General features: G+C 40.8%; 5 protein-coding genes and 1 long non-coding RNA gene across 8 annotated transcripts; 2 read left to right on the top strand and 4 right to left on the bottom strand.

The window, feature by feature from the left end:
• Positions 1-31,446: 31,446 nt before the first annotated feature.
• LOC141590932 (uncharacterized) lies at positions 31,447-33,689 on the bottom strand. Its single transcript, XM_074411441.1, has 3 exons — positions 33,520-33,689; positions 32,555-33,466; positions 31,447-32,338 (listed from the first exon to the last, which is right to left on the bottom strand). Exons 1-3 carry the CDS (start codon positions 33,687-33,689, stop codon positions 31,447-31,449), a joined length of 1,974 nt encoding a protein of 657 aa, XP_074267542.1.
• A 116-nt stretch (positions 33,690-33,805) lies between these two features.
• Positions 33,806-36,134, bottom strand: LOC141590920 (uncharacterized). The gene is made up of 3 exons (XM_074411433.1): positions 34,797-36,134; positions 34,143-34,705; positions 33,806-34,061 (listed from the first exon to the last, which is right to left on the bottom strand). The coding sequence occupies exons 1-3, from the start codon at positions 36,132-36,134 to the stop codon at positions 33,806-33,808; spliced, it is 2,157 nt and encodes a 718-aa protein (XP_074267534.1).
• A 3,020-nt stretch (positions 36,135-39,154) lies between these two features.
• On the bottom strand, positions 39,155-51,910 carry LOC141617462 (uncharacterized). 2 transcript variants are annotated; one of them, XR_012531117.1, is made up of 7 exons: positions 51,778-51,910; positions 51,624-51,696; positions 47,888-48,096; positions 44,397-44,521; positions 43,765-43,863; positions 40,307-40,662; positions 39,155-40,010 (listed from the first exon to the last, which is right to left on the bottom strand). It is a non-coding gene; the product is annotated as an uncharacterized LOC141617462 (long non-coding RNA). The 2 variants fall into 2 exon arrangements; XR_012531116.1 differs by having other exon boundaries at positions 40,329-40,662.
• LOC141617451 (transcription factor MYB48-like) lies at positions 47,081-48,785 on the top strand. Of its 2 annotated transcripts, XM_074434654.1 has the most exons (3): positions 47,085-47,553; positions 47,623-47,752; positions 47,862-48,785. In XM_074434654.1, the coding sequence occupies exons 2-3, from the start codon at positions 47,697-47,699 to the stop codon at positions 48,328-48,330; spliced, it is 525 nt and encodes a 174-aa protein (XP_074290755.1). In that variant the 5' UTR covers positions 47,085-47,553; positions 47,623-47,696; the 3' UTR covers positions 48,331-48,785. The 2 variants fall into 2 exon arrangements, with proteins under 2 accessions (XP_074290751.1, XP_074290755.1); XM_074434650.1 differs by having other exon boundaries at positions 47,081-47,752.
• A 558-nt stretch (positions 51,911-52,468) lies between the features above and the next one.
• On the top strand, positions 52,469-57,130 carry LOC141617440 (uncharacterized). The gene is made up of 9 exons (XM_074434641.1): positions 52,469-52,626; positions 52,713-52,798; positions 52,899-52,946; positions 53,355-53,443; positions 53,571-53,624; positions 55,174-55,241; positions 55,343-55,389; positions 55,540-55,637; positions 56,812-57,130. The coding sequence occupies exons 1-9, from the start codon at positions 52,568-52,570 to the stop codon at positions 56,914-56,916; spliced, it is 654 nt and encodes a 217-aa protein (XP_074290742.1). The 5' UTR covers positions 52,469-52,567; the 3' UTR covers positions 56,917-57,130.
• Positions 57,131-57,326: 196 nt separating this feature from the next.
• Positions 57,327-58,680, bottom strand: LOC141617435 (aquaporin TIP1-2-like). The gene is made up of 3 exons (XM_074434634.1): positions 58,351-58,680; positions 57,981-58,231; positions 57,327-57,869 (listed from the first exon to the last, which is right to left on the bottom strand). Exons 1-3 carry the CDS (start codon positions 58,481-58,483, stop codon positions 57,489-57,491), a joined length of 765 nt encoding a protein of 254 aa, XP_074290735.1. The 5' UTR covers positions 58,484-58,680; the 3' UTR covers positions 57,327-57,488.
• Between the last annotated feature and the right edge of the window lie 12,230 nt (positions 58,681-70,910).

Here is a 70,910-nt window from a genome sequence, read left to right as displayed (position 1 = left end):
GCAGATTGTGACAGGTGATGATGTCTGCTAGCTATGGGGACGAGATAGGGAGTCTCACGTGAGTCTAGTTGCCGCTGTCACGAGTTTAGTATTCAGTTGTAGTCGTTGAACTTTAGTAACGCTTGTTTTGGTTTGGATTTTGGAACATGTAACCATTTAACTATTCATACTTTAATTATTGTGTTTTGGATTGTTAACTTTGATATACTAACCTCGGGCAACCAAGATGGTGACGGTCTCTCATGCTAGGGTGGTCCTGATAAGACATCTTGGTATGTGGGGGTGTCACATACGCATCGAATTACTGAGAGCAAAACCCAAAATAATATGCTCTTGCGTAGCTTTTTCATTCAGTTGAGCACATGGATATCCAAAATTTTATGATAAACATGTATTACAAAAAATTTACATTTATCTTTTAAGGTTATCCTAAAATTATATGGTACATAAAAAAATATTTGAGAAAATTCGTCGACGTAAAATATGATGAAGCTATACCTTAAAACTGTAGCACCCTGGTGTGGACAGCGGGCCGCCCACGGGGGCGCTTGGGAGTGAAGGGGCTCGAAAACAAGCGTTTGCATTTTGTATGGAGTCGCCACCAATTTTTATGGGAAATTGGAACCGTTCGAATACCTCGTGTCATGTCAAGACACAAAGTAGTGACATGAACACTAAGCAATCGTTACCCTTAGCATTCTATGTCTAGAATGACTCTCGCGGATGCCAATGAACACGGGTGCTCACGGAGATCTGGAGTAAGGGGTGAGGGTACGTATTAGGAAGCTCTTTTGATCGAACACCTAATCCCGCCCGCCTCGATAGCGGCCTCTACTAATGATTAGGGAAGTTATTCGTACTTGATATATCGTCGGCTATATGCATGCAATGCAACATCCAATAGATTAATCCTAACATGTGAAATTAGCTAAGTCGGTGAACAATTAAGTTAGCAAACAATTGGGTCAAAGTAGGATTTTAATGCTCGATTACATGTGGAAGCATACAAAACAATGAAAGAAATTAAATAAATTACAATGATGGAAATTACATTAATTACATTGGATTAGGCGGTTTATGTCGAAAATACCTTTAAAACGGATAATTTGATAAAAAGGAACAAAAGAATAAAACAACAAATTAACGAACGGGAATTAGCGATATTACGAATATTAGTTAATTGATACGTAAACTAATTAATATAGGTCAAGGCAGAAAAGGAGTTCAGGGACAGAAGTCGTCCCGAACAAAGCAAGAGACATCTTGCGCCCTTTGGAAGAGAGCGCGAGACAGCAAGTCATTTGCGTCTGCTCCAAGGACGAACTCGGGCCGTGAAGCCAAAACGCAATTGTTAACGTTAATTGGTGAATTTAATGGATTGATTTAATTATTTACTCGGATGAAAGTGATTAGCATGTTATTTACATATGATTGAGGTCATAAAACAATAAACATGAATGAGACGGAGACGAAGACAGATTAAACATGTGAAGGGTCGATGTTAATGAACGAATTAATTAGTGACATCGGTGAAACAAACTAAACAATGACGAAATATCAATGAATATGGATGCAAATATATCAATGACGAATCTCAGAAACTCAATATGGACAGATTGAATCCCTAAGAATCCGGGTTTGAACATTAATGACAAAAAACCCGTAAATATCGATTATCTAGGATTTAAGTCGGAACAACAATGAATAAAACATATTAATGATGAATGAATAATTTATTAATGATCATGCGAACGAATTAACAGAAAACAATTGAAAGCAAATAAAAAAAACGAGAGACGAATTACAGAGGACGAAGAAGAAGAAAAGAAGCGAGAACTGCGGCGGCCTCATGAAGAGGCGCAAAGAGTCTTTGCGCTCCTTTGAAGAGGCGCAGCGATTCTTGCGTCTTTTCTCGATCGTCTATCTACCGAAATCCGCAAAACAGGTTTTAAAGCACGGTTTTAGAAATCGGTTTTAATGAGATACTTTCGACATAAACCTTACAATTGTTGATACGATAATTAAAATACAATAAATAAAGAGAATTATACACCCTCGGACTTACATGTTGACGGGCGAGAAGAACTAAGAAAATCGATTAGTGATGCTCGACGCGAATGCAAGGAAAGAGTGCCCTCTTAAGAGGAAAACGATTTAACAAGTTGATTAATTAGATTGATTGAGTGTAGTGGTCAAATTGGTCGGTCATGCAACGGAGAGGCTGGTACCCGGAAAGATCCGAGCTTACGTGGTCGGAAGTCCAAGCACGTAGGCGCCAATTAGTAAGAACAAAGTCTAGAATGCAAAGGGAGAAGAGAAGGGCGGACACTCGCGTGAGAAATATGAGGAACGAAAGCTCCTATTTATACTAATCACGTGAAGGAATAGGGTTTCGGAGACTCTTTGGAAGTGAATCTCGGAAAGATATAAAAAAGATACGTAAATCATGCAAAGAAGGGCACGGGAAGAGGCGCAGCGAGCCATGTCGTCTCTTGGAAGAGGCGCGCAGAAAGTGCGCTGTTCCCGGGAGGTTTCCTCCCGCTAAGAAAGATTTCCGCGTTTTAGTTATGGTAGGACGGATTTAATTTGATTATCTTTTGAATATTACGGGATATTATTTGCCAAAAGATAAAATTTGATGAATATGGAATAGAAATATCCGGAACATTCCAACATTCCGACTCGGGATTTAACAAACTATCGAGAAAATGGAGACGGTTTTTGACCCGGACTCCGAATGTACTCTAATTATTGCCAAAACGACCGTATCGGCACGTAGATGACAACTAAGAGGTTGACATTTATATTTGAGCAATCACTTGACGATAATCTTACGAACTGTCACTAATCGTTCCGCGAATCAAACATGCGGCCCAATCATCACCGGGTGGTTTGCGAGGGGTGCAGAAACGAGGTGTCTACAGAGCCCCCACTTTGACTGAGGCTTGGACAAGGCGAAAGTCAAAGTATAGCCATCAGGTCAATCGAAGATTACAACCTGACGACTATGGCGACGCGAGGCGGCTCAAGGGGTCTGAGCCAAGGACCTGTCGTCGGGAACATTTTAGAGTCTGTCGACTATCGGGGAGGGTCGTTTAAAGTCCATTAGACTACGTAAGGAGGCTCGCCAGCCATAAGAAAAGACCATACCTGAGACTTCTTCCTCGAGATGCTTTCGGGGGAGCATAGGAGCTAAGGTTAAGACCTAAAGGTTATATATGAGCGTACCAGGGTGTGGGACCCTAAAGGAAAGCATTGACAGGAAGGAGGCCAAATATGAGTTCTGACCTAAAGGTAACTAAGGTTCGGGTATAGGAACTTCTGGAGAACGACACCCTGTCGAACTCCGCGGGGAAACAAGGAATATTGAAAGCAGCAGGACGTCGGTAGACACTGCTGTGGGAATCCGCTTGCGTTGGTCTCAAACGAATTCTGGCAAAAACTTGAGGTTGAATCTGCTTGCGTCGGTCTCAAGCGAACTCTTGTTGGGGAATATATTGACGATTAGGAACATCTTGATCGTCGGGGGAAAGTCTTGAGCGAGCAGTACTGCAAAATACTACTGCGCTGGATAAAATGATTTGACGACTAGGAACATCTGAATCGTCACGAAAGAAAGCCTTGGGTGAGCAGTACTGCAAAATACTACTGCGCCAGAATGGTTGAGCAATACTGCGAAATACTGCTGCGCGGGATAAAATGAATTTGGACAATACTGCGAAATACTGTCGCACTGGATAAAATGCGGACCGGAACGAAGGGAATCGTCGAAACGGACCAAAGGGATAAAATGTCATCGAGGAAGAGGCGCACCAAAGATGGGCCCACGAGTAACGAACTCATAACGGATTTTTGAAAATCCATCAGGAGGGAAACAAAGGAAGAGGCGCAGCAAGAGCTGCGTCTCTTGGAAGAGGCGCAGCGCCGCCGCGTGCGTCTCCCCCATTCAAAGCAATTCCGCGTAAAAACGCGAAATCAGAAAGGTTTCCATTTCATTATTTCGAAACATAAATCCTTCAATTTCTCTCTCAAATCTTCACCATTTCTATCAAGGTTGGATTCAAAAGCTTGCTTGGAATATGACTAATCGAGGTATGTGCTTTAATCTTGCATTAATCATTCATTTTTGTCGAATTTTGAGCCGCGAACATTAGGGTTTTCGACCCTTTTGATCGAAAATTTGGGGCTTTTCCCCCAAATGGATTTGTCATGCCAAATTGATACTAGAAATGAGTAGTAGGCAATGTTAGGAACATAACCATGTATTTACTTCGAATTTTCATCAAGTTTTGAGCCCTTGAGCGAATTTTGAGACGGTTTCACAGCTAGATCGAAAATTGCTTCGAAAATGGCCTTAGGATTGCCCATTTGTGATGAAATTTGATACTTGGGACCCTTGGATGATGGGTAAACTTCCTGTCATCTCGGAAATTTGGTTTGTGACAACTTTTTGCAGGACACTTTTTAGGGCATAATCGCCATTATAGCGAAATGCTGCCGAATTTTCGACTCGAACTCGGAACTAGGCTTTGACTTTGACTTGACTTGACCCTATTCATCACATGAGTGATTGATTTTGGCGGGAACATGGCCAAGGATGGCCGGAAAGGGGCGATTTCTGGGCCTTGAAGGCTCGAAAACTACTTAACAAGGGCTTGTCGCCATGTGACGCGGCCTGGATTTGCTTTAATCGTTGCAGGTGACGATGCTTCTTCTTCTGGGAGAGATCCCATGGACATAGACGCCGCTGCTGTTGAGGAGGCTTTAGAGCAGGCCTTCACCGCCGCGGTGATGGCTGCTGCAGAGGAGGTCCCCGAGGAGGAGGCTGCTGACGAGGAGGAGATTCCGAGACGGGCCCACCTCGGACGAGGGGGTCGCCAGCTGAGAGGTGCTCCGGCGTGGGCTGAGACTTGGGAGAGTAGGCACCTTGTGTGGGCTGCAGAGGGTCACTTGTCCTACAGGACGGTGAAGAGCTTGGTAAATAGGAATTCCCTAACTCTTTACCTATCCTTTTCCGTTTCTGTTCAAATTCCTTTTAAATTTATTCCAAAACCAAAGATAGCTTTGTTTCAAATCATGATAGGAGGCCGGGAACATCCGGTCGTTCTCGGGGTATACGACGGCGATGGAGCATTACGAGCGGCTGTCGGAGGAGGAGAGGGCCATGATCGAGCGCGGAGCATTTGGTCCTCTGGTTCGGGTTTGGAGGGATATTGTGAAGAGGAAGTTGCGGGCCAACCTTAGCTTGGTTCGCGCTTTCTTGGATCGATTCTGGGATACGACTTCCACATTTCACCTGCCTTTTGGCGAGGTAGGAGTCACCTTGGAGGACTACGGCATGATTTCTGGTCTGCCGTGCGGGACTGAGGAGATGGTGTGGCCGGAGGCTGGCATGAGGGCGGACTCGGCCGAGGCGAGGAGGTTGATCGGCTGGAACTTGTCGCCGAAGGTCCGTTGCGGTGCTTGGGTTTGGTACCCAGTACCTATGTTCGAGATTACTTTGCGGGGAAGACCCCGGTATCGGTGGTGATCGATGGGAGGGAGACGGCTCCTCCTCCTTGTACAGGTAGAGCGAGAGGGCTCGTCTGTGGCTTTGGTGGTTCTTGTCTTCGATTTACCTCGGAGACAAGGGTGAGAGGTCGTCGACGAAGCTTCTCCCCTTCCTTTCGACCCGAGTTCCTTAGGGCGTTGGGACTGGTCATGCTGGTTTTGCGGTCCTCATCCGCTTTATGAGGGCCATGGTTCGTCCGGAGTTGATGGAGAAGGGGACTTCTCCCGGCGCCGGCTGTCGGACCGGGCTGTGTTGGAGGTATGAACCTTCCTTTAGATCAACGTGAATTCCTTTCTTTTATCGAAGATCGAAAGATCGTCATTGACTATTCTTTTTACGGGCGTGGGTGTACTCTTACTTTCCGGACCTCGCGCCCAAGAGGACGGAGCCGTTGGAGAGGGCCTATCCCGTGGTGAGGGATTGGGTCATGTGCTGGACGAAGAGCAAGCGTTCTTCTCACAATGTCTACCGGCGGGATGTGAACGCCCTTCACCGAAAGCAAACGTGAGTATCCCATTTGTATTCATTCACATCTTCTCATATTTTGTTTTCAATTGATCATAGGAATGACCTTTGCCTTCATATTGTGACAAAGTGGGTGCCCGGACCTTGGGCGGAGTATCTTTGAGCGCCTCCCTTTGTTCTTTGAGACCCTTCGTCCTAGGAGTTCGAGTCGGCTCTTTGTTGTGGACGTCGATGGGTCCCGTATGGTATCTGGGCGAGCGGTTAGCTCGTCAGAGCTTTCGGGGCGCGTTGACGGTTCCCGTCGATCCTCCTAGGACGATGTTTAGGGAGCCTTCTGAGGCTGAGAGGGAGGCGGACCTGGCCGGTGCCAGTGGCGACGACCTTCTTCTCCCTGAGGAGGATTACTCGGCGTTCCTTTACGGGAGGTTGGCCTATTGGCCGGTGGTGGTGAGTATCCTTTGTTTTCTTGTTGATTTGATTTTGAAAATTACGACGAAGGATCATCGATTAACGAGAGTTGTTTTGTCCTTGTAGGAGGTTGAGGCGGCGGGCATCGAGCCCCCAGAGTACCCCGAGACTCTCGAGTACACTGACGCTACTGGGAGGACGACGATCTCTGAGTTACGTGACTTTGACGTAGCTGTGACGGACGCTGGCCTGGATGACTGGCAGCATCTGATTCGGAGGGTGAGTTCCCATTTTGCATAGTTTTCGTGTAAGAACACGTTTGACTGAATTTGTTTAATTTGCTGAGGATTTCTTTGAAATGCAGGTCGCGCCCTCTCGGTTCGTGGCACTATGGAGGGTGGCCAACCGGCTACGAGCTACGGCCATTGAGGCACTCGTCGGCGGTCGGGGTCGTCAGGTATGAACCTTTGTACCCATTTTTCGATCTTCTTTTTTTTTGAGTTTTGGTTTTCCAATTGAGTTGATTGATGTGAGCCAATTCGTTCTTTGTTTGCGGGGGTGACCGCGAGTCGGGACGAGAGTTGGCCCAGGCTCGGGAGGAGACGGCTCGCTTGTCGAGGGAGCTCGAGTTTCGGGATGCCGAGATCGCCGCTCTGATGGCGAGAGTTGCTGAGTTGGAGGGTGCCCAGCAGTAGTCTGGCGTAGTTTTGTAGACTTGTACATTTTGATTTTGAAACATTTTTGGACCTGGTTTGGGGCGCAAGCCCCCAGTTTTCTTGGATTTTTGATTTGGTCGGGGCGCAAGCCCCAGTTTGCTTGTACATTTGGACTTGTTCGGGGCGCGAGCCCCCAGTTTGCTTGTACATTTGCTTTTTGCTGTATATGATGGCCTGAGTGCCTTTGCTGCTGGGTTGTTTGTTTGTACCTGCAGGTTAGTTCTTGAACAGGTTTGGTAGATGACGGTTTACGCCGTCATGTTACCGGAATTTACATGGACAATCACGCGATTCACACATTTTATATACACATAAGGCCTTTAATTAGCGCACAATGAGACTCAAAAGAAACGCAAAAATGCAAAAATTTTGCCGGAAATGACCGGAAATGACAAATGACCGGACGGTAGGGAGGGTTACCCCCGAAAAAAAAGAAAAATAGAAATTTATAAGTTAGAAAATGTAGGAAAAGAAATTAAGAAAATGAAATAAATGTATAAATGTTTGAATAATAAGAAAAATTAAACGGACAATTAAATACACAAATGTGATAAAATGGCGAAAATGTCAATGTCGCCTCGAAATGCGTGCCCGCGAAATTAGGAAATCCCAAAACATGGTAAACTTCCGTAGTTTACCAAAATAAAATCCTATAGGAATAGGAAATCACGCGTGTTATAGAATTAGGAAAGATCCAAACGCGGAAATCACGGGAGTGAGCACTGGGAAGAGGCGCAAAGACACCAAGTGCGTCCCTTTGAAGAGGCGCAGCAGTGCCGCGCCTTTGTTCCCGAGAGGGTTTATTCGACGGATTTTGGAAACAAAAATTAGTATAAATAGAAAGCGCCGCCAAGTTTTGAATCATATAATTCTTCCGTCTTTTCTTCGTCGCTTCTCCTAAAAACTCCTAAAATAAATTTTCAAGAGAAAATTATCATCATGAATACTTTGGAGGTTCGCTTGAAGGAATGGACTAATGAGTTTTCGAACATGGAAAAGCACGACATGGGTGCTTATAATCTTGGGTCTTTATTGAGTTTAAAACTCATCAAGGTGGTGAAACCGTTCTTAGATGCTTGCCTTGATTATTGGGATCCAAATTATCATGTATTCGCCTTTCCAGGAGGTGATATTTGTCCTTTTCCGGAGGAGATTGCTGCTATTGGCGGGTGGGACCCCGAACACTTACCTGCCATCCCTTCTACTGCTCAAGGGTATAAGAGCAAGTTTAGAGATTTGCTTGGACTTACTAGACTTGAGGTGGATCGCCTTGTTACTTCGAAAGGCGTGCGGATGTTGGATTTTATAGATCGATTCATCAACAGGGCCGACCCTACTGTCTCTTATGTTGCCAGGAGGAGAGCATTTGGCTTCTGTTTGCTGCATGTGTATGTCTTTCAGGGACATGTTGATGAGGATTTGAGAGGTGATCCTCGCCTTTTGAGCCTTATTGAGCAAATGGAGCTGCGCAGGAGCCCAGCTTGTCTGTTCTTAGGGGAGATCATTTTGGGTTTGGATAATAGGAAATCCAACCGCGATCTTCCGTTCTTGGGAAGTCCCGTTATCCTACAGGTAAAAGACACCTTCTTCTCTTCTTTCTTTTCGTTTTTTTTTTGTTTTTTTTTTTTTTTTTTTTTTTTTTTTTTTTTTTTTTTTTTTTTTTTTTTCGTTTTTTTTTTTTTTTTTTTTTTTTTGGTGTCTAATACCTGTCTTGGTAGGTTTGGCTCATGGAACGGCTCCGATTGCTTGAGCCCCCAGTTCATGCACTTTCCTATCATGCCCGTATGATTTCGATGAGGACGAGGTTGTACATGGTGGATTTCACTCGGGTCTGTGACTATTGGAAGAACAAGCTAAAGACTGATGATGGCCCTTTGATCAGGTGGGTTGTACCGTGGTGGCATCTCAAGTCTGTCACTGGGGTGTCTTCTTTAGATCCCACTAGGTCCGCGCGCATCCCTGGATTGGAGTTTATGGTGTGCATCTTCCCTGAGAGGTTGATGAGGCAAGTTGGGCTGAAGCAGATGATCCCTAGGCTTGACACCGTCCCGCAGACTGCCATGGCGTTGACTACCGAGAGCCGAAGAGAGTGGGCTATGAAATGGGCCCAAAGAAATATGTGGTTCCTGAGCTTCTCCTCCAATGCTTTGTGGGTGTCGGATTCTTATCTGAGGTGGAGGAAGGCTGCAACTTCGGAAGAGCGCGAAAGACTGAGGAAGCGCGAGCCCGTTGATTACAAGGTGCGCGAGGGAGAGAAAGAGAAAGAGAAGCATCTGACCGAAGGAGAAGAAGAAGCCGGCTTTCAAGTCATTCATCCTTCGAAGAAATCAAAGACTACTCCTGTCGCAGAGATGGTGGTTGACAAGAACAGGAGGGTCAGGCCTCGAGAAAGACCGTTGGTGATTAGGTCTGAAGTGGTGCAAGAGCGCCCGGCTCGAGGTCGTGACAAGAAATATGACAAGAACGACAAGGGCAAGGGAAAGATGGAGGAATAGCCCAAGTCTTAGTTATTATTATTTGATTATTATTTATTATTGTTGTAATAAAAAGGAGGGATTTTTAGAATCCTAGCCTATCTATTTTTATTATTTGTCGTACTATTGTTATTAGAAATTGAATGAAATAAAAGGTTAAATGGTTATGAAACCGTTGGCATTTTCTTTAATTATTCTTGTCGAATTTCAAGTGCAATGCAAATGTCCTTCTATTTACATTTATTTTATATATGATGGCGGGTTGAATCCCGTGAAGGATTGCCTACGTATTCACTTAAAAAAGCGAAATCAAACCCTTGCGCGTAGTTCGAGTAAATGTAAAAGAATAATTGTTCGAAGCAAGAGCTTGTAATGAACATAGAAAATAAGCATGAGCTTTTGCTTACTCGGGAGGTGCGAATTTAGTTTGTTTGATGATATGAGGATGACAAGTTTGCCAAGATGCAAGAGCATAGTGACATTCAAATGGGCCAGGGGCCGTTTATTTAGTGCCACAAGAGCGACACGTAGGTTTACGCGAGGCGCGTTTCTGTCTTATCCTAGGCATAGTATCGTTTCAGTTGGTCGAGATTTGTGGGGTTTGAAAACTCATTCCCATCTAGGTCTGTGATTCTAACCGCACCCCCTGGGAGTATGGACTTGACTAGATATGGTCCGGCCCAATTAGGTTTGAATTTTCCCCTCGGGTCGACAGGTAAAAGAGCTCTAACCGATTTGAGAACTAAATCTCCTTCTTTGATATTTCTTGGCCTAACTCTCTTGTTGAAAGCTCGTTTGATGCGTGCTTGATATGTTTGGACATTATGTAAGGCACGTAGCCTACGTTCATCCAAGAGGATGAGTTCTTCGTATCTATCCCTTTTCCAATCGGCTTCTGGGATTTGACTTTCTAGTAGAATACGCAAGGATGGTATCTCTAGCTCAACTGGTTGTACGGCTTCCATGCCGTAGGTCAAATAGAAAGGAGTAGCCCCAGTGGGCGTCCTGACTGATGTACGATACCCCCACAAAGCGAAGGGTATTTTGCTTGGCCAATCTCTATAATTGTCGGTCATTTTCTTGAGGATCGTGACGACATTTTTGTTAGCAGCCTCTACCGCGCCGTTAGTCTGTGGTCGATAGGGCGAGGAGTGATGATGCTTGATCTTGTACTTGGCTAGCAATTGTTCGGTTTCGGCTTGGAAGTGGGACCCATTATCGCTAATGATTTCATGTGGGCAACCATATCGACAGATGATGTTGTTTTGTATGAACTTGGCTACATTTTTGGCTGTGAGAGCGGTGTAGGAAGCCGCTTCTACCCATTTCGTGAAGTAGTCAATTGCTACTAGGATGAAACAGTGACCTCCTGTTCCTACCGGGTTATTTTCCCAATTATGTCAATTCCCCATGCGGAGAATGGCCAAGGAGATGTCATCGTATAGAGCAACGAAGGAGGGACATGTTGTACGTTCCCGAAGATTTGACAGTTGTGGCAATGCCTCACATATTTGATGCAATCGGATTCCATTGTGGTCCAATAGTACCCTAGACGTGTGATTTTCTTTGCCATCATAGGTCCGCTCATGTGAGGGCCGCATTCTCCATCGTGGACTTCTTCCATTACTTTCCTTGCCTGTGAATGATCAAGGCAACGTAGGACTACACCCAGAGGTGTTCTTTTGTACAATTCTCCTTGCATCAGGATGTATTGGGAAGCTAGTAGGCGTATAGCTCGTTGTCCCCTTTTGTCCATTTCTGGTGGATAGGTACCGTTAAGCTTGAAGTTTAGGATTGCTTGGAACCAGGGTTCTTGTGCGATTTCTTCTTCATCGGTAATTTGATGGACATACGCCGGCTCCGACCGTCGTTCAATGCATAAAGGCATTTCCATCATGTAATCTGGCATGTTTATCAAAGATGCAAGTTTCGCAAGAGCGTCCGCAAATTGATTTTCTTCTCGAGGTAGGTGTAAGTAGGTTACATGATCAAAGAATTGAGCCACTTGGTCTATCCTAGCCTGATAGGGTGCAAGGCTTTCACTTCGGATTTTCCAGGATCCCGTAACTTGGTTGATGATCAGTGACGAATCCCCGTGCACTCGTAGGTTTTTGATACCTAAGCTTACTGCCGCTTGTAGTCCAATGAGACAAGCTTCATACTCTGCAGCGTTGTTTGTCACCTCGAAGTCGAGTTTGACAAAGAATCGGTGTATGCTCACCTTCGGGAGAAATGAGCAACACTCCTATCCCAAATCCTCTTAGGTTTGATGCTCCATCAAAGTATAGATCCCAAGAGTCTACATCAGTTTGAAGTATATCCTCGTCGGGAAATGACCAAGTATCTATGGTTTGTGCGTCGTTGATGGGATTTTCTGCGAAGAATTCGGCGACGGCGCGGCCCTTTATTACTTTCAGTGGCACATATTTGAGGTCAAATTCGGAGAGCATCATGGTCCATCTTGCCAGACGTCCGTTGAGAACGGGTTTCTCGAAGAGGTATTTGACTGGATCCATTTTGGAGAATATCTTGACAGAGTAGCTAAGCATGTAATGACGTAGCTTCTTTGTTGCCCACACAAGAGCGAGGCATGTCCTTTCGAGTTGTGAATATTTGCACTCGTATTCCAAGAACTTCTTACTTAGATAGTAAATAGCTCTTTCTTCACTTCCTACGATTTGAGCTAGCATAGCACCCATGGCAGTTTCAGTTACTGTGAGATATAAACCAAGAGGTTGATCTCGTTGTGGTGGCATGAGCACTGGTGGTTTAGCCAATATCTCCTTGATTCTGTCGAACGCCTTTTGACAATCATCGTCCCACATGGTGTGGTCTGTTTTCTTGAGTTTCTTGAAGATAGGCTCGCAAATCATCGTAAGTTTCGATATGAATCGACTTATGTACTTCGCACTTTTCCCGAAAATCCTCGACTTCTTTTTTCTGTTTGAGGTTGTGGCATTTCGATCAGAGCCTTGATTTTGGACGGATCTATTTCTATACCTCGTTGGCTAACGACGTATCCTAGGAGTTTGCCGATGTCACCCCAAATGTGCATTTATGAGGATTGAGTCTCATGTTGTACTTTCGTAGCCTTGCGAAGAACTTGCGAAGGTTCGCAATATGTCCCTCTCTTTCCTTGGATTTGACAATCATGTCATCCACATATACCTCGACTTCTTTATGCATCATGTCATGTAGAAGTGTAGTCGCGGTGCGTTGGTATGTAGCCCCGGCGTTGATCAATCCGAACGGCATTCTTCGTATAGCAATAGGTTCCCCATTGGGTGACGAACGCGGTCTTATGCATGTCTTCCATGGCCATTTTGATTTGGTTATAACCCGCATACCCATCCATGAAGGATAGTAATGCATGGTCTGCAGTATTGTCTACCAATATGTCGATGTGAGGTAGAGGGAAGTCGTCTTTTGGGCTTGCTTTGTTTAAATCCCTAAAGTCAACACAAACTCGGATTCTCCCATCCTTTTTGGGCACGGGTACTATGTTAGCTACCCAGTCAGAATACTCGGAAACTTTGATGAACCCGGCTTTGAATTGTTTGTCAACTTCTTCCTTAATCTTCAGAGCCCACTCTGTTCTCATTCGTCGAAGCTTCTGTTTCACAGGTTTGAAACCTGGCTTAATCGGAATCCTATGTTCGGCGATATCCCTGTCGATCCCTGGCATGTCTTTGTAGGACCAAGCGAAAACGTCTTTGAATTCATTTAGGAGGTCTATGAAATCGGTTCTTTCGGTTGAGCTCAAGGTAGTCCCTATCCTAAGTTCTTTGGGTTCTAGTTCGGTTCCAACATTGATGGGTTCGGTGTCCTCAATTACAGGTCCCCCTTCCCCTTCCTGTAGTATTTCTTTGGCTACGTAGGGAGGTATTTCGGTCAAGTCTGGGTCTTGGTCATCCTCGGTATCATCATAAAAATGCATTGCACTCAAGATAACGCAAAGAGTAAGCGAAACCGATTTATTCATATTAAGATTTGAGTAAAGTTGAAACAAAGAAGCCAACCGATCCAAGGATAGTGGCGGCAAAGGGACGATAATGGGGCATTTCCCGAACTACTGTGACTACTCGAAAATAAGCTAGGAGAAACGAGGGGAGTGGGGATGACGACAGGAGTAGACTCTCTAATGACTCCTCTAGACTCTGACTCTGACTCCGACTCCGACTCTGATTCGAATTCGTCGTCTTCTGGTTCTTCTTTGAACATCTCTCCTTCTCCAGTGGTGAGCTTGAAGAGTCTTCCTTGATTGTTGGTCCATTTGATTGATTTCCTCCACCCTTTCTGCTGCTTTGTGTCGATTTCTGTGATCAATGCGGTGGGGTTGAAGCGATCGTCTTGAAGTATCGTAGTAATGATCTCATCCTGCGCGGCCCTAACAAATCGGTCCTCTCCAAACAGGAGGCTAACAGCTTGTTCGTCTAAGCAAGGTGCTTGACGGTTTTTGACGGTAGGAACCGTTTCTGGAGGGATGAAGTAGCAATCGTGAAAGATCTCGATTCCGGCCAACTTCTTCTCGAGGTAATGCCAAGGTTCGGGAAATCCATGAAAGAGTTCCGAACTTCCTTCTTGAACGAAGTATCCATTGAGGGTAGGAAGATATGGCCTCATTTGGACTCCTACATACTTGCGGTTTTGGACTTGGGCGAGCATTTCGAGAACTTCTTCTGTTGTGGGTTTGTACCCTAGTCCAAGTGGTATTCTCGATGAGTTGCCTTTCTTGTATGGCGCGAAGGTGTTTTTCCGAGCTGGGTTCAAAGGCATTCCAGGGAAGTATCCCTGGTTTTTGAGAATGTGGTTGACCACCAAGTTGGAGTAGGGATTATAGTATAAGGGTGCCAATTCACTTTCTATGACATTTACACTTTGGAAGCCCCCAAGTTCGTATATGGGATCCGCAAGGACTTGATTATTTGATTGCTTCTCGATTATGGCCTTAATGGGTGACGAAGTGATTGTCACAACTTTGCCATTTAGTGGGATCTTGATCTTTTGATGAAGGGTGGATGTTACCGCTTTGGAAGCGTGAATCCAAGGCCTTCCCAGAAGTATGTTGAACGAAGCTTCGATGTCTACTATTTGGAAGTTGACCTTTCGTTCGATTGGTCCCGTTGCTATGGTTAGATTGGCAAGTCCTACCACTTTTCGTCGTGTACCGTCATATGCCCGTACACCTTGATTTGTAGGAGTCCAGTCCGACTCTTTCATGCCTAGTTTGTATGCCGTTTTGAGGGGTATGACGTTGACCGCGGAGCCATCATCTACCAAGGTCATTGGCACATTCTTCTTTAGACAGACGACGGTGATGTATAGAGCAAGGTTGTGACTAGCGCCGAAAGGTGGCAAGTCTTCGTCTGAGAAAGTAATAGGATTACTTAGCTTGGGTGATTCTTGGAAGACCAAGTTGACTACATCTTCGGGAGTAGAGTTATGTGCCACATTCAATTTGGCCAAAGCTTGTAGTAAAGCTTGGCGGTGTGGAAATGAGCTTGCCACTAGTTGCCGACCGAAAGATCGCCTTGGTTCTTTGTAATTGCTTGAGCAAATGATCAGTGGGGTCGTCTTCGTTGTCATTTGGTGTGATGACATTGGTTGGACCGTTTTGAGTAGTGCTTTGGTATGGACGACCCGAGCGAGTTAGGTGATCTACATCTTGGTCTTCGCCATTTTGGACTATTTCCTTGACTAAGGAGTTTTCAATGAGATATTCGTCTTCATCGTCATCGGCCCAAACTCCATTGATCGCGGCTAGTTCCCTCATCCTCATGATGTCACTTTCTAGTTGTATGATTTGATCGACTAGTTTATCGACCACGGTGACTACTTCTTGCATAGTGGCATTTTGAGAGAAGATCAACGGTACGCGTTCTTTAGGTGTTGCATTGGGATCGCGCAAGATCATTACCATGCTTTCTAATTCCCACACTTGTCTATCTACACTCCTTGCCCAGGCGATGAAGTCGGAAATGGTAGGGGAGATGGTAGAGTAGAGTCTTTCTTTCTCAATTGCCTGAATTTCATCCTCGGCGGGAGAAATGAGATGTGAGCAATCTAAGGTAGATTCATCACTTGTAATCACTAGAACTCCAAGAGGATTCTGAGTGTTATTAGGCTTACCTCCTGGTGGAATTGGAAGTCGACCATCTTCGATCATATCTTGAAGCACGTGTTTCAGCTTGTAGCATTTTTCGGTGTCGTGCCCCTTACCCCTATGGTATTCACAGTAGGAATTTTCGTCCCAGAACTTGGACTTCCTTTCGGGTTCGGGAGTAGGTCCAATGGGTTGGAGTTTGCCTTGCTTCACTAGCCTTTTTAGAGCATTGGAGTACGTATCTCCAAGGTTTGTGAACTTCCTTGGTGGGCTAGTTTTCTTGGATGGCTCGAGAAGGTTAACCTCGTCGGTCTTGCTAGTAGAGCCGTATGAACGACTTGTGGACCCTTGATATCCTCGACCTACCGTTTTGGACAAGAGCCCTTTGCGGATGTCATCTTCAATTCGTGTCCCTAACACGGTTAAGTCTTTGAAAGTCTTGATGTTTTGATATCTCAAATGATTGGCATATATGGGCTTGAGATTGTCCACGAATTTCTCCACAAGAGTGGCCTCATCCGGGCGTTCTACTAGTTGAGTACTAGTCTTCCTCCACCTACTTAGAAAGTCGGTGAATCCTTCTTTGTCATTCTGGGTAAGAACCTCTAGAGTGCGCATATTGACTTGGATCTCGGCATTATCCGCGTATTGTTTTGAGAATTCGATCGCGGCGTCCTCCCAAGTAGCGACCTTCTTGTGATCTAGGGTATAGAACCATTGCTTCGGGATGGTGTCGAGAGATGAAGGAAAGATCCTTAAGAACATCTCGGGTTTGATGCCTTTGATAGACATGTAATCTTTGAAAGCTCGGATGTGGTTTAAAGGGTTCTCGTGTCCTTTGAACTTAGGGATATCCGTCATGCTAAAGTTAGTGGGCAATTTGGAATTGACGGCTTCATACTTACGATTGTTCTCCCTGTAAATGTCATCTCCTTTAAGGTACATCAATTGCTCCTCTAGGTATTGGAGCCTTTTCTCACCAAGCGTCGTCCCCATGAGAGGATTCTCATCCTTAGACTCGTCATCGGAAAATTGTAGTACTTCACCTTTAATGGGAGGCAACCTTCCCTCTACGTCAAAGATACGGCCTTCGATGAGCTCGAGGCGGTCATAGGTTTGGTTTTGGGTAACTTGCATTTGGGCCGGTAGCGGCTAGGATTCGATCACTATTCTCTTGAAGTTGCTGGAGGTTCGTATCATCACTTGACCCAGGCATCTTGGAAACTGGACAAGAGATCGGCGACGAATCAAAACACGATCGACCATTCTATCACACTTGCTAAAAGAGGAAAAGACTTGACTCATGAAGTGGGTGTGTGCCACTTGTGTCGAGTGAGTTTTGAAGAAAGACAAGGTCTTTGAAAATGTGTGTCCTAGCCAACTGTAGTGTAGTTGTAGGAGTGGACTCGAGGTGAGGTTTTGAAATGGGCTTGTGGCCCGAATTTTGACACGACAAACGGACAGAGTTTTGACCGGATTTTGTACTGATTAAAGGCCCTATTTTCGAAATTCTTGATTGAAAACGGGTTTTGATTTTTGAAAGTTCGTCATGGTTTTGTTTAGAATGGTGATCACATAAGGTTTGCACATTTATACAAGCATTATAACGGGATGCTGAGTGCGTTTAGAAGGGTTTTGGTTTAAAGGGTGGGTTGCCATACCGAACCATCAAACCCGAAGTCTGTGGAGAGGCTCGCGCCAAACAAGAGTAAGGCCGATTCCTAGTCCATTTCCTCAAGTAGTGAAGGCCCTTGATACAAACAAGAGTAAGCACCATGGTATGGATGACGTCAATCGCTATCCATCTTTAGGCCCAAATAAGAATTAGGACCGTTTAGACGGGACAATTGGTCGAATGGGTTGGGTTGGGCCTAGGAAGGCCGAATAAACGGTCTAGGAAGACCGAGTTATGAAAACCGACAATTGTCTTGTACAACCTTATTCCCTAACCTTGTTCAAGTTTCACCCTAGCTACACGTAAGTGTATTATCCCAAATGAGTCGCCAAACCGTGGGACAGCGGGCCGCCCACGGGGGCGCTTGGGAGTGAAGGGGCTCGAAAACAAGCGTTTGCATTTTATGTGGAGTCGCCACCAATTTTTATGGGAAATTGGAACCGTTCGAATACCTCGTGTCATGTCAAGACACAAAGTAGTGACATGAACACTAAGCAATCGTTACCCTTAGCATTCTATGTCTAGAATGACTCTCGCGGATGCCAATGAACACGGGTGCTCACGGAGATCTGGAGTAAGGGGTGAGGGTACGTATTAGGAAGCTCTTTTGATCGAACACCTAATCCCGCCCGCCTCGATAGCGGCCTCTACTAATGATTAGGGAAGTTATTCGTACTTGATATATCGTCGGCTATATGCATGCAATGCAACATCCAATAGATTAATCCTAACATGTGAAATTAGCTAAGTCGGTGAACAATTAAGTTAGCAAACAATTGGGTCAAAGTAGGATTTTAATGCTCGATTACATGTGGAAGCATACAAAACAATGAAAGAAATTAAATAAATTACAATGATGGAAATTACATTAATTACATTGGATTAGGCGGTTTATGTCGAAAATACCTTTAAAACGGATAATTTGATAAAAAGGAACAAAAGAATAAAACAACAAATTAACGAACGGGAATTAGCGATATTACGAATATTAGTTAATTGATACGTAAACTAATTAATATAGGTCAAGGCGAAAAAGGAGTTCGGGGACGAAGTCGTCCCGAACAAAGCGCAAGACATCGCGCCCTTTGGAAGAGGCGCAGCAGACGCTGCGTCTGTTCCAAGGACGAACTCTGGCTGTGAAGCCAAAACTGCAATTGTTAACGTTAATTGGTGAATTTAATGGATTGATTTAATTATTTACTCGGATGAAAGTGATTAGCATGTTATTTACATATGATTGAGGTCATAAAACAATAAACATGAATGAGACGGAGACGAAGACAGATTAAACATGTGAAGGGTCGATGTTAATGAACGAATTAATTAGTGACATCGGTGAAACAAACTAAACAATGACGAAATATCAATGAATATGGATGCAAATATATCAATGACGAATCTCAGAAACTCAATATGGACAGATTGAATCCCTAAGAATCCGGGTTTGAACATTAATGACAAAAAACCCGTAAATATCGATTATCTAGGATTTAAGTCGGAACAACAATGAATAAAACATATTAATGATGAATGAATAATTTATTAATGATCATGCGAACGAATTAACAGAAAACAATTGAAAGCAAATAAAAAAAAAAAAAAAAAGCGAGAGACGAATTACGGAGAGGACGAAGAAGAAGAAAAGAAGCGAGAACTGCGCGGCCTCATGAAGAGGCGCAAAGGTGCTGCGCTCCTTTGAAGAGGCGCAGCAGTTGCTGCGTCTTTTCTCGACTGTCTATCTACTGGAAATCCGCAAAACAGGTTTTAAAGCACGGTTTTAGAAATCGGTTTTAATGAGATACTTTCGACATAAACCTTACAATTGTTGATACGATAATTAAAATACAATAAATAAAGAGAATTATACACCCTCAGACTTACATGTTGACGGAACGAGAAGAACTAAGAAAATCGATTAGTGATGCTCGACGCGAATGCAAGGAAAGAGTGCCCTCTTAAGAGGAAAACGATTTAACAAGTTGATTAATTAGATTGATTGAGTGTAGTGGTCAAATTGGTCGGTCATGCAACGGAGAGGCTGGTACCCGGAAAGATCCGAGCTTACGTGGTCGGAAGTCCAAGCACGTAGGCGCCAATTAGTAAGAACAAAGTCTAGAATGCAAAGGGAGAAGAGAAGGGCGGACACTCGCGTGAGAAATATGAGGAACGAAAGCTCCTATTTATACTAATCACGTGAAGGAATAGGGTTTCGGAGACTCTTTGGAAGTGAATCTCGGAAAGATATAAAAAAGATACGTAAATCATGCAAAGAAGGGCCTGGGAAGAGGCGCAGCAGCCACTGCGTCTCTTGGAAGAGGCGCAAAGTGCCGCGCTTTGTTCCCGGAGGTTTCCTCCTCGCTAAGAAAGATTTCCGCGTTTTAGTTATGGTAGGACGGATTTAATTTGATTATCTTTTGAATATTACGGGATATTATTTGCCAAAAGATAAAATTTGATGAATATGGAATAGAAATATCCGGAACATTCCAGAACATTCCGACTCGGGATTTAACAAATATCGAGAAAAATGGAGACGGTTTTTGACCCGACTCAAATGTACTCTAATTATTGCCAAAACGACCGTATCGGCACGTAGATGACAACTAAGAGGTTGACATTTATATTTGAGCAATCACTTGACGATAATCTTACGAACTGTCACTAATCGTTCCGCGAATCAAACATGCGGCCCAATCATCACCGGGTGGTTTGCGAGGGGTGCAGAAACGAGGTGTCTACACCTGGCCCAAACCTAAGGTCGGGAGCGGTCACTCACGGTAGACTGTCAGGTTGTGTAAATGGTCCACAGATCAACAAGGGTCCTTTCCCGCGCATTTTGTCCTCACTCATGCGCATCCCGGAAACCTTCCCAGGAGGCCACCCATCCTATGACTACTCTCAGCCAAGCACGCTTAACATCGGAGTTCTTTTGCATGGCCAACCAGAAAAGAAAGTGCACTTTGTTGATATGAGTAGTACTTTCAATCTCTTTAAGCATTAGTCAGATTTTAAGCCTATCAATGGAACTCTTCAAGGGGGTACCCACCCGAATAACGTATTTGGTTCAGTGGAGTATTACACACCCCCACTTGAAGAACGCAACGTCCTCGTTGCACCTCGCAGCATCTGACCGCAGCCGAGCTAAACCCAGAATCCTCCCCATCTAGGTTGGTAACCCGGGTACTCCATACCACAAGCTTACCAGACGGTCGCAGGGTTGCTCTGATACCAATTGTAACACCCCGGCCCAAATCTAGGTCGGGAGCGGTCACTCACGGTAGAGTTCCAGGCTGTGTACATGGTCCACAGATCAACACGAGTCCTTTCCAGCGCATTTTGTCCTCACTCATGCGCATCCCGAAATCCTTCCTAGGAGGTTACCCATCCTAAGACTACTTTCAGCCAAGCTTGGCTTAACTGCAGAGTTCTTTTGCATGGATAACCAGAAAAGAAAGCGCACTTTGTTGATATGAGTATTATTTTCAATCCTTTTAAGCACTAGTCAGATTTTAAGCCTATCAATGGACCTCTTCAAGGGGTACCCCACCCGAATAACATCTTCGGTTCAGTAGAGTATTACAAAAACAATTTGCGCCTTCGTGAAGATGTAGAATTGGATGATAATTAAACATGAAACCACTTAGTAGAAGGACGTGAAAATCTTAGATTTTATTTCGAAATTCAAATATAATGAAGAAATTAAGTATAGAGATTGAACGTTTTCAAAAATTTTTTGCAGAGGTTGCGGCACGAGAAGTGAGAGCCCAATAATATACTCATGTTTAAATTTTTGAGCCAAATAAAGTGATCTTGAAGAGTATAGAACAACTATGATTTCAAGCATTTTTGTAGGGCTTTAGTTAGGTTCAAAGACAAAGCTTGGCTTTAGCTAAATGGGCCATGGCCCGGGTGATCATTGTAAGAAAACATATAACATATAATTAAGTAGCAAATTAGTTAGTCTTCTGTAACTAGCCTAGTGGTTAAATGTCCATAGTTAGTGAAGATGCCTAGTAGGTTGCGTGTTCTATCCCTGATAGCAACCATCTTAGGCTTTATTTTTTCAATTTTATTCATTTCCCATCATATTATACCCCCATAGTTCATATGTTAACGTATTATACTTGCGCTTTGTTTTTTTTGTTTACAAGATCCTTATTCTTTGACTATACTCCGTACTACTATACATTTACACTCCGTCCCTTAACTACTAAAGTATTATATTCTTTTTTAAATATCATTTTCGTCAAAGATTATTCTTATAAAATAGGGAACCGTTTATCATTATGAGTACTCCTTGTTTCATGCGAAGTAAATAATTTCATGACATTAGACGCCTCACCCTGATTAAACTATTACTCTGTATAGAATTATCTTATACAAGACTTATTTTTTTTAGTTATAATTTTAATTATATAATAAAATTATTTTTACAATGTTTTATAAAATATAGCAGAAGGAAAAATTTATGATTGTAATAATTTAGTGGATGTTTAATTCAATACTCTAAAAAGTAAATAATAAATAGAAATGTTTATCGACCGTGCTAAATAATGGCGTCATGATCTATAAAAAAATGAGGATAAACATTGACAAATTAAATCGGACCCGGTCATTATTTTGTTCTAGCTTCGTCCCTGGTTAGATTGTTAAGATAATAATTGTAATTAATTTTACATATGCAAACTTATTTCATTATTTTTTGATATTTTTATTTATATAATTAATATATTTTAAAGACAAATATGATCTATATTCAATTTGTAATTTTAACTAAAAATTGGATTAAATTTAACATTTGATACGAAGTATAAATTACGGGGACTAATTGCTACACGAGAAAATTAAAGAAGTTAATTTTGCAATTGAGTAAAGTCATGTGCTTAATCTCCATTTTGCGATAAAATATGTATCAAAATAAACAGATCACATTTGTAAGATAGTGTTAAAAGTGAATTATATATCTAACATTTGTGTATGATCGTATTACTATGGCTTTTCAAATACCACAAAATCAAACATCGAAAAATACACAAAAAACATATTTCAATGTAACAAATAAAAGCATCAAAAATAACAAATGCAAATATGTAAAGGCAAGTTTTATATTGAATAGTGAAATTCATTCAACAAAATTAATAAGATCTATGTTGCACTAATTTTCTACTAAATACACTATTTGGTACCACTTGTACCAATGATACAAACAAATTTCATTAACTTAACAAAACAATCATCATCGAAACTTGGACTCGATTTTGTTCAAGTAGGGGAGGCTTATCTCATGGATTCAGCTGGATGACAATAAAATTTAGTATGAGTTTCAAGTCTCTTATTACCATGTCACCACTTCCCACCACATTAGCCGGCAGCGAAAATATGACTTACCCTCCAAATTAATAAATGAGTAACAATACACGGCATGATTAACATTTCTCTACGTAGTTGGTATTTCTAGGCACATGAACACGTTTCGTAATTCAATTATCATCGAGCCATAATGAATGCTTAATGATTATGACACCTCCATAGTTAGCAATGCACTCGTATAACATGGAGAAGAACTTTTCGTCACTGAACACACTTATTTTAATAGTACTCATCGTAGCTAGATCAAAAATTGTCAAGTGTAATGCATTTTTTCTTAATTTGTCGTTCTAATAATTGAAACCACCATAACAACATAGAGGATGGAAAAAAAATACGAGATTTACGGCAATATTTGGAAATAATATCACTCTGCGTTATGAGAAAGTGATACACGGCATAAACAATGCAATGCGTTTATCGTATTGGTACTTAAGTTAGGTACACGCCAAGAGAATGCAATGCGTTTATCGTATTCGATTTACTTTGTAGATAGGGCATTTGATGTATATTGCAACAAGTCATTAATATTTTGTCACGATTTATTAGTATTTTGTCATACATATTGTTACTTTGATTTGTATTTTGTCACGATTTTGTCATCATTTTTTTTTTCTTATTATAATTACTGGTGATTTTTTTTTTACACACTAGAAAGCATTTAAATTACAGCCCTGCCCTGAAATCAAGTCTCTGATTAAAGTGTAATCATTCGTCGTGTTCTTAGCCGAATCGATACAACAAAAATAAAACCCACAATTCAGTTTAGTAAATGATTAGCAACACAAAGCATGGTTAATGTTTTTCTGCACGAATTAGTGGTTCCATACACATGAACTGTAATACCCGATATTTTTGAGATATTATTTATTTAATTACATTTGATTAAAGAGTAGTTCATTTTATAAATGGAATTGGTTTAGTGAATCGTAAATGTAATGAGTTGATTAGTTAGTAATTAATATTATGAGTTAGATGATTTATCCCATTAATAATATTAGTAATATAACATATGTGCTCACATACGATAATTATATTATATTTAATTAGTAGTAGAATAAAATTAGAAAAGTTTGATTAAGAGAATTACTAAAAAAAGGAAGGGAAACACGGTTTGACCGAGTAAGGTTGACATGAGTCTTGGTAAGTCTTGTGATATTCACTAGTATAAATACCCTTGTTTATATAACTTTTAAAACCTTAATCACAAATTCAAGAGACAAGAGTCTTGTTCTATGGTAATTTGAATCTTAGTAGGTCTTGTGATATTTACTAGTATAAATACTCTTGTTTGTACAACTTTTAAAATCCTAATAAGAGAAGTTTTAATCTTTAATCTCTAGAATCATGTTTTAAGTATTAGTTTATCATATCATCATGTCCAAATTAGATATAATCATAAGTAGATAGATTTGTGACGATTTGATTAAAAATTATAAAAATCGGCAAATGTTGTAAACCTGTATGTTGTCGTAAACGAATTATCGGACCATCTTGAAGTTGTTATCTTTGAAAACTTAAATAACGGACTTCGGTTATTTTCAAGTTTAGTTGACTTCTGTAAAATTTCGTAGAAAGTTTCCTTGTTTTTTGACGGTAATAAAATATATATGAACATGTCGACTGAAAGTTCGCGAATAAACTAGTAGTCTAAAGATTGTATCTTAAACCTTTATTATTTAAGTTGTTGAGTTTTGAGAATGATGTAAATATTTAAGTATTATTCCGCTGCAATGATGTTTTATTTTAGCACCCTTGTATAAATATGATATCATTACTTTATTTGAAGAAACATCGCTAACACGTCCAGTTTCCGAGTTAAAGGCTTTAAATATCGGAGGTCGGAAATTGAGGGTGTTACTTGTACAAGAGTCGTTACTCGATCATCATTGGGCCAGAAACAAGGCATAGTGATTACGACATCTCCGTAGCTAGGAATCGACTCGCAAAGGATGAAAGTGAAATCCTCATCATTGAAAATACCTAGCTATATTGATCGCAGCTAGATGATAAATTGTCAAACGTAATGCATTTTTACTAATTTTGCTTTTTCGTAATATTGTAAGCTGAAAAACAACATAGACATCTCCCAAACAACAAACCAACGAATTTCTTGACTTTCCTCGCTTCATTCAACTCTTTCAAAAGATTTTCAAGGTAGACGAGGGAAATGAAAATGCGAGGTGTACCATGATATTTGGCAAGTATATCATTTTGTATCATGAGCAGATGATACAAAGCATAAGAAGCAAAATGGGGTTTCTCGTTTTGGTAGCGAATAACGGGCAATGAACTGCATTGTGAAAAATGGAGCGTAGCAACGACGGAGATAGAAGTCGAATGGTTGGAGGCAGACTGGTTGCGTGTAATCCAAGAACAAAGAGCAGTCACTATCTCATTGCCTTGAATTGAAAGACAAGGAGGAGAAACGACCGACGTAGAAGGATATGCTTGACTGCATTGAACCTTATGGTTAGAAAAGTATTTACATTTTCATTAATGTTCGAGTGATATAAAAAGTAAGGGTGAACTTGGACTTGTTAAACAAAAAAAATGTGATTAATGTGGTAAAACTTGGGCATTGGGTGACTCCATCAAATTAATTGTATTCGTCAAGAGGAAAAGGAATTAAATGTGTTCTCATTTGCATATATAGGATAACACAAATTCTTGTTTACATCCGTTATTATTTACAACGGAGTTATAAATTCAACCCAACCAACACCTTTGTTCGGGGTCATAGGGTGATATACCCCTCCGTTATAATTTACAACGGTTATAAGCAAGACTAACTGGATAGGATAAATCTTTTGTTAGTCTCCAGGCATCTTTTTTTGCCTCATCTTTTATACTTGATCTAATGTAATTGTAAGATGGATATCAACGTCTTATTGAAGAATTATAATTCTACATATCAATCCTCTAAGTTCCCTGCTGACATGTCATTATAAAATTTCATCAAATATGACGTGGCATCTCATGGAGAGTAACAACATCTTAAAGGTAAAAAAATGTTATACTACAATGTTTAACTAAGGTAATATTCTTTTCTAGTTTCATGGCACTGATTGAGCATAATCTTAAAAATAAATAAACAATATTAACTAGGGTAATACTCCATCCAATTCGCTATAATGTTCCCTATTTCCCAAAACGGATTATTCAAGTAATGTTCCCCTTTCCTTTTTTAGTAACTTTTTCACCTACACAATTACCATTCTATCCTTACTTATTTTTTGTTTTTACATTTTGTACCCCTACTTTATTTCCTAACCCAAATACTAATTCACCTAATTAACCCAACCCAAATACTAACCCAATTATTAACCCAGCCCATTTAACCCGTAATCCTAATCAACCAAACCTTAATTAACCCTCCCGCCATATTTAACCCCTTAATCAGCCAAACCCTAATTGTCACTCTCTCTTCCGCCATTGTTCCTCACTTTCTCTCTGTAGATCTCTCTTATTTTCCGTCCAAATCTTCCTTTGTTTCACATCTAATCCCTTTCCTCATCTCTGATCTCACTTTCGCACTCTCCTTTCTATCATTCAATCATTATGTCGATGGATTTTTACTTAAATCGCCAGAAATTCGATAAGTTTATCAATTTTTTTCCAGATTTGAGTTATCTTGACTCGGATTTTGAAGATGACCCTTGTTTGTTTAACAACTCTGTTGTTTTGGTTGGGTTTGATGAAGATTGCGAGGGGGTGAAAAGAAATGATGTAGGTGAGAAAGTTGTTACTGATTCTGGTGATGATATCCTTGAATTTGGGAAAAATGATGATTATCAGAAGGCTAGGGAAGAGATGGCGGAGTTTATGAGGGTTGATGTAGAAAGAAGGATGAAAAAGATGGTTGAAAGACGTGAAAGCCCAAAATACCGTCGTTTGATGCTGACTCAAATGGCAAAAATTGATCCCATGTTTGCCATTGAAGATGAAGATGTCGAGGAAGGTCTAATGGGAGATGAAGTTACTGGTGATGCCATGCATGAAGATTTTGTTGATGTTGGTGGTTACAGTCAGCCCATAGTTGACTCCTTTGATGTTGTTCCTGACAGTTATGGGGAACTTGATACATTTGTCCCTGATTCTCGGTATTGCTCTTTGTTTGTTCCTGATTTGGAAGAAAAACACGATGGGAGGTCTAATTCTTCTCCTAATTTATTGTTTTTTTTAAATACGGTTTGAAGGACTAATGATGTAAAAGTTGCTGTTTATGGGTTTTTATTCTCCTTTTGTTCAGTTTATTTATGCTCAATGATTTCATTTGAGAGCATAGTTACACAATTTATGCATTACGCTACCATTGGTAATCGTGATGCAGGCTATGTATGGATTGTGATGTTGGTTATCTTAACTTGAAACTTAATTTGGTTGAAGTCTGACTACAATAGCACAATTGCCATTTAACTAGTTCAGTTTACATTAATTGCCCAAGAGACAATAAAAACTTGTGCAAAGTTCAAAAGAGTACATAAATTGCATGTGTGCCTTCTATGTTTTTACTGCATTCATCTTTTTGTCTACACTACATGCTTGTACTCTGGTTGCATTCATCTGGTTCTCATCAAAATGTTGACTGTTTTGTTTACTGCAAAAACTTGTTTGCTTCTACTATGTCTAAATGCATACATCTGGTTGTCTTCAAAAACTTGCCTGTTACTGATTTATCTTCCCTGACACATTCATGCTTCTACTATATCTGCAACCTGAACTGCATTAGTAATTGCACCGTCTTCAGTAATGTTACCAACAACTTCATGTTCACCTGTTGGATCATTATTGCAACCTGCAACATCTATTAGTTCTACACTATTTTCTGCACTACTAAATGACTCTACCAGTTCAGTAATTCTACTTCCATGACCAAGATTTGTTACATATCTAATGTAATCTTTCACCAATTCTGTATTAGCATCTAGATACTCAGGTAATAAACCTTGTGATGCTAATTTTGATTTGTGCATATGAGGTATAGGATAGTCAATCCCACCTTTGAGTTGCATAATCTCTAACATACATGCCTGCAAAGTAATGAACACATAGTTAAGCTTGATCACTTCCAACTCTTCATAAGCTTTCATAACATTGTCAACAAGTTCTTGTAGTGTGTTTGATTTTTTCTTTTGTTGAAGAGATTGAATGGCTCTAAAAAATCCCAAATCAAGAACATTTAAATCTGGAGAATTTGGAGGTTGATAACTAAATTGAATGTTCCACTCATCTTCATTAGCATGCTTTCTGAAATCTTCATCTACATTACTTATATGGGGTCTTGCATTATCCTGCTGTATCAGAATATTCTTACTGTAGTTTGCAGGCCATTTAGACTTAATGGCAGGCAAAACATTAGAAATCAACATTTCTTTGGTGACTTGCTTAGTAATTGACTCTATGTTCTTTGTTTCTAGTGTGCCTGCAGTTATATTTTTTTATTCTCTCTTAGCTGGTACCTCCATTACAAATGGCCATATACCAATTTTCCCATCACAAATTACTTCTTTATTTGGACCATATTTAGGTCTTGATACGGCACACATGAACATAACCTTAGTTATGAATCTTTTAGATTGCACACATCTAAAAGGTCTTCTTTCTTTTTTTCCTACATAAAACCTTTGACTTGGTTTTGTAATAAAAAAACCAGTTTTCATCTATGTGAATCACATTGCTTTGATCCTTGAAAATAAAACGTTTGGTATGTTTATCATATTGAAGGTGTGAAAGACATTAAATTAATCGTTCAAGTTTGTTCTTATCTGTCAGAAGTGGCTTGATTGCATTTGTATGTGAATCCAACAGACCTGCCTTCACCCATCTGCATACTGTTGATTGACTAACACCCATCCCTTTACTAACTTCATATTGAGTTGTCCTCTTTGCAAGTTTCAAACTTTCTAGCTTAGAAGTGTCAAACTCCTTTCTTTTTGGCATCTTTCTACCTTTGATTCTGCTGTTGACATTGATTCCCTGGCCTGCAGCATGTTGAACTTTAGCTTTATTCCAAATTTTGGTTATTGTTTTGCTGCATACACCAAATTGTGCTGCAATTTCTGCCATTGCACCATGCTTTACTTTTCCATCAATGGTTTTCTCTAGTAGAAGACCACAGATTCTCCCTCTTTCCAAGTTATCTAGATTTGGTTTCTTCATTTATTGAGAATGTTTTTTTTTTGATTTATGTAATGGTAAGAAAGATACTTTTTGGCTCTACTCAAATAAATGAGCCCAACTGATAACTGCCTCTCTATTTATATACACTTGAACTTTGCACAATGTTTGAAAACTAATTGGGCGCAAAAACTGAAATGTTTGTGATATTTGGCTCCTTATTTGAATTTGGTGCCAAATTTTCATATTTAAGGCAACTTGCTTTGTTAGATTTAGACTTTGATAGTTTGGTTTTTGGTTGAAGGACAACCAATTTGGCTGACAAGATAGGGAAAACCCATAATGAAAACTGAAGTCCTCTGATCACCATTGATCTGCCGTTTTAATTTTTTTTTTTTTTTACGAAAAATTGTTGTGATTTGTATACTAATCAGCTACTAATCCTATGTAATTTTATTTAATAAACATTGGATTATTGGTAAATGGAGGCATGTCTCCATATGTAATGGTTGTTAAACAACCAAGTTTTGTAAACTTAACTTTAATCAGGCGGTTAATCTTAATAGAAATGGGACGGTTTAGTAACATTATTAAGCATGTCTAATTTTGTGTTTAACTTTTGGAGGGAACAATTACCAAAAGTTTCATCATTATTTAACTACTAATTATTCTTCCCTCTCTCCTATCAACATACCCCACATTTGTCCTTTATTATTTTATAATCATCTTTCTTAAGTATTGTGCCATATTCATATGGGAACATTATGATGAATTGGAGGGAGTATATTTTTTCCTAATTTCATGGCGTTGATTGTGCATAATCTTGAAAATAAAAAAACGATATACTACTATGCCAAAATATTAAACTAATAATAAAGTTAATCACAAGAAAATCTTGGCTTTGAAATCACATAACTAATTACTACTACGTAGCAATCACAATTTTTAATAAAATATAAAATATCCTGCAACTAACTATTAATACTACTATGAACGAAATAATTGATATTTCATAATCTGTGCAAAGATTACTTCCACCAATGAAAATGCAACATAATAAAAGGAAACAAAACATAAAATATGGAATAAAAAAGTCATAATAGATCAAAACGAAATATAACAGAATATATTTGTAAACATATTTTTAAATTGTAACATTTTTAAATTTATATTCCTATATTAACTTTATCTCTACCATTCATAATTATTAGTCACAATCACAATATTATTTCTACGATTATGATAAAAATAATTTCTAAATTTAAAATTATCTCTACCATATACATATTATCTCTATTCATATCGATATTCTTCCCAAAATACACATTATCTCTACCATTTTTACGTATAAAAATACATATAAATACACACTACCAAGCAAACCATACAGAACTAATATATAAGCAGAAGAATGGCCCAAAAAAAGACCCTCATTACATTAATAACTCGAAAGACCACCCTTGTAACATCCACCATCACTCAACTTAAGGAAAACATGAGAAAACAAACCCTGATTGCTAGAGTTGTTCGAAAATGGTGCCCTGATCGACTATGTTATCCCCAACCAGCATGCAAGTATTGAAATGCTAATACTAGACATCGAGGTAATTTTTTGCTTAAAACAACCTAGAAAGTACAAGTATATTTATATGTTGAAAATGGTGATGATTTTGATCTCTAAATTATTGTGCAAAAAAATATCATTCAAGTAACAGTGCGAAAACTGCTTGTTGAACGATTCGACTCAAGGATAGTAGAAAGTGTTGCATACACAATAACTGGATTTAGGCCTTGTTCTTTATGGCTTTTTAGAGCTGAACTGAATGGAGCTGATGTAATACTACGGTTTTCTGTACTGTTGGGTACTCTATCAAGTAAGTGACTTTTGGTTACGAAACAATGTTCTGTCTGATGGGTACTCAATCGAGTAGGGGCCACTCGATCGAGTAAGTCACTTACTCGATCGAGTAAGTCGGTTTTACGGGTTATTTTGCCGAGTTTTAATAGCAACGTGAGAATGATATAAAAACATAATCCGTCAGTTTCTTTTCACTTTTACCCTATTTTAACTTTCACAAAGATAAAAAAAAAGTTATGTTGCTTCTCATCTCTCTCATTGCTATCAAATCCCAAGGCTTGTGTCGTCGAAATCCAGAGTTCTTTACAACGTTGGGATCGTCGCGTTGTGGGTAAGATCCTAGTATGGTTTTTATGTTGTTTTGTTGATTTTGGTTTAAGCCCTAATTGGGTAGATTGGAGTTTTTGGGTGTATTGTTGGTTTAGATGTTGATTGTATAGTTGTGTGATTGGTAGGAGGTGATTTCGTAGAGGAACGTTTCTGATTCGCTGATTGTGACGATATTGGTGATTGCTTTTCCAGGTAGGATTTTCCTACTCAGTTATTTTTTGGTGGAATGTTAGTATATATTATAACTCAATGTCCAAATGGACAACCATTTACATCAACCTCCTCTATATGTGATCACTATTTGTGTACTACAGTATACATATTCACCAAGAAACAATGCTTACTTAAAACCTTTCTCATGACACCATAAACTATCAGACTATTTCATATCCCCTTGAAAGATCCCCAGAAGTCTTCTCCTGCAGTCCTCTTTAACTCGTTGAACCAGATGCACAGGGTGTATCACATACCCATCAATCCTGCAGGTGTTCCTAGCCATCCAAATCCAGTAGACAGTCCCAACTGCAACCGCCAAAGTAATCTGCCTGATCAACATAGACTGGCCATGTTTCTTTGCAATTTTAACACAGTCAGCAATATCACTTTTGGGTAGATGTAGCCAATCAGCAATCAGTTGGTGACATTTCAAAGCATAGGCACAATCAGAAAACAAATGAGAATGTGACTCAGGTGCAATACCACATAGAAAACATTCATTAGACACCTCCATACCCATCTTGACTAATCTATCAAGTGTAAGAAGTCTCTGCTGTTGTTGTAGCCACATAGTAAAACTCCATTTAGGAACATTGTACCTATTCCAGACCACAGAATACCACGGAACCTTCAGCAAATGTTCCTGCCTCAACCATTCATAGCCAGCAGGAATTGTGTAACAGTCATCTCCACACCAATTACCTTGAGCATAACCTGGTTTAAAAACGTTCTTCACATCACAAATTTTCCTCCAAGCCCAAGTGCTAGAAGGAGGGGGTTCATAAAGCATCCAGTTCTTACCCTTTAAGTAAATATTATCCACCCACTTAATCCACAGATGATCCTGTTTAGTTGCCAACCACCAGACAAGTTTGCCAATGGCCGCTATGTTCCACTGTTTGCTATCAATCAAGCCAAGCCCTCCATGTTCCTTAGAGTTACATAACACATTCCAGCTAACCAAGGGGGCCTTAGAGTACTTATCACTTCCTTCCCACAAAAAATTCCTACAAAGAGCCTGGATCCTATCCATCACTCTTAGGCAACACAAAAATCTGGGACCAATAAGTATGAATAGTGGACAGGACAGATTTAACCAAAGTTAGACGACCAGTGTAAGAAATTTTCTTACTATTCCATCCTCTAATTCTACTAATCACCCTATCCACCAAAATATTACAATCACTCTTAGTCAACCTCTTATGTGATATATTCACACCCAAGTATTTGAAAGGCAAGCTACCCTTCTTAAAACCAGTCTCTTTAAGTACCTGAGAAACCATAGCAGGTTGCATACCATTGCAATAAAAATCAGACTTATCATTGTTGATACACAAGCCAGAAGCAGTGGAAAATCTTTTAACAACTCCATTAGAATGCAAATAGACTTCACCTCACCCTTACAGAATAGGAGTAAATCATCTGCAAACATAAGGTGAGTCAACCTCAAACTCCTGCAAAGAGGGTGAAACTTAAATCCAGGCAGCCCACTCCCCATAACCAGAAGCCTATTTAAATATTCCATACACAAAGTAAAGATCAGAGGGGATATTGGGTCCCCCTGTCTTAAACCTCGTTTCCCATGAAAGAATCCATAGTTCTGACCATTCAACCCAATGGAATAAGAAGTAGTACTTACACATTGCATGATGAGCTTAATAAACTGAGGAGGGAAGTGAAGAACATCCAACATATTAGCAACAAAGTCCCACTCAATAAAGTCATAGGCTTTCCTAAGGTCCACTTTCATTAGACATTTAGGGGAAGCACTTTTTCTCTCATACAATCTCACCAGATCCTGACTAATCAAAATATTCCCCAAAATACTTCTCCCCTTAATGAATGCACATTGTGCAGGATTGATAATCTTAGGGAGGCATCCACTGAGCCTATTACAAAGCAACTTTGAGATCAGTTTGTATATAGTGTTACAACAAGATATAGGGCGAAAGTCTTTCACAGATTTTGGGTTATCCAGTTTAGGAATAAGCACAATATTAGTGCTATTAATTTGCTTCAACAGCTTGCGATGAATAAAAAAATCTTTAATAGCTGCACATAAATCCCCATGAATTGTCTCCCAACTGGCCTTATAAAAGCAGCTAGTATACCCATCTGGTCCAGGGCTCTTGTCATTGGGTATAGAAAAAATAACCTTCCTGATTTCCTCCTCAGTAGGTATACTGCATAAGCCAGGCCATTCACTCTCATCCAGAGTAACACCTTGAGTGACTACTTTTTTTTATAAAAGGCAGAAGTAGGAGCACTAGACCCAAAAAGGGTCTCATAATAATCAAGGAAAGCTTTCAGAATATCACCAGGATCTCTACAGTCAACCCCACTCATACTCTCAATATGTAGAACTTTATTATGCATCTGCCTCTGCTGTATGGCTTGGTGAAACATAGCTGAATTAGTATCCCCCTCTCTAGCCCAGGCACACTTAGCTTTCTGTTTGAGAAAATCAGTCCTAAACTCCTCCAACAGCTGATAAGACTCCCTTAGCTATTTTTCCTTGTCCATCAGAACAACATTTGTAACTGACAATCAATCAACAGATTGAAAGCCACATCAGCATTACGTTCAATATCAGAGAAAAGACCCCTATTGAAACTCCTCAAGCAGGGCTTGAGCATCTTAAGTTTCCTAGCCATAATATACATAGGAGTCCCATTAATTTGCATTTGCCAATTCTCCTTGACCAGCTCTCCAAACTCCTCAACCCTGGACCACATGTTAAATAACTTAAAAGATCTCTTCCTCCCTTTGCAACTCTCACTACAGGACACAATGCAAGGACAGTGATCAAAAGTACCCTCAGGCTGATAATGTGCCATCCAATCAGACTAAAAATCCAACCAATCACTATTAACCAACACCCTATCAATCCTGCTAAAAATTCTAATTTCACTAGGTTGTTTATTATTCCAAGTAAAGAATGCACCCGTAGTTTTCATATCATGTAGATCACACCTAGCCACAGTAGATTGAAATGGAAGCATTTTCTCATCACTAACAGCTTTACCTAATCTTTCATTGGTATATAAGACATTATTAAAGTCACCCAGAACAATCCAAGGTCCATTACCACTAAGCCTATCAAGAGCAGTCCACAATGGCACCCTATGCTCAATCATATTAAAAGCATAAATGAAAGTAGCTAAGAAGACAGTCCCATTCTGAACCATCCTAATTCTACTATGTATATATTGCTCAGACATTTCAAGAACATCAACAACCACACTATTACCTTTCCAGAGAATCCAAATCCTTCCTCCTGGATGCTCACTGGTATTAGTAACATAATTCCACCTATAACAGACATTACTAGCTACATTATTTAGAGAACTAGGTTTAACGCTAGTCTCTAGGAGCCCAAACAAGTCCACATCATTTTGATGCAGGAACCACTTCAGATGTTTCTGTTTATTAACATTGTTCAGGCCCCTAACATTCCATACACCTAAATTAATCATTGGGAGAGGCACTCCCTCCTCCCCCACCTTTATCAACCAATTCAGTGGAATCAGACGCCACAACCATTTCTGCATTAAAGTTAACATTAAATGCCCCTTGCCTACCATCCACCACTCTAGTCTCATGCCTGGTCATCTTGGTAATCACTTTTGTAGGAGTATAAATTGGTCCATGACTATGTGCAGGAGTAACAGTAGGAGTAGCAGTAACTGCAGTAGCATTCCCATTACCATTATCAGATTGAGCAGGTATAGGAGCCCTAGCCAAGGGAGGAAACTCCTCAGGATCAGCAGTACTAGCCCCTACTACCTTAGGTCTCCAGACCTGCTTAATTGGTGGAGCTCCAATAGGCCTCCTTCCTCCAATTTCTTTCCTGCGACAATTGCTAGTTTTATGCCCAATGCCCTTACATTTCTGGCAAGTAATTGTAAGCCAGTCATATTCCACTGCCACCTTCACTTCTAACCCTAATTCATCCTCAAACATAATCTGGGTAACAAACTGCTGGTCAATCTCCACCTCAACAATAATGCGAGCAAAGCCTATGAGAGATTTCTCAAGAGTAGAATCATCAATTCTGATAAAACGTCCCACTAAACCAGCCAGTTTCTCCAGACATTTGGCACCCCAAAACTTAAGATCTAAACCTACTAACTTGACCCAGATAGGAACCTTCTTAACAGAAATTTTGGAAATCCTGACAGAAGGATCCCAAGGCTTCAGAATAATAGATTTCCCATCAAAGGTAAACATACCATTAGCAAGTACCAACTTATGATGTTCCAGTTTAGCAAACCTTACCACAAATAATCCATTCGACAGGAAGGAAATCTGTGAAATCTCATAAGCAGCCCAGATTCGACGCAGAAAACCTTCAATGACTTCCCGAGGTGGATTAGCCCCCATTACATAGCCATAGATTGCTAACTTCCAATATTCGATCTCCTCCTTAACATCATCCACCGTTAGCTTAAGTCGAGGAGAAGAACATTCACCAGTCTCAGTCTCTTCTTCTGCAAATGGAGCCAACTTGGTACCAGAAGACGCATCCCCCTTCCGTTTAGGTGACACCTCTCGCCAATCTTTCGGATCATCGGACAACACTAATCCTTCCACCAACACAGTTTCACTAGCCTCCTGCACCAAATTATCCACTTGTTGTTTAGCAGCATCAATTTTTTCTTCAATCGTAACCTGTTGATTGTTTGTTAGATTTATAGTAGAATTTTTATTGTTACTAGAAATATTTGGAGTACGATTATTAGATTTATTAGTACTAGTATTGTTGTTACTACTTGATGAATTATTATTTTTATTGGTATTTTTAGTTGAATTAGCAGCATGATGATGAGTAGTAATAATCTTCTTCGCCATTGCGCAGAAACTGTGACCTAAAATTCAGAGAACTTTATCTCTCTAAATTTCTCTCTCATCATTCAGAATGCAACCAATTATCCTACTCAGTTATTGTTTACATGTATATTAGGTAATTGGTTGGTTGATGATGGTTGATTGATGTTATTGTCCTATATCGTATTGAATTAGTAATTGTTGATGTTGTAGTTGGTTGTTGTTTGTATGTGGTTCGCGAGGTGCGCCCTCGGCTGAGTGGAGTCACTTGCGAGAGTGGCTTCACGCCCTTGATTCACCCATGTGGAACCCGCCACAAGAGGGGATGTGCACATTATGGAACATGGGTTTCCGCTCGGTATTGATGAGAGGGGCTTAGATGGGAACGGTTGCGGTCCCTCACTGACGGTGTGGATTACTGGTTGCGGCCGTAATCTGACAAGACTAGGCCTTCAGGCTAGTCAGGTGATTGGTGATGTGACGGTGTTGGAGGATTGTATGTATTGTTGATATTTCTTTATCTTATATTGTGTAATCAGTAACTGACCTCGTTTAATTGTTTTAAAAACTGTGGTGATCCATTCGGGGATGGTGAGCAGGTATGAGATGGATGCACAAGGGATAGCTGAGATTGAGTCACCACGAGTCTTTTAGAGTCTTCTGTTGTGTTATCGAACTTTAATTTCTTTTAGTTGGTTTGGAATTTGGAACAGTTGTATTTCTTTTAATAGTTTGGATTTTGGTTATGTATTGCTTTAAACTTATATAATAAAGTACGTTGTTTTATGGTCATTTTGATATACATTGCCTCGGGTAACCGAGATGGTAGCACTTCCATGCATCAGGTGGTCTTGCCAAGGCACCTTAGTGTGTGGGGTGTTACAGCTGAGCTGAACTGAACTGAATGGAGCTGAACTGAACTAAAATGAATGGAGCTGGGCTGAACTGAATGAATAAAGCTGAACTAAACAATAACAATAATAATAAAAACAACAACAGTAATTACTAATTTGAGTGATTAGCTAGGTAGTCACCACGAACCACGGTTCACCATCAATCCTAATTAGGTGAAATAATGGAGCACCGATTTGCTAGATCGTTGTTCAAAGTATAGACGTGTATCATCCTAATTTTAGTGATTAGAAAGCCACCATAAACCACCAACAATGCTAATTTAATTAATTAAATAAAAATCGACAGACCCTAATTTCATCGTTAACAAACAAATTAAATTTGATAGATTAATTAAAACTCAACAAATAATATTAATAATTGATAAACAAGTAAATTAATTTATTAATTGGTAAATTAAAATCAATCTTTTAAGTTTTAAGTCATTTGAGCAATTAAATTAAGTTTTAGGAAAATGTTGATTTAAGAGTTCATTTGGTTCAATTTTGGGTGAAAATGGTACAAAATAGAACATTTATAAAAAAATATATGTGAAAAAGTAAAATTCGTATATGAAAAACTAACATTAACAATGTTGGTGAAATAGTGACTTTTGTCTCTCAAAAAAAAGAAAATAGCGACTTTTGATCTTTCTCTAGTGACTTTTTCCTTATCCGTAAGGAAAGTAGTGGTTAGTATTGTAAGTGATTTTTTTTTTTATTCCCTATACGAATGAATAAAAAAAGAAAATTCTTGCAAAAAAAAAAAAAACATTAACAATGTTATTATTAATTATTATTAATGATAATATTAGGAGTAGTAGTAATTATATTAATATGAATCAATCAATACTATATATTAAATCCAGAAACAAAGGGACTTCAATGTAATTAAAGAAAGTTATACAAATTAATTATACTATATAGTTTTAAATCACTAGCACCGTGTGATGGACCCGATTAAGGGATCTCAATGGAAATATTATATAGTTTGGATTAAAATTAAATTATATAGAAACTTGGTAATTTTCCTAAACAATTGTAAGAGACTAAAACATGGTCAATTTATTTAACATAAAATAATTAATTAAGATGGTCAATTTCCTTAAAATAAAATAACTAATTAAGATGTGCTTGGTAATTTTCCTAATTATTTAAAGAAACTAGAAGATGGTCAATTTTCTTAACATAAAATAATTAATTAATATAAACATGCACACTTATGGTATTAATTATTATCATCATAAAATTATATATTAAATTTAAAATCTATGCAATTTTATTAGACTTTATAGTTTATTAGATGTATAGAGATGTTAATTATTTAACATACAAAAATATAATATAAGTAGGTTATAAATAATTCAAGTTAGATTCCATAATATATAATATTGCATAATTCTTTCGATTTGATTTAATGTATATATGTAATATATTTATATAAATATATAATCCCCATAAAATTACATGCTTAAGTAGTAAAAGTAATTTCGTCAGTAAAGAAAAGAATTGTAGTAACATTGGATATAGTTATATGATAGTAATCACTCATTTGAATAGTAAAAGTAACAATATTATCAGCGAGATTAGTGAAAGTGGTTGAAACAACGAGAGTAGTGAAATAATCAATATTAATGCGGCAATAGTAAAAGTAACAATAATTATGGCGGGATCGAGTAGTGAAATTATCAATATTAATGCGGCAGTAGTGACGGTAACAATAATTACGGCGGGAGTAGTGAAAGGAACAATGATTACGGCCAAGTAGTGAAATGTTATTACCATTATTTCATTAATAAGAGTAAAATATTACTAGCGAGAGTAGTGAATTTGTCTCAAAATTTATTTCATCGTAATTTTAGGATATGTCATATACAAATATATTAATGATAAATTTATGGGTTATGCAACTTTAAGTAATTTTATTTAATGAAAAAAAAAATTAATAGTAAGTAGAGGTAGCCCGGGCGAAGCCGGGCACCAATACTAGTACTATATATTAAATCCAGAAACCAAGGGATTTCAATGTAATTACAGAAAGTTATACAAATTTATTATACTATATAGTTTTAAATCAATAGTACCGTGTGATGGTCCCGATTAAGGGATCTCAATGCAAATATTATATATCACAAATTTGATTTGGATTTTAATGATTAGGTTACTATCTATCACTATAATTGTATTTGCTCACGTTGCCAATTGAATTTGTGCTACCTTTTAGTGTCATGTATTTTATTTTGATTTTTCTAACTGGAAATTGATTATTGTTGGTAATGTCATTGCATATTTGCATTTGCTTGAAGCTGATCACGGTTATTGTCTTGTTGGATATAAACTGCTTCATGATTTAGAGTACAATTCAGAGTTCAGAAAGCATACGATCTCAGCTAGGTCTAGTTTTAACTCCCATTTCCTCGTGTATTATGAGTTAGGCTTTAAAAATCACTCACGAGATTCATTTACTTTCTTCCTCGATCAAATTCTCACTGCTCAAGTCTCTGTTTGTCTCCTACAATCCTTCACATTCTGTTACTTTGAAAGCGGTGATCCAGATGTTGGTTTTCCATGTTGTGATCTTCACCTACGTACTTGCGGTTGTTTGTCTTCGCTTCTTTTGGCATTGTCGTGCTAAAATGGTTTTGATTGTGCTGTTACTTTAATTTGGATACTGAGAAGGTATACGATTCTCTTGCAGTAAGTTACTGATGATTTCGAACTTTGGCAGAAGTACAAAGATACCTCAAGTCACAAACATGTAAACCAAAATGCGATGCATTGACATTGAGCACCCAGTAATCCGGTATACTGTAAGTAAAACCATTGAAGCAATTTGTACCTTTTACTGTTTGACTTGTAGATAGTGCTAGAAACTTGCTGTATTACAGGCGCCGCGACGAATGTTCAGTAAGCCATCATTTGATCTTATGAATCCTCCGGAAAAGGTAATCTGGATTTATAGTGGTGACAGAAAGATGATAAGTGGAGTCCTCTTCTAGAAGAGTGCATCCTGTCAAACCATGTAAAGGAAAAATGGTCAGAAACATTTTTGTTGGTTATGATATCAGATAACACTGTGAATTTCCACTATCTATGTACAGATGTTCAACAGTCTTACAGCTGCGAGTTACCCCAGTCTAGAACTAGTGTTTTCAGATCAACTATACATTTATGGTATTCCTACCTTACTAGCTAAATATACAGTTATAGAAAAACTTCCATTGTAGTCTCAGAATGGCAATCTTGCGAACAAGTAAGGAATATGCGTCTAATGTCAAAATCAGTTGGTAGATTCACATATTTAACCTGTCAATGGTCTCCGTATTACCATTTGATGAGCAGAAGATCGCTGATTCGAGTCTACTTGGGGAGTCTGGAAGGCCTTTATATCTGAAAGTGGGTAGCCAACTCGGCATGGTAACTTCGGAGATGGCGAAAGAAAAGTTTAGTCGTAAGTCTCCAACTCTGTATTCCCTGATTTCTGACCCTTCTGAGAGCATATTAGGCTTCTTACTGACTGCTGAGCAGTTGAAATGATGATATTATGGAATTTCCCCAGATATGCCTTCAGAAAGCAACTGCTACTTGGTCATGTATCGACAAATGCTTGCCATCTGAAAAAGATTTGCAGCCTGATTAAGCTGACATTCCATCTTTGTAACCTGCTGACGAGAAAGATGATAGAACATCAGTCGGAGGTGGCAGCGGTGATGACGAATAAGTAACTCATACAGATTTCATTTTTGGTACTTTTAAATAAAAAATAGAATAATAATAATAATAATCGACACTTCACAAAATGCTGCTGAATAAACTACCTCATCAGACTTTAAATATTTTTTTTATTCTTAAATTTTACTCGTAGTAATGTTACAATTCAGACCTAATGATGTTTCATCTAAACTAATGGTGTTTCTATGCTAAAAAGTTGTCACCCCGACTATCCGACACGTATCGAGTGTCGGATACGGCTATTTTGTGCGAATTTTTCAATATTATTTTGGTCTAAAATTGTCAAGTGTTGTGTCGGACACGCGACACGGCAGCTAAGTAAAGTGTCGGAGTAACATAGCTGAAAAGTATATATGTCAAGAATATTTTAGGGCACTAAAGTGAGATATTTTGAAACTCAAGTCACCAAAGTAAAACTAACGAAATCTTCAGACATAACGTGAAATTAAGCGAGACACTAATTACACCAACATGGAAATGAGACTGACAAGTGAACGAAAAGGCTAATAATTGAATAAACACAAAGTCGACACAAATTTTGCACCACTCAATAGCTACTAAGCCGAAGATTTAAATGAGCAACAATCCCAAAATACGGGACGTGAAATCAGAAGACAGAAGAATCGTATCTTGTATCGCATGTCATCAAAATTATCAATTCTTTTTCATTCAGGAAGAAGTAAAAGAAAGCCAGGTATTCGATGTCTAGAAGCCAAAAGATCAGTCAAACTCATAAGCATTCTTGTCATATCCTCCCATCGCAAGTTCCTTGGTTTACCCCATTACTTTACATTGGGCATCTTAACACCACATTTTAATTGCCAATTTAAGACTACATGCCCCATCTACGTCAATATGCACAATAATGAAAATGGGGCCGCAATGCACCAAGCACTTGGATGAGATTAAACATCCTAACTTTTGATGTAAATGCTTACGTGCAATTCCCTAATGGGATTGTCACAATGTTGCACTAAATTTTCCATTGGAGAAAAAAAAAATATATTGCAGATAAGTCCACAGCCATCAACTAGGCTTATCTTATTATCAAGTAATCAAGTTGCGATAACGATGTTTCAGAACATTTGTATAATATGGACCGTCAATGCATTACCTGCAATAGTTTTCGCAAACCTACACAGTTTACTTCCATTTAAAAAAAGTAAGCTGTACACTAAACTATAACCACTCTGCCCAGGGGATATTCAACATTTGGCTCTATTGCAATACAAGAGTCGGATTACATTCAGGCAGAAAAAGCAACTCAAAGCTCCTCACCCCCACCCCAAATCCACTAAAGACTAAAGTGTAAACAATACGAGTAACGTTTTTTTATCGAGTCATAGTAAAATACTCCATAATAAGAGTACATCCGACCCCCTCCCCCTACCCCGCAATTTGCGGGAGCCATTGAAGCAATGGGGTAATGTTGTTATATCGTAAAATAATCCATCAAATTTCACTGTGCATTTTCTTCCCTCCGCATGATACAGTAAGTATCTATCTTTAATACTACTAGTTAGCATACCCAATTTTGTTGAGAATTACGAGTTTAAGATTTTGACGTTTTATTCAATAATCCGTACATGACTATAAGGGTACTGAAACTATATTTTTAGCAAGATCAATGGCCTTATGTTTGGACTAGACTCATCTCAAATCCCCACACCTAAATTCTACAGTCTAGGACATTCTAACTTCTAAGACAATGAAAGTAAGAATAAGTCTTGTGTAAGGCAGTTTTACACTAATGTAATTGTACAACGGATCTAAACACAACTTATTTAGTGAGTAAAGATGGTTACTTAAAATACCGTTTTACGATAAACTTGTGTGCAAGCGCCTTATACAAGTATACCAATAGTGATCATTTGAACTTTTAAACTCACTACTAGGCATATTGACTATTAGGCTAAGTCAAGCTTGGGGTTAAACAACTAGAACATGCATGAAATGGAAAATTTATTGGAAAATACCATAACAATTGGCTCTAACTTTATTTCATTAGAAATTCCCACCAATATCACCTCAAAAGGTGAAAATCTTTCAATTGTGGGTTAACCCACAATAAAATATTTCAAGAGAAAGTTTAACTTATTTATTTATGTACGTTGCAAGAAAAAGTATCTGATTCATAGTAGTAAGTTCCTCAACAGCCGATCTTCATCTTTGCCACTCTAATCAGTACTTACAGGAGATATTTATCTCAAGTGACAATATCTCCTTTCTATACTAAAGCTTAATCTAGCAAGAGCCTTATGTCTAAGATTGGAAAGCGCACAGGTTTTGATGAAAATTCCAAACACAAATAGATCTACTCTTCGCGATAGTAATAATTGCTTGAGTTGACTGATAGCTCATTCATTCACTATTTCAGAAAGGTAATCCATAGTTCTATACAAACGCAGATTTCGGGTTCTCTAGTGGTCGTAACACACCCCACAGCCATAAAAAACAAAAAGGGTTGTCCTTACACCTTACTCTCTCAAAGAGTATGACACTGTTCTCATGACTCCATTATTCAAAGACAGCAGATTATGGACAGCAATGATCCACTAATAACGTCTCGGAATCACTCCTTGATAACTAGCTTAGCTTTTCAGCTCTCCTATGCTTCTGCAAACACATAAGCTATCACCTCCACTCTTTCATTCTGTACCCTCTAATCATGATTATGAATTTATGATATGTTTTTTCCTGAATCTGAAGCGTTGGTCACCTAGGTCATAAATTAATATTATGAATGTCCCTATCAGCAGAGATCATCTTTTTCCACACAGTAAACAAGTAGTAGAAACAAAGCAATGTTATATCATGTGGACAAATCAATCCCTATCATCCAGCGGCATGACTCCCCACTCAATGTGCAAAGATGATTATTCTCCCCAAAATCAGTGGAAACTAATCCTCCTTTCTATCCTCTCAATAAGCACAAACAAGAAAGGCAAATACGATACAGCAACGACACATGTAATAGCATGCTACTATGTGATATCATTTCATCGCTAAAATCTTTGTAGTATTACGCATACCTTTTTAAAGCAAATGGTCCAGTCTCTTTCAAGATCGTAAGATGGATATGAGCTTAATCAGGGATTCCAAATTCTCTTTGGTAGGATTTTCAATATTAACTGCAGAAGATCAAGGATACGTTACTCCAGGGTCAAGACAAACGATTAATAATTTTAAAAAATGACGAATATTCATATTCTTTCATCTTCTAAGCCCTTGATCATGACCAGACATTATATATTCATCTGGAATAACTGATTAAATAAGACAAAGAAGTAAGGATAAAACAAGAAAGATAATTCTAGTAGAGGCAGAAGACATCATTCTATTTACTCCAATGCCGACAGTTAATAGTCAGAAGTACTAATTTCTTTGAACATTGATTGTGTGACTAGTGTTTTGAGCATTGTTAATGAACATGCAACCTGTCCCCCCAAGGCCCCAATTAGAAATAGTTAAACTAATCACCCAAAGCCATCCAAACTAGCAAATGTTGTTCCTAGGCCCATTTGGTGTAGTGTTGTGCACCTGGAATTTTATGGTAATTGCTTTAAAATTCAGCCTGTAGGAGATGGAGGCCAGAAAGTGTCATAACCCTAGCTACATCTACAGAAGGTGTCACGATAAACAAAATTAAGTAGGAGTCACATACTTGCATTTTACAGTTTACACGTTACACTGATTTGTCCGCTTGCGAGCTTTCATTCTCATTCCATTGATACGCTAAGGAAAGGCTATCTGAATTTAATACACACATCCAACTTTGCTTCATGTCACCTGTAATATCATACCACAAATACAACAACATTAGAGCCTTAATCTCAAAATGATTTGTGGTCGGCTGACATGAATCATCCTTTAAAACCGTCAATGGGTGAACGCACACCTAAAAATGCGAAAACATAGAAAAGAAAAAGTGAAAAACAAAAGGGGAGTGAAACATAATACAAAAGACGGTAAACTTAAGGTTTTAAAATCGAAGTCCAGATTTCTTTTATAAAACTTAGAATTTAAATCGAGAATAAAGATTAAAACGATTTTGAAAATCGAAGTAAAACATAAGGGTCCGGAAAACCTTAAAGGTGAACCAAGTATTAATATATAAGAAAGCTATTGATAAAAAGGTATAATAAAACCGAAAAGAACAAATATAGTTTTAAAAATTAAATAAAAACATTAAATATTTCAAATAACGTCAAATACTAAAAATCCACATGTATCATTTCCCTCTATTGTGCCCTCTCCGTCACCATTCCCTCATCAAGCCCGAGAAATCTCATATCGTGCTCTATCACTCTCAACCATGTCTGTTTTGGTCTCCCTTTACCCCTACCAACCTTTTCTGTTCCCAAGGTCTCCAACCTGGTGCGTCCATAGGTCTCCTTCTCACATGGCCAAACCATCTTAGTCGGTTTTCCATCATCTTGTCCTCTATTGGCGCCACTTTCACCTTTTCCCCCCTAATCACCTCATTCCTTAATCGATCTTTCCTTGTATGGCCGATTGGCCGCACATCCACCTTAACATACGCATCTCCGTCACACACATCTTTTGAATGTGACAATGTTTCACGGCCCAACACTCGGAGCCGTAAAGTAAGGCAGGCCTACTAAATATTGATAATTATATACCCTTGACACTACTGGCATATAATATATCATATTGTTAATCTACACATGTTCAACATCTTCTGATCTTACTATCTCTTGGTGCTAATGCAATTCTTGTAGTAAATTCTAGTTTTACTTTTTCTTAGTGCTAATGCCATGACGGTAAGATAAAGATATTCTGAAAGGGACAGGTATTTTGTTTTTTTTTTTTGGTACGAAAGGGACAGGTATTTTGTACAACCACAAGATATTGGTAGAGCCACTAAGTATTCTTTGTTTTAACAGGTATCTCCTTTTATATTCACAAATAACATAAAATCACTACGATGCCGACGAAAATCACCATATGATAGTAAAAAAATAATAGCAAAAGAACAATCCAGTCTTTCGGCAATAACAGCATATAATTTAGGATAGTATTAAAACAAATACGTCGCTGTAAATCCCATTTTATATTTCCTGAATCTTCACAATCATGGAACAATATAACTCAAGACTTCGATTGGCTTAAACAATTCGATGCAAAAACCATATAAAAAGCAGGAGAGGGCTGGTGTATCAGGATTCAGGAACGAAAGAGGCCATTACAGCATTAGTTATGACTCTGGCAATCTTAACATTTATATATCCATCCTAAAGTAACTTAGCACAAGAGATAAGTTTTTTCATTCGCTCACATTAGTATTATAAAGTATAAACACAATCCTATCTATATTGTCCTATTTTGACTTTGACAATTAGCAAAGACCATTAATTTTCTTCAAATATATGTAAAGTTGTAACGGCACAATATATATCAACTGTCACGCCTATTTTATCAAAAACAACTATTTTCATATTCTCTTTTTAAAAAGTTCTAAGTATTGTACTTCTTATATTATAAGAGAATATTGGACAAAGTTGATGGTCAAATTTAAAGAGGGCACTATACAATTATGACTATTTTCTTAGAGAGGAGGAGAAAACTAAGAAGCACCTGCAAAATGCAGTTCCTAGTTAAAAATTTTATATTTTCCAAATTAACTCTTGTATAATTTCATAATCACAAGATAGAAATGCAGTTTCAAGTGGCTAAAAGGGAAGCAAAACTACTCTTAAGATAGAAATGCAGTTTCAAGCCGACTCAAAAAGTTTTTACTAATGGTGCTGAAGATGTTATATTCAATTTCGTGTACGAATTGTAGAAAAATGAGAAGACGGTGATCAGTTGCAAAGCCAGACATGTGAAAACCTACCTTTATCAAAACAAGTCCAGATGACTAAATCAAGGGTTTAGGGAATGTAAAAACACGAGCACTCGTAATATCTGCAAATCAGACTTAAGCTGCCCATGCGAAATTGAATACAGCCTCCTATATTTTATCAAAATAGACAAGCAATAGTAAATCCAATAAAAAGGTCTTTTGATGAGATAAGTAATAAGTTATCACAAAAAAAGAGCTTTATTTATGTACTCCTTCAAGCTCGTCCTTTTGCTATTTTTCTTAGGCCTCCTATTCCTATTAGTGGCCTCCACAAAGTTTAATGCATGCAACCGGGCTTTCTCAATTTAATAATCTACCACAATTAGTGAATTAGATAAAGAAACAGACTGATATCATGATCCTTATAAGCTTTCAAAATTAGATCTACTTTAATTGATGAACAACCATTTCTATAATATCACTAAATAATTTCATTTGATAAATATGATAATACAAAAACTTGATTTGCTATCCGGTTTACAATCAACAGCAAAATACTATAGATTATACATAGCATATCAATCCTCCATGTAAAGTATAAACCTTAATTTATTTGGAAGTGGCTTACATCACTTGATAAGATGAGCATTATAAGACAAGGACGTGTGGTGAACACATGTACGGTGATGATCAGAAACATCATTATTTTAAAAAATATGCGGATTATCTCATGGGTTAGAAAAGTCTAAAATGTGTGTGTATATATAGTAGCAGCTCAAAACAGACTTCTCTTCCATCCAAAAACACCACAACCAGGAAGTGTCCATCTTACAAGAAGTAAAAGCTGAACGAACATACTGAAAAGTTCAGAATGGTTCAAGAGGAAACCAGAAAGGGTCCATGGACAGAGCAAGAGGACCTTGAACTGGTCTGCTTTGTAGGATTATTTGGCGACCGACGATGGGATTTCATAGCTAAAGTTTCAGGTTTGAAGGTGGCGGGAGACAAATCATAGGTATGCGTGTTTGAATCATGGGGAAATTTTGGCAGGAGCCTCTCTTGTTTAACCTAGGTTTTCTTGTAGGTTTGAAAAGAACAGGCAAAAGCTGCCGGTTACGATGGGTTAATTATCTGCATCCCGGGCTTAAAAGAGGAAAGATGACTCCACATGAAGAGAAGCTTGTTCTTGAACTTCATTCACAGTGGGGAAACAGGTATGTACTAGAGCATAGTAAGGCGACATTAAATCATTTGAATTCTTTAAATATCCTTATATTAATACTTTCATAGCATAACACTGCTGTACTATTAATTTAAATATAGATGGTCACGGATTGCTCAAAGATTACCAGGAAGAACGGATAATGAGATCAAAAACTATTGGAGAACACATATGCGGAAGCAAGCCCAAGAGAAGAAACGAGAAGTATCTCCGTCCTCCTCATCATCATCATCGCCAAGTTCCTATTCCTCGTCAAACAGTACAGCAGTGAATTCAAAAAGAGCTAATGAGACAACTGGTAGCTTTCAGAGCACAGAAGCTTCTGACAGATCAGCCCTGCAAGAAAATATATATAAAAAAGGTGAGAATAAAAAGGATGAAGAATTATTCTCCATGGATGACATATGGAAAGAAATTACTTCAGAAGATGAACCAATTAAACCAGTATATGATGGGTACAGTGAAGGAAACAGTTTCCAATGTCCAACAATGGCTTCTCCCTTGTGGGAATATTGTCCGGACACGTTATGGAGATTGGATGAAGATGCAAGTAAAATGCTGTTCTGTTGATGTAAATAAGTTGTTGTTCCTTGCTATCAAAAGGATGTCTCTAACTAGTTAGTTCAACAAAAACTTGTGGAAGACAGTCCTAAGGTAAGATGTGTGAGGCTCATAGTTAATGGCCGAGATTATAAAGTCTAAGCTGAAAACTCACAACACCTTAGAAAAACTCAACAATGTCGTACCGTTGAAATATTTTACTCTAGATTTGCCGAGTTAGTTCGTTTTTATGTAATATTCAACAATTTCATGTTATGGAGACCCGACCTGTACAGTATGGTGTCATAGTAGAAGATATTACTTTCTTTTACTTCCAGAGAATTGTCAGTGTTGTACCATTTCGTAGTATAGTGACTCTCTAGGTAGTGGATGCTTTCAGTTTCCAGTTGATGTTATTGTAAGAGTTCCTAGAACTAGAAGTTGTACGTCAATTTGTGCATGTATCATAAAAGATTACTTGTACTGAAGTTTACTAGCATTTTATCCACTATTTCGTCAGCAATCTTTGAATATCTCTTCTTCCAAATATTGTATGAATGTCATTGCTACTCTCTCTGTCACGGTTATGAAATGGTAATGACTGTAGGGGAGGTCGAGGTCGTAGAGGAGGAGCTGAAACACATTTATGAACTGAATATTACCAGAAAGAAACAGAACGGCAAAGCCTTCCTTCAAAGTCCTAAAAGCCACTCATTTCAGTCATTTGTATATTTTTTTTTCAATTGCCCTCTTTCATACACTTCTTTTTCTCTTTTTTTTTTCCACAACAACAACATCAGAGCCTTAATCCCAAAATGATTTGGGGTCGGCTGACATGAATCATCCTTTCGAACCGTCCATGGGTGAACGCACACCTCAAAATACGAATAAAAAAGGGAAAATGAAAAACAAAAAGGAAGAACGAAAATGTAATGGAAAGTCAAGGTAAACTTAGGGATTTTAAAATCGAATTCCGGATTTCTTTTATAAAAACTTAAAAAAAAATGTTGCGGTGACAGGAGGCGAAGTCTGCATGCGCTAATCTATTCCCACAAACCGTGCAGCTTTATATAGAAATGGGAGCTAAACTACTAAATCAGAGTGTGCAACATATCGCACTTAACTAGGCTAGCTCTACATGAAACAATTTTATATCTTAACGGCCAAGAGCATAGACGACTATGTAACTTGAAAAGAAAAACATAGAAAGGAAAAAGATTCATCATATAAGTACCCAGGATTTTGATAGCACTAAAGCTATTGTGATTCTGTGAAATTCATTAGTAAATACATCAAGTTTGAACTGGCTCACAGGCTGTAAAAACAATGCCACACTAGGCTCAGTTCATCATGGATACAGGATATTTGCACATACTAATTGTACATATACTCTCTTATAAGATTTGCCAGGTTCTAGTTAATTTTCTGTGAATGCTCTTGCAGAATACTTTATTAGTATCTTTTGAGGAGAGTTTTGTATAACTCCCCTTCCCCCCTGGAGGATGGAAAGGACATTTAAGTAAGTTCAGAGAGTTTACTGAATATTTGAAAAAAGAAAAGCGTTGAGAATAAGAGAGCTAATGCGAAAAGTAATGTAAATTAACAATGCCGTCCAATCTTACTAAACTAACGGTACAAGGTCCAAAAAAATAAGTTTCACATAACTTCCAGTGTCTTACAACCAAAAAAGGTCATTCTCCTTCTAAGATGCCTGGAAGCAGGAACTCAATCATTGTGTAGTATTACTACACGGAACTGAGGGAGGTTATAGGAGGCAACTATTTTTGATCAGGCAAATAAAGATGTTCTTTTATTCTCATAGATTCAACTAAACAACGGAATCTCTCTTACCCTTCCTTTACCTTCCATTCTTTTATTTTCCGTCCCAATCATCACCTAAAACGAACAAAATTTTCACTCCTTTTTTTGGAGGCTAGCTCCAACAACTACCAAAAATAACAGCCACTACTAGGATACATTCATCACTTAGACACTTACCATTAAACTTAATAACTTGGCTAGCAATGACTGTATATGTTGACTTGGATTTCTCACTTTCTCCGAATCTATTTTTAATACCAAATTGATTAAAAAACTTCATTACAAACGTAGAGTCCATTACTTTATTTTGCTAATATATATTATTCCAGTTCCTATCTACTCCATACTTAAACGAGAAAATAATCAAAATCGATGTAGACTTTCTTCTACTCTGTATTATTTAAACATAGCATTTAACCGTGATCAAATTTTATTCGGCCAACCATTCAATTAAGCATAAGTGGGATAAAAGCCAGTAATAAGGTTGCCTTAACAAACACACTTCAAACTCTCAAGAGCACATAGACAATACATAAAGTAAAATTCCACTACATTTAGTCAACTGTAAAGAGAATATTAAAGCAGAAAATCTAGAAAATAATAGCAAAGAATGAAGTTTCAATTTCTAAAAATATGTGACAACACTAATGATACAAAAAAAGTATACAAAAAGAAGGGTGTGTGAAGCATCTAGTAAATCACTTTAATAAGGCTTAATAATCTTTTACTCAATGTAACAAAATGATCTATTTTATATATGTACAATACCAAAGATCCCCCAAATAAAAGTTGAGTTTGATTAAAAGAAGACAACAATGAACTTACATTTGGGACCACGATCGCCCATAAATAAGCTCAATAACAAAGGAGAATGTTGAATAATGACATGAATAATTCCTTTTCTTTTGCTCAGATATTTTCAGATTACTACTAATCATTCTTCTCAAAGATCCCTTTTTTACATTATTAGATCCCTTTTTTACATTATTGGTTTTTTTTTTTTTGATGACGAGGGGTTTAATCCCCCGGGCACATGCAATACCCTGCAAACCACGTGCATCCCTTAGGATGACAGGTAACCGCAACACTCCCGTGTAGAGTCGAACCCGGGACCTCTCAATTCGTTGCCAATTTGCAACGCTTTGAGGCACTCCCGCGCTCCACTACACTCAAGCCACTTTGGTTTACATTATTGGGTTTGCAAAGGCATTATATTGAGTATATATCCTATAGTCTTGTCGGAAACCGTTGAATTTGCAAACATCATTCTACTAAAGTGACCAAACACTAGAACACAAAACATTCCAAATAATTCAATTCTCTCAGGAAATCAATAATCTATTCTGTCCTCGTAAAATCGCTTTCCAAATGGCCAATCACAAAACATATTCACGCTTACACCAATATGCTTCCAGATTCATCCAAAGAATTTCCAGAAATTAAGCAAACTATTTACCAGAATCAATAAAAAGTTAATTGATCAGGAAAAAGCAGGAAATTACCTGAATTAAACTTATCACGGCAGTAAAATTGAATACGATATTGCAGATATTGATAACAATCTTGATTATAATCCTGAATTTGTACATTTAAAATGAAATTAAACATATAAGATTAGATAGAAACAATACAATTCGATAAATTAGAGATAAATACCGTGTAAATTCAGCAATTGAGTGAAAGGATGTACTGTATACGTTAGGGTTTTAATTTGGCGTCAAGAAATTGGGAATTTGAGTTTTGACGATAGTCTTACGCAAACAATTGTCAATTCCCGCGTAAAATATGCCGCTTGCTTGGGTTGATCATGGACAGATTGGACACATCACACATTCACACGTGTCCTGAGTAGACCTAGAAAACGGGTCAATCGTGTTGGGTTCGACTCAGGTTAATTCGGGTTCAACTTGTTCGGATTTGAAATCGGATCGGATCGGGACATTTCGGATCCGGATCGTTTTCAGGTGGATTGTTAATTGTTATCAAGTTATTTGAGGATAACCGTCAATATGTAATAATAAACATTCAGATAGAGTTGAATAGAGTCGACTCGATTCGAGTTTCAAGACAGATTCAGTCCTTGACCCGAATTCCAATCGAATCATTCATGTCGGATCAATTTTCTCAGATCTAGTCCCGATTCCAACCCTAAATATAATTTGTACTATATCAGATCCAAAAGTCTAAAATCGTGGTAGATGGGGCATAACTGCATTTCATGGGACAAAGGCCCCAAAGGCCAAAAGGCAAAAATGAATATAGACTGATATAGTAGTTGGATATCCCTTTCTACATGTCGAGTTGGTTAAAGGTTAGTAGTCCGTAATATTAAAAGAAAGTTTGCACCATTTAAAGCCCAAACACAAGATAAGAAACTACTGTTGGAACTTAAATCAGATCTCTTTATTACTCCTAAAATCTCTCTATTTTCAGAGCTAAGTATAAAATGGGAGGATTATCTAACTTATATCTCCTCACTTACAATTCTGCCCAAGCCATTGGTTGGTAATTTTCCTGCTATATCATATCCCTCTTCAATTTAATAATGTACAATGTATATTGTGTATAATGAATGTGTGACTATGCTGCAGGGCTGTTGTATTTGTCAGAATTGTAATTGGGGTTTTAACTACAAATTCATTCAATGGAGCTTTTGCATCTTCTGGGGACCTTGTTTGTTAGATGCTTCATCTCTTGCTTTTTTTTTTTTTTTTTTTTTTTTGGTAACATTTGGGCATGCTTCATAATTAATCAGTTTATTTTTGTGGGTGATCAAGGTTTATTGGAAAAAGCTGCTTTCTTGGAAGTTATACATGGAGCATTGGGTAATTTATCCCACATTTTACATGTTTTATGTAGTTGATTTAGTCTTCACTTTCATTAAATGGACTTGTAATCACAATGTCAATTGTAAACATCCTTGCTTGTAGAGTTTCTAGTCATGGTTAATATGTAATGGACTAATGGTGGTTGGCTGGTTGCATAGGTCGAGCTTATGTTAACTTCAATTACAACAATCAATTTAGATAATTACATCCCACTAGGTGTCACTGCTAAATCGAATACATTATATTGAAACTATGATTGTATCTGTCCGATCATGTGCGTAAGGGAAACTATCATGATGGTTGTTATCACAACTCACAACTAGATTGTAGGGGACTAAAGGTTTATGTTTACACAGATTTTGCGCGTATCTTGATGTTCAATGTCTGTCTAATGTTGGTGTGTAGGTATTGTTCCAAGTGGAGTGTTGCTTCCTCTTATGCAATGGGGAGGAAAAATTCATTATCTTCTGGCAATTGTTAGGAAAATTGACGAGGTTTGAGCTATTTGAATGCCTCCTAGAACCAAACTTATTTGAGTATCATGCTCTTTTTGATGTACCGTTTATAATAAGGGGTTTATAGGTTATAACTATAAGTTCACACTGTCTTTGATATTTTCAGGTGCAAGAGTCTCCATCCATTTTCGTTACATTCTTTTGCTGGAGTATAGGTGAAGTGAGTTGCTTCCCTCGCCTTTAATTTGCCCTCATTAACCTTATCGATATATTCAATGTCTACTACTTGCTGAACATAGTGGTTCTTTTTTATATTCCAGGCTCTCAAATTGTAGTGTAAGGCCACACCATATGACTAAAACCTTACTAGAGGTCACTCTTCCCCCAATTACTGGTCTACTGGGTATCGTCTAGTTATGTTGGGGATTCTACCTGACTATTGTAGATGGGAATTTGGACCATTGAATGAAATGTTGGCCTGTTCATCAGGAGCTGGAATGCTACACCTGTTAATAAAGCATTTTTAGAGAATGGCTTTTAGAGTTTTAGGCAATGTTGTGCTACTTCCCCTTAAAATTATGTTCACTGCACAGATTGGCCTAGTATCCTCTATATTATCTTAGACTAGTGGGAGACTGGGAGCAGTGAAGAGAGGTTTATAAGTTTACTGCAATTGTATTTCACCATGTGTCATCCAGCAACCAACCAGTTGAAGGACCTTAAGCCTGTATCAAGGTTGATCTACAAGTTTGTGTCACTGCAAGGATACTTGACACGTTAAGTATAAGTACAAGCTTTGTTTTATAATAACCGTGTCTAGAATTTAAACTTTGGCAAAGGTTGTGAGGTCAAGGAAACTGACAGAGTATATAGCCAGTTGCATGTAAGGATCTCTAAAATATTTAATCATGCAAACTCGTGGAATCAGTTGACAGTTTTATATTGAATTGTCGGTGCTATTTAAATCCGTTATCTTTTAGATTTCTAGAGAAGCATTGAACCATATTCTTTTAAAACGGGAGATGTTTTTCCTGATGGATGATGCATTACTAGAAGGTGGCTCCCCCTCCCCAACTTGTAAGAATAGATTTATTGAGTTAGAAACCTGTGTTGTTAGTACACAAGAGATTGTTAATTTCGACGTCCTATAAAACATTTGTTTCATAATGTTGAAACTACTCACTTTTAGATGTTTGTAGATTGTAGGCAATCTCCTTGTACACTGTTTTCAAAGTTTATCTCTTTGTTCTCTACCTGATGTAAATAAGCCATCAAACTCCTGGTTGATTTGATATATTGAGATGGAGGGGGCACCGGTGAAGGAATCAAGCATTGATTCTCCTTTTATTAGAGAATATTCGTGCATTTTTTCTGCAATTATTCTTAGGTGATAAATTAGTACCTTACTTGAGTTGGTGAATGTTAGTTGCTACTGTACAGTTGTAGGCTTCGATACTGGCATGTAGCATAACACTCTTGGCTGAAAAGAGAATGGAAGTTGTGTGTACATTATAAATGAGTTGGATGTCACCAACCATTAAATTGACTGCACTTAAATTTTTCTTGATTTGTGCTTGCTTGTTTACGCTGTATCATTGATCATTTTCCGTTCATCTATGTGTGGGCATTAGTTTTCCGTTTACCATGCTGTTGTTGTCTTGCTGTTGTATGGATTTTGGTGAGAAATACTTTCTTACCAGCTACCATGCATTCTGCAGACTTTTTTTAGAATTCTTTTGAAAAGCATCTAATGTCCAAAATGAATGCAGTTCATACGGTACTCGTATTATGCTCTGAATTGCATCGGAAAATGTCCGTATTGGTCAACCTTTATCAGGTTTGCTCACTTGAAACTCTCATAGGTCTTAACTGATAGAGGTATTCGTCCAGCTTATAATGACCAGTTTATTTTTCCTATTTCCATCTTAATTATCTCAGGTACACTGCATTCATCCCTATATATCCCGCCGGAGTTGCTGGTGAAAGTAAGTTTTTGCTGATTCCGACTTGTTTTCTGTTTTAAAATATCTGCCGAGCTCTCTTTCTTTAAGTCGTTCATATTATCATCCTCTTAGTTTGATCCTTGAGAATTGCACGTTTTTGTTTACAAAGAAGTTTTGATCGATGTGTCGCAGTGTGGCTCATGTATTGTGCACTTCCATATATAAAGGAGAAAGACCTTTACGGAGATTTTTTCAGTGCCATGCCCTTCAAGTATAGCACTTTTGTGCAGGTAACTTATACGGAGTAATTTGTTTCTCAGTGCAACATGTCAATTTTCTAGTTTTCTATTCTGAAAATGTCATTTCTGTAGTACATCAGCACATGACCCTAGATGAGTTACCTGCATACCCACAGTACCCCAGTTCTACTGTTAGCTGTCAATGTGAGCGCATCATTTGTAGGCACCCATCGGTTATGCTCTAAGCCTTCAACCGGCCAAATCCGATGAAGCCTAAGATTCATTATTGTTTAGCTTTAAAGTATGACGGAATAAAGCAGAATGGCCCACTGAAATGTTTATGCTTCTTTTATTATTTAGTTAACAGCCAGCCAATGTAATTCTTGACGGCATTTTCTCTACCGGTATTCTTACAACCTCTATATTATTGGTACCACAAGGGTAAGCTTGCATACATCTGACTACCGCCCTTACCCTATTACAGGCAGGAGTCTTTGGTGCTATGGGGTAGTGTTGTTGGTTGGTTGATTATGCTCTTATGTATTTGAAGCTTGAGTTTCTGTGAAATTGGTGTCCTCTTTGACTAGATAGTAAGGTGGTGGGTCCCTGGTCAGGGGTATCTCAGGCCAACTTAACATATCCTAGGATGGGAGATTTATGCCGATTGAGTAGAATAAATTTTTTTGACAAAAGTTTCCACTCTTCTGACTAAACAAGACTGTCAACTTTGAAGCCTTCCCAGTACAACTAAAGTACTAAACAGACTTGTGCATTTTTAGGACTTTTAGCAATCTTATCCAGAGCCTCCCTCAAAGTATTTTTAGGTAGATTTGGTATCTTCACAGGCCCCTAAATTGTTCATAAGCAAGCAAGTTTGATTTTCAGTGAAATCGTACACAGCTTGGAGGTCTTAGCTGTATGCTTTTCCTGGTGGATCCTTTATACTCCGTATGAAATCGGTTGCACTTAGAGTGAATCCTTTATACTCCGTATGAAATCGGTTGCATGGTAAAAACACAATTCACTCACGCGTTTGGTAATATTAATTCCATAATCATTCAAAGTTTTGGTTTTTGGTGAAACCTCATTTTAGATTCATGTCTTGCAGACTCCTGTATATTAGTGTACTTGACTGATCTGGTGATGAAAATAACGGTTCTGTTGCCGTTCAGGACTTGAATTTCCCATGCCTTGTTTAATATATTGACATTGGATTTTATGCTAGGTGGTGCTTGTGTGCTATCCATTTCTTTGGTTGAAGCTTTACCTGTATTTACTGAAACAAAGACGGTCCAAGCTGCGCAAACAACATGAAAAGAAGATTCATTGAAGGTTTGTTTGCAGTTTCTTCTTTGTAAATGACATGTCTCCTGTATCTAGACGCGGAATTTATACAATGCACTTCAAGGCACATGCTTTTTATAATATTCATTTATCTATCTGCCTGCATATTGCTCGAGATGCTTTCTGTCACCTGTGTTTAGAAAACGATTACTTGCTCCCTGTTATAATTTGAAAGGTTGTGATGAGATTGCTTTAGATGCATATTTTTTTGGTCCTCTTTTAGGTTAATGTTAGCCATGCTCCAATTCATTTCCGGAATAAGGCTTTCTTGTTATTGTGGATCCTCTCCTCTCATGTTACCTTTATTATGGTAATGGACTGGTTTTAAAAGACCATTAAGTCAGTTGTTAACTTGTTATCTGTTGATCGAAAAGAACTTGTGAACGAATACTGATATACCGTATAAGTGATAATTCATTGAAATTAGGAAAAGAGGGAAATAAAAGTTTTACAAGGATTCACAATTAAATACAAATAGAAAACTTCAACAAAACACTCAAATAATTAGAAAAACATATCCACCCAAGAGCTTTCAAACTTCATGAGCTCGAAGTGTGGTTAATAATCACGAGCCGATGAGGGAAGCTCTTCGTAGTTGTCTGGCTGAATGAAGACAATTTGGTAGAGGAGAGCGGCAATTGCAGCACCAACAAATGGGCCGAGCCAGTAGACCCAGTGGTTAGCCCATGTCCAGCTAACGACAGCAGGCCCGAAAGAGACAGCTGGGTTCATGGAAGCTCCATCAAAGGCACCCCCGGCCAGGATGTTGGCACCAACAATGAAACCGATAGCCAATGGGGCGATGATGCCGATGTCACCCTTCTTGGGGTCCACTGCTGTGGCGTAGACAGTGTAGACAAGTCCAAAGGTCATCACTATCTCGAAGACAACTGCGTTCCAGACACTTACTCCTGAGGACAGAGCGAAGGCAGATGTTGGCTGCAGTAGGGGAACAGACAGAAATATTGTTAGCTTCGAGGCATCAAAGACTTAAAATTCCCGGCAAATTAAAACTGCCATAGCAAACTATTACGTGAAAGGAGTATTTACCAGTCCGCCTGTGGAGAATTTGAGGAGGAGGCAAGCAACCACAGCGCCAAGGCACTGGGCAATCCAGTAGAAGATGGCTTTGACAAAGGAGATTTTGCCACCAAGGAAAGCGCCAAAGGTGACAGCGGGGTTGACGTGTCCACCAGAAATGTTAGCACCAACTGAAACAGCCACGAAAAGCGCAAATCCATGAGACAGTGCAGCAGCTACCAGTCCAGCTGGGGTTGCAGCACCATTGTCTGTGAGCTTGCCTGGGCCACCAAACAAAACACCAAATTCATCAGTAAGTTTTTTATACTCCCTCGTTCGAATATTTATGTTATATCTTTTCTGGATCATTAAATAATGAGCATGGATAATTAGTACTTACTGAATGCCATGCCGGACCCTTCTCCTGCGAAAACAAAAATAAGCATGGAGATGAACTCGGCTAATGCAGCCTTGAATGTTGATGGATGGCTAGCCTCAGAAGCTGAGCCGACATCAATTCTAGGGATCGCCATTCTTAAAATACCAACTAAGCAAATTATTTTCGGCTTCTCGGCTAGCTTTTGTGTGCCTTAAGGTGGTGGAAGTTGGTTGCTGTTCTTAGCTATTTGGTGCATAACCTATAGTTGAGTGAGCTTTATATACTGACCTTATGAAGGGACATATGAAGTGCCTTTAATTTTTTAACGACAAAAATGTGGGATTTGTCATTACGGCCGCATGATGTTTAAGTCCAATTTGTGCATTGCTAATAGTCGGAGCCTCCAAAACATTGTGATCGTGCCATGTGTCATAAATGTCGATCAGACGGTAGATAAGTGTTATGATCACCGGCCAAAACTATTGATGGGGTCCGTCAATGATTGATTAAGTCTTTGGGTGTACTGGCCATTTTAGGTTAGTTTATAGTAGTAGACTAGGTGTAATTGTTGATTAAGGAGTGGTTAGCCGGGTTGGCTTTAGCTAAACTATTTTTATTAATCTTATCTCATCATTTACAAATTCATTAGTGGCCTGACATAGCCATTAATTTGATATTAGCATCTCCCCTAAAAAAAATATCGATATTAGCATCTAATTCGGATTTGTATGACGGCATGAATTAACAATACACCTGTTCCGGGTGTAATTCCAGAGCAGATATTTGTTACCACTCGTAGCTAGTAGAATGATGTCCTTGCTTGAATCCTCCTTGCGGTCTCCTGAAACGATGAACAAACTGAGGGCTCGGCTTTGGCCGAGCGTACTCACTCCGACGCTCAAGTCAGTAAACTTAGAGAGAAGTTGTTGTAACTTGGCTAAGAGTGTATTGTAGAGAGATAAGCAAGATATTACCAGATGAACAGTGGTTATTAGGTCAATTTATGGATCCTTTCCTCAATGAGGGTTGAGGAGTATTTATAGGCATTCACCTTTTGTCACGTAGTGGCCAAGTGGTCAAGTGGCTATCGGTGGAAAGACAGTTGTACCCTCGGCGATGGACTGTGGCGGCTCGCCGAGGGTCTTGGATATGAGTACGCGGTTGTGTCCCTGAGCTGGTTGTCCAGCCGAGACCCGGTGACAGTAGATGGGCTCCATCGGCTAGACCGTCCCAAGTCGTTGACTTTGTTGTGGATACCCTTGACCTTGCTCAATATGTTGACTTGGTCGGCGGTGCGAAATATGCCCCATCAATTTGCCCCCAGTAGTAGTCTATGCCGTGGCATGGGCTCCGATGTATGTTGAGCGTATATTCTGCGTAAGTATTTTTGCAAAATTTACGGTATCGGCTTCTTCCGAAGCATCGGCGTGGTTCTTGTTAGGCCGTACCATATCCCCCCTCCACATGGATGCGTAAGGGGCATCCGATGTGGAAAAGAAGGTGACGCCGGTCGAGACCAGGGTGAGAGTCTTGGTTTATTTCGATTGCCCCGGCCCGTGCTTCCCGGCTTGGTCGATCATGTGGCCGGCGGAGAGCAGGTGCCTAGGAATTTGTTGAGGGAGATGAACAGGCGAAGAGATGTGAATGGGCGTGTTGAATACGCTTGGTAACTGTAGCATTGATTGACATTCAACTATTGCAACGATTGACATTCCGTGGTTGCATGTCCGACACGTGTCCGCTTCGATTGGTTGACGCTTCATGGGTCATGTGCCCGATTGGTCCTTCTTCATGGGCTTTTCCCTATAAATAGGGCAGTTATTCCGTGATTTTGGCCATTACTTTCATTTCCTCAAATTTTCGAAAATTCTCCCAAAATCTTCCTCTCTTTAAACTTTCAAGGGCTTTCTCTTCTTCCAATCTTCGGTCTTCGATCCGGCGAGTGTTTTTCTTTGAGGTAAACAAACAAATTTTCTTTTATTTCGTTAGTAATTGTTGCGAACATGTCTTCTATTGATGCGGGGCTAGTACTTACAGGGGGTTCCCAAATCGTGCTTTGACGAGGAGGGGATACTAGAAGCCGTCCCGTTAAGGTTTGGGGGCCCTAGGTCTCCCTCTCCCGTTCTTGATCTGCCCCTCCCGGAGGAGTTGGAGGATGAGGATGATGCGATGCTTTGATCTTTGAGGGGCTCCGTTGATGGTGGAAGGACGACTATCCCGGATCATGGTGAGGCCGCACGACCCGCCTCGACCGTGCATTTACAAATAAATTCGCAAGCGATTCGGAGAGACTCTTTTCGGAGATCATTTCTCCTTCGGTGAGGGGTATAAGATTGTTATCCCCGAGGAGGGTCGAGGCGATCTCTTGTCCTCCCCGGTCATATCGGCGTGCATATTAGGCATCCGGAGTATGGGCTCGGTTTCCTTTGAATGAGCACGTCATGGCCATTATCAAAGCTATGAACGTTGCCGTGGCCCAACTGCATCCGTTGGCCATGAGGACGATAGTCGGCTTTGTATGGATCTCTCTCTTTAGGGGAGGTCCCATCAGTTAACTTGTTTCGACGCCTCCATAGTCTTCGGCCGTCAAAATCGGCAAAGTGGGGTGGTACGGCGTACGAGACGGAGCGGGCTACGTCTCTCGTGAACAAACTCACTTCTTGCAAAGACCGCAGGGCGATGGGTGTACGTCCAGTGCTTGGATGACTACCCGTTGCCTCGGTCTTTCCAGAGCCCCGTTCACTTACGGTGTGAGACCCAGGAAGAGTATGAGAAACACATCTCCCGGGGTAGCAAGGTTAAGATGGAGGCTTCGTTTGTCCCCCTTCTTGTGGATGAGAAGCGGGCGTCGGTTGTTTGATCTTTGAGGAGGGATGGTCGCCCCAGGCTCGGTTATTATCCGAGGAGGTTGCTATGCGCGTCGGCCTCATCTGGCCCTCAACCGGGGTGAGTGGGGTCGGTGTGAGGCCTACCTTTGCTTGTTATGTTCCTTTTTCAGAGCCTTGTTTTACTTCCTTTATGTAACTCTTGTTTGATTTCTTGCAGATCGGTTTGGGCGGGATCTGTCTGAGAAGGACTTGAAGAGGCTAGGGCTTGACAAGGACGGGAAGGTTGTCAATCGGCGTCCTACGGCTGAGTCGAAAGATCGCGAGGCTATCCCCCAACGAAATCATGGAAAAGGTAGACGAGGGGTTGGATCGGAGACGCTCTCGCACGGGTTCTTGGAGGCGTGCCGAAGAGATCGAAGAAGGCGGCGTCCAAGTCGGCGGCGGTTTCGACGCCAACTCTCTCTTCGCCCCCGGTGGTCCAAAAGGATTATGTGGAGGTGATCAACATTACTGAGGAGGAGGTGACCGTTGCTAAGGTCCCTTCTCCGAAGAAGAGGAAAGACCCACCGTCTGCTTCCACCGCTGCCGGGGAGAAACCTGCCTCCACCAGCCCTCCACATAAGAGGGTCCAAACCGGTACGGATCTAACTTGTGGTTCGGATTTAGCCGGTTCGTTGGACGTTCCTGATGACAGACTTTCCGATGTATCAATGCATGGTGACATGGATGCTCTGTGTAAATTTTTTGTAGATCCATCATCGGCAGCCGGCGTTCTCACTGAACGGCGAGTAGGGAAGCAGCCTGAGCAGGCGATTGAGAAGGCGGGTGACAGGAATGTCACCGTTGACTCCTCACCCCAGAGGGCTACTCCTACCGAGCTCGTGGCGGAGGGTGAGAGAATATATAAGAGGTTGGGGAAATGGAGCCGTCTAGCCGCCTCCCTCATCATGGAGCAGGAAAAGGCCGCGGCCCAATCTGGGCCACTGATTGCAAAGCTCAAGCTTGATCTCTCTGCTGCGAGAGGGGAAGCCGGGAAGGCTAAGCTGGATCTTCGTGTTGCCGAGGAGCGTGCGGAGGAGGCTGAGAAGCTGCTGAAGGCCGAAAGGGCCAAAGTTGAGGAGGCTGATGGCGCCACGGCCAAGATGATGGATGAGCTGGAGAGATATAAGGGTGCCTATGACGCCGTGGTTGCCAAGAGGGACGAGTGGGAGGATCGGTTCCAGAAGCAGGCGGAGGTGCTCAGGGACACACAGGCTATCCTTGCTCAAAAAGAGAAGGATATTGACATGCTTCAAGATGATCTCCTCCCAAAAATGTGCGTTCAATTCCGGGACCAGGCCGAGGAGGCGGCCAAGGAGGCAATCAGAAAGCTCGATCCCGACTGCTGAGAAAGCGGAGGCGGCGAAGGTAGCTCAGATAGCGTTGGCCAAGGCGGCCTATGATGCAGAGGAGGCCGAAAAGGAGGCTGAGAGGCTAAAGGTGCCTGAAAATGTCGAGCCTTCTCTTGAGCCGGCTACCGTAGATGCTGCTGCCTCTGATGGAGGGAAGCAACATGCATAGGGAGACGGGCGGTCGTCTCCAGACTCACCCGGCATCTCGGATAGCCTTAGCTGTTCGGGGGCCAACTATTGAGCCTTTCCTCCCTGCCATCTTTTGGCGCTTCAATTGATATGCTTGTAATTTTTGCTTTTCTTTTCCCTGTTTGTAAAAAACTTTCTTGGTAGGTTGTGTTTAGGCTTACCCCTATGGGGACGGCCGTCGTCTGTATTCTTCTTTTAATTCTTTTAACAAAGTTTGTCCTATTGGCCTTTGGCTTGGCCGAGGCATTGATCAACCACCTTTGTTTGTCCTTTTGCGTTATTAATTGAGTGCCTTCGTTTTTACCTTTGGTATGGCCGAGGCAGTTTGAATGCACATCTCAACTGTGTAACGTCTTTGATGTATTGGCCAAGGTGCGTCCCGTTGCTCTCGGAAGTTGCCGAGGTAATCGGGGTTACGGCTCGATAGCAATTCTTTTAGCGTACCGGTCATCGTGTCCCCGTCGCTCTCGGCCAATTGCCAAGGTAACGGGGTTATGGTTCGATAGCAATTCTTCTAGCGTACCGGTCATTGTGTCCCCGTCGCTCTCGGCCAATTGCCAAGGTAACGGGGTTATGGTTCGATAAAGCGATTCTTCTAGCGTCATCGGTCATTGTGTCCCCGTCGCTCTCGGCCAATTGCCAAGGTAACGGGGTTATGGCTCGATAGCAATTCTTCTAGCGTATCGGTCATTGTGTCCCCGTCGCTCTCGGCCAATTGCCAAGGTAACTGGGGTTATGGCTCGATAGCGATTCTTCTAGCGTCTGGGTCATTGTGTCCCCGTCGCTCTCGACCAATGCCAAGGTAACGGGGTTATGGCTCGATAGCAATTCTTCTAGCGTCACCGGTCATTGTGTCCCCGTCGCTCTCGACGATTGCCAAGGTAACGGGGTTATGGCTCGATAGCGATTCTTCTAGCGTCTGGGTCATTGTGTCCCCGTCGCTCTCGGCCAATTGCCAAGGTAACGGGGTTATGGCTCGATAGCAATTCTTCTAGCGCATCGGTCATTGTGTCCCCGTCGCTCTCGGCCAATTGCCAAGGTAACGGGGTTATGGCTCGATAGCAATTCTTCTAGCGTAACGGTCATTGTGTCCCCGTCGCTCTCGGCCAATTGCCAAGGTAACGGGGTTATGGCTCGATAGCGATTCTTCTAGCGTCTGGGTCATTGTGTCCCCGTCGCTCTCGGCCAATTGCCAAGGTAACGGGGTTATGGCTCGATAGCAATTCTTCTAGCGTAACGGTCATTGTGTCCCCGTCGCTCTCGGCCAATTGCCAAGGTAACGGGGTTATGGCTCGATAGCAATTCTTCTAGCGTCTGCGTCATTGTGTCCCCGTCGCTCTCGGCCAATTGCCAAGGTAACGGGGTTATGGCTCGATAGCAATTCTTCTAGCGTAACGGTCATTGTGTCCCCGTCGCTCTCGGCCAATTGCCAAGGTAACGGGGTTATGGCTCGATAGCAATTCTTCTCTTTGGGTGGCGATTATGGAGGACGGGCACTTGGATGGAAAACTTGGTTGTTTCTTCATTTAAGATCACGCGTTGGGGTGTCCACATTGGGTTTGGACACCTCCGCCGCTATACAAAGTACTTTCTTAAGTTGTCGGTGTTCCAATGGCTCATCAAAGGCACACCCTCCATGTCCGTCAATGTCGTAGGTATGTACCTGCCTCATTTCTTCAACCACCTTATAGGGACCCTCCCAGTTGGCCGTTAGTTTACCATGAATATTTCCTTTGTTGGTGGCGGCCGACTTTCTTAGGACTAGATCTCCTACTTTTAAGTCCCTCTTGTGGACTCTTCGGTTGTAGGCTCTTCTCATCCGGTTTTGGTATCTTGCCAAGTTGAGGCGTGCCGTATCTCGGCTTTCTTCGACTAGATCCGGGGAGGCTTTAAGGCCTTCCTCATTTTCGATTGGATTAAAGGTAGCCGTTCGAATGCCGACACGTCGCTTCAATTAGCGGGATCGCCGGATCCGTAGACTAAATGGAAGGGAGTGTACCCGTTGCTTCTTTCTCGGTGGTCCGTAGGGACCACGGGACGCGGTAGTTCATCGGCCCATCTTCCTTTAAGGTCTTCCACTTTGTCTTCTTCAAACCGTTGAGGATTGTCTTATTGGCGCCTCACTTTGTCCGTTGCTCTCCTGGTGGCGACGGAGGAGTACGCATACTTGATGCCAAGCTCTTCTAACCAGTTCATTATCAGGTCACTCCAAAATTCTCGGCCGTGGTCAAATACCATTACTTGGGGTAATCCAAAACGGGTTATAACATTCTCCCAGATTACCTTTCTGACGGCCGCTGTGGTCTTTGCCGGTACTGCTACAGCTTCAACCCATTTGGTGAAGTAATCAACGGCGACGATCAAGAACTTCCTTCCCCCGGAGGCCGTTGGAAACGGCCCTAGCATATCCATCCCCCACTGTGCGAAAGGAAGGGGGCTAAGCACCGGTTGTAGGTCTCGGGAAGGAGCATGTATCACCGGGCATGCATCGACGCGTTCGTGCACTTCTTGGTCTTTGTTCTGGAGTCTTGAAGCATGGTGGGCCAGAAGTAGCCGGCTCGGAGAGCTTTGTGGGCTAGTGTTCTTGCCCCCATGTGGTGTCCGCATATGCCCTCGTGAATCTCTGTCAGTATTAGCTCTGCGTCGGTCGGACCGACACATTTCAAGAGTGGTCTTATTACGGATCTTCTGTACAGTTCCCCTTCAAATACCAAGTACTTGGCGGCGATCCTTTTGAGCTTAGCCGAGAGATTGCGGTTATCCCAAGAACTCACTTGTGAGTTTGTATTTCATTATCGAGTCATCCACGTCGTCTCGGCTTCCACGTCCCCACCACGCCGATGGTCTCGGTGATGCTCTTCGCATTCCCGATGTCTACCAAAGACGGTTCGGTGACGTTTTTGACGGTTGGTAGGCAAGTTTTGAGAGAGCGTCGGCTCGGTTGTTCTCGGACACAGGGACACATTGGATTTGGAAAGATTTCAATTTTGCTATGTCGGCTTTTACCCTTTCCAGGTATCTTACCATCCCGTCATCCCGAGCCTCAAATTCTCCTCTGATTTGGTTAGTAACCAAAAGTGAGTCTGTCTTCAACACAATGTGTTTACTGCTCCCGGCGCTCGGCCATCTCGACTCCGGTTATCACCGCTTCGTATTCGGACTCGTTGTTCGAGGCCGAGAAGGTAAATTTCAAAGCGTACTCAAACTCGTCTCCGTTTGGGGCCGATGATGAGGATGCTTAGGCTCCCGAGCCGTTCGTCGTGGAGGAGCCGTCGGTGTAAACCTCCCATACGCCCGGGTTTGGCTCTTCTTGATATGTGCACTCGGCCAGAAATCTGCAAGTGCTTGCCCCTTTATCGAAGGCCTTGGTTTGTCTTGGATGCCGAAGCCAGAGAGTTCTACCGCCCATTTGATAAGCCTACCGGATTGTTCAAATTTCTCCAAAGCTTTTTCCAAAGGTCAGTCGGTTAGGGCACCGTCACGGGATGAGCGTCGAAGTAGGGTTTTAACTTCCTTGCGGCAATGACGACGGCGAAAGTCGCTTTCTCAATTAGCGGGTAATTTCTCTCGGCGGGCGGCGGTGTATGGTGACAAAGTAGATTGGGTGTTCTTTGTTTGTCTTCTTCCCGATGATCACGGCGGCGACCGTGGCCGAGGTAACTTCTATGTGTACGGTATAGCGTCTCCCCTAGTATCGGCCGACAGTCGGGAGAGTCGAAAGATGAGCTTTTAGTTGCTTGAAAGCCGCGCTCTGTTCCTCCCCCCACCAAGTCTTTATTCCCCTTCAACACTTTGAAGAATGGGGTGCTTTTGTCGGTTGACCGAGAGATGAAACGGGCGAGAGCCGCCATTCTCCCGGTCGATCATAACCTCTTTTTCGATTCCGTGGTTCCGGCAGTTAAGGATTGCTTGGACTTTATCGGATTGGCATCAATGCCTCTGGCACGACGAGTACACCGAGAATTTACTCGCCCGAACACCGGGTTGCACTTCATTGGGTTGAGCTTCATCTTGTATTTCCTTAGTGAACAAAACGTTTCCGTAAATCGGCCGGTGCTCGTTGTCGGACTTGCTTTTCACAATAGCGTCGTCGACGTAAGCCTCAATGTTTCGCCCTTTTTGACTTTGGAATACTTTGTCCACCGATCCGTGTACGTTGACCGGCGTTTTCAAACCAAACGGCATCATTTTGTACATGTATGTGCCGTTCGCGGTGATGAATGCGCATTTAGGCATGTCCTCCTCATCCATGAATACCTGGTGATATCCTCGAGAAGGCGTCTAGCGAGGCTCGGCATGGTGTAGCTGCCGTGGCGTCGATTAAGCTATCTATCCGAGGCAAAGGGTAACAATCCTTGGGGCATGCTTTATTAAGGTTGGTAAAATCTACGCACATTCTCCATGCCCCCGATGATTTCTTCACCATGACGACGTTGGCTAACCACTCAGGATAAGTACAAGGCATAATAAAGCCCGCCGCTAGTAATTTATCTACCTCGGCTTTGATGGCGTCATCTTTCTTGGCCGAGGAGTTTCTCATCCTTTGCTTGACAGGGCGAGCGGTGGGGAGTACGTTTAGCTTGTGAATGATTACCTCCGGCTCACACTGCATCTCGGCGGCCGAGTAGGCGAAGACGTCTTTGTTTTCCCTCGGCGGAGATCTGGAGAGAGCGGCTCTGAACTTTGGTTCCAAGTCGACACCGATAGTCACGGTCCGGCCGGGTCAATCTCTACCTCCTCGGTCTCCGCTCCTCTACCATGCCGACAAAGTGGTATCCGTGTGTTCGCCATCCCGTCGCAAGGATGGGCTCTTCCCCTTTTCGATCTTTTCGCCGCTTTGAAGGATTGCGGGTTGCACCCTCGGCGGATACTGATATTCACCACCTTATCGTCCTCGTTCTTCGAGACGAGTTTATGCGCTTCCCCGGTCCGAGACATACATCAATGTCGAGCTCGGATGGACATCACCGCGTCGGCCTCACTCGGGGTGTCTCGGCCTATGAGGACGTTGTAGGCGGATGAACCGTCAATGACCACGAATTCCGACATAACGTTCTTGGTCGCGCCTCGCTCTCCGAACATTCTTGTAGCTGATTGACCCCGGGGTACCATGCCGCCCCCAGAGAAACCGTACAACGGGGGTGGTGCGAGGGGTCAAGTCTTCAACCTTCGCACCGAGGCTAAGGAAGCATTCTCCGTACATAATATTTGTGTAAGCGCCTGTGTCAATTAGGCACCTCTTCACCAAATGGTTGGCTATGTCCGGTGGACTATAAGTGGATCGGCAGTGAGGAGCGGCGACTCCTTCGTAGTCCTTCTTCCCGATGGTCATATCGGGGATGTCGGAAGCGGGGGTTGCTAAGTTGGGCACAAAGTTGATGGCCCGATATAGTTCATTCGTCTGTTTGTACCCACGAGCGGACTCGCCGTTCTCATTGCCGCCGATGACGACATTGATTACTCTTTTCCGTTCTAAGACGGGTTTCTTATTTGATCCGTCGGTATCTTTCTTGACCTCCGGAATATATTTGCCTAGGCTCCCCTTCCTGATCGGTTCCTCAATGGCATTTTTCGGATGTCGGCAATCGTTTGTTAAGTGGCGGTGTAGCCGTGGTACTCGCAGATATTGACTTGTATCACCGTCGCCCCTCGGCTTAGGGGCCTTTCCCACTTCGACCTTCGCTTTTGCTCGGGCGAAAACCTGCGGCGGATACAACCGGGGGTGTGATCATCGTCTTCTTTCGGTAGTAAGGTGCCGAACTCCCCGCGCCCGCCGAGTTACATTTCTGGCGGACTTATCGGACCGTGTCCTATTGTCGCCACGGCGCCTTTCCTCCGGCCGTCCTCCCGGCGCTCTTCTTTTTTCGAGGGCTCGGTCTCGCCGGGGCCTACCCGATCTTGTGGTAGTCTTCTACTTTGATGGCACAGTCGGTCATCTTCCCGGCGCGTCCGTGCCCAAACCTCCGTGTTTGATGAGCTCGTCTTTTAAGTTTCCCTTTGGGAGGCCCTTCATCGCTCACTGAAAGCCGCCGATTCGGGGTTGATTTCCCGAATCTGCTGGACCTTGCCGTCGAACCTTTTCATATAGCCTCGTAGAGACTCGCCCTCCTCCTGCTTGATAGTTAGGAGGTCCGACGTCTCCACGACCGTCCTTTTGTTGCAAGAGTATTGGGCTAAGAAGGCGTCCTTTAGGTCGGCGAAACAAGATATCTGAACCGTCGGGAAGCCCCTTGTACCGCTTTGAGCCATCCCATGCGAGTCGTTGGGAAAACTCGGCACCGCACCCTCGTCAGTTTGCTCCCATACCGACATGTAGGACTCGAAAGCCTCGGCGTGGTCGGTTGGGTCGGCTGTCTCCTTTATATGTGAACGCCGCAACTTCGACTTGGTTGGCACGGCGGTGTCTAGGACATAATCGGCGAGGGGTTTGTTTGACCACGTGTCGGATGACACGCGGCGACCGACTCCTCGCATTCCTAGTCCGGCTTCTCTCCTCGTAGCGGGAGGGACTTCTTCTCCGGCTCGGGCTTCTTCTCCGACTCTCCCGAGTCGGGCCATTGTTCCCGGGGTGTGCCTCGTCGGTGTTGTGGCGACGCTTTGTCCTCTCCCCGAGTGCGAGATGGACTTATGTTTACCACGACCACTTTGGGCTCCTCCGGCGTCTTGATAGGTCCGCTTCTCCCGATGCTCGTTCAAGTTTCTTGGAGTCACGTTAAGGCCCGGTCTCTGGGACGGCTTCCGCCGCTCGTGTCGGCGTTCTGTGTGGTGGTGTACTCCCACCAGGTCCGGAGTGTCTTCGGTTTGCTACGTCAACCACCTGTCCCATGATGGTGACCTGGTTGGCGGGCGGCGGCGTGTCCGGTATTATCGGCATTCCGAATTCCGGTTGGACTACTCCGCCGGTGGAGGGTTGCACTACTCCAGAATGGTGAAATGTATCATCTTGGGGTAGCTCGGTTTCGTCGGTCACGACTACTTGTTGTTTTGACATCTTCTCAGCTTTTTGGGGTGGGTTTTTTTTTTATGTTTTTGTTTTTGTTGTTTGGGAATGAATGTGACTAGCTTCTAGTGTCTTCCCCACAGACGGCGCCAATTGTTCCGGGTGTAATTCCAGAGCAGATATTTGTTACCACTCGTAGCTAGTAGAATGATGTCCTTGCTTGAATCCTCCTTGCGGTCTCCTGAAACGATGAACAAACTGAGGGCTCGGCTTTGGACGAGCGTACTCACTCCGACGCTCAAGTCAGTAAACTTAGAGAGAAGTTGTTGTAACTTGGCTAAGAGTGTATTGTAGAGAGATAAGCAAGATATTACCAGATGAACAGTGGTTATTAGGTCAATTTATGGATCCTTTCCTCAATGAGGGTTGAGGAGTATTTATAGGCATTCACCTTTTGTCACGTAGTGGCCAAGTGGTCAAGTGGCTATCAGGTGGAAAGACCGTTGTACCCTCGGCCGATGGACCTGTGGCAGGCTCGCCGAGGGTCTTGGATATGAGTACGCGGATTTGTGTCCCGGCCGGCTAGTTGTCCGCCGAGACCCGTGGACAGCCGATGGGCTCCATCGGCTAGACTGTCCAAGTCGTTGACTTTACTGTGGATACCCTTGACCTTGCTCAATATGTTGACTTGGTCAGCGGTGCAGAATATGCCCCATCAACACCAATTCTCATTGAAGACGGACACTATCCGTTATAAGTTGAAGATGGATAGTGTCTCTCTCACAAAATGCAAATGGATAGTACAAGTGGGGGGAAATGGATACCCTCACTTGCCCTCCCACTTGCATTTTCATTTTTGTGAGAGGGCTACTATCCGTCTTCAGCTTGCGACGGATGGTGGCTGTCTTCAATGAGACGGACTATTAACAATATGGTGGAATTATGGAAAGAAATTAGGGAGTAGTACTTTGCTTTTAAGAGGGTTATAAACTCAATACAGTATTAAATAAAATTATTAGTTACCTAACGTAAATACACGTGGTACACAAAAGAAATTAGAACTTTCAGTAGTCATTTTTAGGAATGAGCTTGTACACAAAAGAAAGTAAAATAAAATGGTACTTTGTTTTTCTCTCAATAGGGGAGTTAATTTTTAGTCAGAGCCTTCATCTAATAAATCTTATGTTGATTGTTAAGGTTCTGTTTGGCAAAACTACCTGAAAAGGTAGCTGA

Source organism: Silene latifolia, chromosome 1 (assembly GCF_048544455.1).
Source record: "Silene latifolia isolate original U9 population chromosome 1, ASM4854445v1, whole genome shotgun sequence".
Classification (NCBI taxonomy): domain Eukaryota; kingdom Viridiplantae; phylum Streptophyta; class Magnoliopsida; order Caryophyllales; family Caryophyllaceae; genus Silene; species Silene latifolia.
The sequence above is the reverse complement of the archived record's forward strand: the minus strand, read 5'-3'. Positions and strand labels throughout refer to the sequence as shown.

What these genes read in the sequence shown, in the direction of transcription:
- LOC141617440 (XM_074434641.1), top strand. Translation starts at nt 52,568, where the DNA reads ATGGGAGGATTATCTAACTTATATCTCCTCACTTACAATTCTGCCCAA. An exon ending in AGTTATACATGGAGCATTGG is followed by an intron (nt 52,947 to 53,354) that starts GTAATTTATCCC and finishes GTTGGTGTGTAG; the next exon opens with GTATTGTTCCAAGTGGAGTG. An exon ending in AGTATAGCACTTTTGTGCAG is followed by an intron (nt 55,638 to 56,811) that starts GTAACTTATACG and finishes ATTTTATGCTAG; the next exon opens with GTGGTGCTTGTGTGCTATCC.
- LOC141590920 (XM_074411433.1), bottom strand. Translation starts at nt 36,134, where the DNA reads ATGGCGAAGAAGATTATTACTACTCATCATCATGCTGCTAATTCAACT. An exon ending in CGTCTGATTCCACTGAATTG is followed by an intron (nt 34,706 to 34,796) that starts GTTGATAAAGGT and finishes GTTAATAAACAG; the next exon opens with AAACATCTGAAGTGGTTCCT. An exon ending in GTGTTGGTTAATAGTGATTG is followed by an intron (nt 34,062 to 34,142) that starts GTTGGATTTTTA and finishes TGTGTCCTGTAG; the next exon opens with TGAGAGTTGCAAAGGGAGGA.
- LOC141617451 (XM_074434650.1), top strand. Translation starts at nt 47,571, where the DNA reads ATGGGGAAATTTTGGCAGGAGCCTCTCTTGTTTAACCTAGGTTTTCTT. An exon ending in CATTCACAGTGGGGAAACAG is followed by an intron (nt 47,753 to 47,861) that starts GTATGTACTAGA and finishes ATTTAAATATAG; the next exon opens with ATGGTCACGGATTGCTCAAA.
- LOC141617435 (XM_074434634.1), bottom strand. Translation starts at nt 58,483, where the DNA reads ATGGCGATCCCTAGAATTGATGTCGGCTCAGCTTCTGAGGCTAGCCAT. An exon ending in AGGGTCCGGCATGGCATTCA is followed by an intron (nt 58,232 to 58,350) that starts GTAAGTACTAAT and finishes TTGGTGGCCCAG; the next exon opens with GCAAGCTCACAGACAATGGT. An exon ending in AATTCTCCACAGGCGGACTG is followed by an intron (nt 57,870 to 57,980) that starts GTAAATACTCCT and finishes CCCCTACTGCAG; the next exon opens with CCAACATCTGCCTTCGCTCT.
- LOC141590932 (XM_074411441.1), bottom strand. Translation starts at nt 33,689, where the DNA reads ATGTTTCACCAAGCCATACAGCAGAGGCAGATGCATAATAAAGTTCTA. An exon ending in TCTGCCTTTTATAAAAAAAA is followed by an intron (nt 33,467 to 33,519) that starts GTAGTCACTCAA and finishes TGGCTTATGCAG; the next exon opens with TATACCTACTGAGGAGGAAA. An exon ending in AACCTGCTATGGTTTCTCAG is followed by an intron (nt 32,339 to 32,554) that starts GTACTTAAAGAG and finishes TATTGGTCCCAG; the next exon opens with ATTTTTGTGTTGCCTAAGAG.